Source organism: Manihot esculenta, chromosome 5, assembly GCF_001659605.2.
Source record: "Manihot esculenta cultivar AM560-2 chromosome 5, M.esculenta_v8, whole genome shotgun sequence".
NCBI classification, from domain to species: domain Eukaryota; kingdom Viridiplantae; phylum Streptophyta; class Magnoliopsida; order Malpighiales; family Euphorbiaceae; genus Manihot; species Manihot esculenta.
This window is the reverse complement of record NC_035165.2, coordinates 23,186,719-23,258,807: the sequence shown is the minus strand read 5'-3', so window position 1 is coordinate 23,258,807 and position 72,089 is coordinate 23,186,719. Positions and strand designations below refer to the sequence as shown.

General features: G+C 38.4%; 2 protein-coding genes across 6 annotated transcripts; both read right to left on the bottom strand.

Moving 5' to 3' along the window:
* Positions 1-15,917: 15,917 nt before the first annotated feature.
* Positions 15,918-18,946, bottom strand: LOC110614674 (probable serine/threonine-protein kinase PIX13). 2 transcript variants are annotated; one of them, XM_021756284.2, is made up of 6 exons: positions 18,661-18,946; positions 18,176-18,534; positions 17,235-17,370; positions 17,008-17,144; positions 16,761-16,884; positions 15,918-16,685 (listed from the first exon to the last, which is right to left on the bottom strand). In XM_021756284.2, exons 1-6 carry the CDS (start codon positions 18,728-18,730, stop codon positions 16,255-16,257), a joined length of 1,257 nt encoding a protein of 418 aa, XP_021611976.1. In that variant the 5' UTR covers positions 18,731-18,946; the 3' UTR covers positions 15,918-16,254. The 2 variants fall into 2 exon arrangements, with proteins under 2 accessions (XP_021611976.1, XP_043812439.1); XM_043956504.1 differs by having other exon boundaries at positions 17,008-17,370.
* A 9,074-nt stretch (positions 18,947-28,020) lies between these two features.
* LOC110615922 (probable serine/threonine-protein kinase PBL21) lies at positions 28,021-33,012 on the bottom strand. 4 transcript variants are annotated; one of them, XM_043957039.1, is made up of 7 exons: positions 31,767-33,011; positions 31,610-31,639; positions 31,365-31,525; positions 31,045-31,234; positions 29,643-30,034; positions 28,968-29,183; positions 28,021-28,504 (listed from the first exon to the last, which is right to left on the bottom strand). In XM_043957039.1, exons 1-7 carry the CDS (start codon positions 31,864-31,866, stop codon positions 28,502-28,504), a joined length of 1,092 nt encoding a protein of 363 aa, XP_043812974.1. In that variant the 5' UTR covers positions 31,867-33,011; the 3' UTR covers positions 28,021-28,501. The 4 variants fall into 4 exon arrangements, with proteins under 4 accessions (XP_043812974.1, XP_021613833.1, XP_021613832.1 ...); XM_021758141.2 differs by having other exon boundaries at positions 28,021-28,241; positions 31,767-33,010; XM_021758140.2 differs by having other exon boundaries at positions 28,021-28,487; positions 31,767-33,009.
* Positions 33,013-72,089: the final 39,077 nt, after the last annotated feature.

Genomic DNA, 72,089 nt, shown 5'->3' with positions numbered 1-72,089 from the left:
AAAAAACCATAAAGGAAAGCTTCTTTCTAGGGGCGTCAACCAATTAACTTAAATTTGGTTGTTTATCAAAATTTTTTGAGCTCAAATCAAATTTAGAGCTTTTATCGTTTTAAATTCTAATAAAATATTAATAACCTCAAATTTAAGTTATTTTGATGGTAAACTCAAATTTTTATTAAGGTAAATATCAAATAATTCATAAATAAATAGATTTATTTTTAATTTCAAGTTTTATTTAGCTGGGGTAATTTAATCAGAAAATTTAAAATTTTGTGAAAATTATTTTTATTTGATTGATATTTTTAAAAAATTTTTAAAAATAAAGAGTTTTTAGAAAGTAAATTATTTATTTCTGTCTAGTTAAGTTACTTATTAAAAAGTAATACATTTTTAATTAAATCGTAACTAAATAATTTAGTGTAATTTAAGTTAGATATTTTAAATTTTAAATTAAATAATTTTAGTTAAATTGACTATGAATTTATTAAAACAAATGAAATTTTAATTTTTAATGAGCTAACCAGATTGAATTTAACTCATTTAGTAAAAATTATGCTTATATAAACGGTGAATCAAGTCAAATTAAACCTTTATGGATTTGAGTATTAATAGCTCACAAATAATATGAATATTTTTTATAAAAAATTATTTTACATTAATAATTAACTAAATATAAAATATCTTTTTATAGTAATATTTAAATGTTAGACTTATAAATTGAATTTAAATATTTTTATATAAATTATTAATTAAATGTATTATTATATAATATTCACATAATAGTAACACTGAATTAGTTATTTCTGTTGAATTTTATTTTAAATTTAATGTAAAACTTTAAATTTAAATAAAGTAATTTTCATAAATATTTTTATTAGCTATCATGTAATTAACACATGAATTATACATATAACAATATTGGTCCCTTGCTTTGACATTTTAACCTATACAATATGCATTAAAATATATTAAAAAATTGCAAAAATTAATTTAGAAATTAGAATTATAATTATATTTTATCAACTTTTAATTTTGACCCTTGATCATAGACCATGATTTTTTAATATAAAAGAATCTATAATGTAAAAGATGAATGTAACAAATTTTAAGCAAAATTTGTTAAAAATAATCCTCCTTTCCTCTCTCTCATTTTCATTTGCCTATGTTTAGAATTAAGAAATTATAAAAATTTAATTTAATAGATTTCATTTTTGCCGATCGTCGTATTTGTAATGAAAAGATTTAATTTATTTTTAATTTCAAAGTAAATATTTGATATGATATAATAATATCTTTAAAAATTATTGATAGGACTACTTAATAGAATTTTAATAAACTATCACTATTAGTCACTCAAATTTCATTTAGAGGAGAATAAATTCGGTCAACCAGATAATCGATGCTCAAAATAATAAAAGACTCACTTCGTATGTTTGATCAAACCTCTTGTTATATCTAATTATCGTCAAAGATATACAGGGGCGGAGGGAAGGTACGGCAAGAGGCACGTGCCGTACCGGCGACCGGAAAATGGTTTGAAGGGGGATGAAAGTGTCGCAGCGGCGCAACCGGTGGTGCCGCAACGGCACAGCCGGTGCCCTACCAAAGGGAAGCTCCTGGCTCCGCCACTGAAGATATAATACAAAAGATATCCATTATACTTATAATCACAGGATTTTTCATCCACTAGATAATACCAGTCGAATTTTCAGAAAAATTATAAACTTTATCTTATTATAATATAAAAGCAAAGTATACACAGACTTTAAAATATGCATTTTAACACACTTTTTTAAGAATTCAAACTCTCTATTTATACTTACTCTCTTAAAATTTACTAATTTGAGTGTTAGAGTAACAGTCTCTAAATATCAACCACATCACCTTCTTCTTTTAGGTCATATTCGACTCATTTTCGATAAATATTATTTTTTAAAAGCAATAATATTTCATATATGGTTGTTTAAAAGTTTTGAGAAAAATTATTGTATAAGAATTAATTTAATTTTTTTATTCTAAATAATTTATTCCAAACAAAATCTTAGAAATTAAGGTTATGTGTAAATCACAATGACATTGGCAAACTTTTTCCCCTTGATTTTTTTCAATCTCATATCCACTTTCAGATTCTTCATTAAATATACTAACTATATTGATGTAGTCTTATATCTACTTTTTTTATTATGACTCTACAATTGGGTGTGTATTACATTTTAATGTTTATTCTATGTACTAACATAATTAGGACTGATTCGGTCAATAAATGAAATAAAAGAAAGGAAACTTTTCCAAATTCAGAAAATTAAGCAATTTTATAAAGCTTAGTTTGTTCGTGAAAATAATTTATTAGGGGTGAGCATTCGGTCGGTTCGATTCAAAACCGAACCAAACCGAATAAATCGAAAACTGAAATTTTAGTGTTTATAAAAACCGAACCGAACCGATTTTGGTCAGAAACCGAATCGAACCGAACCGGTCTGATTCGGTTCGATTCGGTTCGGTTTGATCGGTTTCGAATTTTAATAATTTTTTTATTTTTTACACTTTATTTTTAGTATTTTAAAATTTAATTAAAATATTTTAATTTTAATATGATTTAATTTCTCTATATTATTGAAAAAACATATTATTATTACTAATCGGTTCGGTTCGATTTTTTCGGTTTTTTTCTGATCAAAACCGAACCGAACTGAAATCACCGAAATTTTTGAAATTAAAAACCGAACCGAACCGAAATATATAAAAAACCGAACTAAATTTTTAAATCGGTTCGGTTCGGTCGATTTTTTCGGTTTGAACCGAAAACTGATCACCCTAATAATTTATATGTAAAAATATATTTTTTTTAAAAAAATAATTTATTTTTTTATTATTAATTATAATTAATATTAAAAATAAATTAATTTTAATATATTTGATATAGCGATAATCGTCCAAAATAAATTGTAACTGTCACCATAAGATTGGATTACGCTGGAAGAGTCTAATAATCTGACACACTGTCGTAGAGGTCTCATCCATAGAAAAGAAGATCAGGATATCGTAACACTCGGTGCATCACCAAGACTCGCTCTCTCCTGAGCAGGTCGAGACTTCACGGAAAGTTACTGTTAGCGGATATAATACAATAAATCCCTATTATACCTATAATAGCGGTTCAACTCTACAATCAGCTGGTAGAATCAATAGGTCTTCAAATTGTTCATTTGAAAAAATTGAAACCCTTCTTATTATTTTTAGATGATCATGATACTTCCCAAAAATTGAAGATCTCTTATCAGGTACTAGTTAGATTTCCAAGATATTTAATAACTAAATCTACTTTTTTACAGTATAAAAGGTAATGTGAGCAGAGATCAAACTACATATTCTTACACACTCATTCTGAGTTAAAAAAAATCATTACATTCGTCTCTTCTATCAGTTTATTGACTTGAGTATCAGAGTGGCTGCCCATAGGTGCCAACCACCTCAATCTTTATCTTTTGCAGATGGACCAACTGCAGCTCAGCTCTGTTTTCAGCCATATCATTTGGTTCCATTGCTGTGATCTATCCATTGAATTTTTTCTGTTCATTTGGATTAAATTTGATTTTTTATTCATTTTTCCTTCTTTTCTCCCAAATGGCTGAACATTCACGAGCTGGTTCTAAATCTGTTGCCAACAAAGGGGCCATCATCTCTTCCACCCCTGGTAATGGACAGAACATACCATCCATACTCAATGAGGCAGGCTTAACAAAATGAATAATGAGCAGATTCTCAAGTACATTAAAAAAACTACAGGCAACTCTTGAGCAGTATAAGGCTTAAGATGAGGCCTCATTTATGGCTCCCAGAATAAGGGAGAAAACTTCCATCAAGACCAATGACTCGTATGGAAGCGATCCAAACACAATCCAAAGGGAAGGCCAAGCTGAAGGATGAGGATTCGTTGAACGAGGCTCTAAAATACATCAACTGGAAGCTAGTCTGTGCTATGCAGAGGTACTAGAAGGAGCAAGAGGAGGACTATGGCCTGGATGATGCCTCGCCCTTATTGGAGGAGATCCTAACCGAAACTTACTTACTAAATTCAAACTGTCAAGTTTGGACAAGTATGACGGAACAACAGATCTCGGGAGTTACTTGGTGATCTTCAGAACAATGATGCAGCTTTAAAACGTCAATGACTTTGTGCTGTGCTGAGTATTTCCATCAACACTCATAAGTTTAGCTTGGAAAATAGTACCAACATCTAAAGTGAGGTTCTATTTAAAACTTTACTCAATTTGCTATAATGTTTAAGTCTAGATTTATCACTTGCATTCCTCCTTAAAAACTCTTCTCTGACTTACAAAAAATCTACCAAGGAGAGGGTGAGTCTTTAAGGAGTTTTATTTCACGTTTCAATGCTGAAGCGATACAGGTGGAAGAACTAAATCACGAAATAGCATGCGAGGCACTGAAAAAGGAAACTCGCAACATCAAATTCATGGATTCATTGATCAAGAATTTAGTCACTACCTATTAGCAACTGATGGATAAAGCTAAAAAATATATAAGGCTTTATGATGAGGTCTAGGCTCTGAGGGAAGTTAAAAGGACAAGCAAAAGCAAACCCAGAAGCCTGAGAGGCGAGGGTATAAAGGATACCGCAGAAATTATCCAATGTCCTGAGAAAGGGACGATCGAGGTAAGTATAAGAGTTACACTTCATTGAATGACTTACAGACACACATCTTGATGTGAATCAGAAAAAATGATAAAAAGGTCAAATGGCCTTCCAAGCTCAATCTTGAGAAATCCAGCAGACGAGACTGGACCAAGTACTGTCGTTTCCATATAAATCACAGGCGTATAAAGGAGGAATGTTGACAGCTAAAAGATGAAATCGTGAGATTGATAAGGAACGACGCACTTCAAAACTTTGCTAGAAAGGACAAAGAAGAAAATAGTTTAGGACATGAGGTAAGAGCATCAGTTAATCTTGATGAAAATGAACCCGAAAGGGTTATTCACGTAATTGCAGGAGAACCAAGTGGCGATAAAGATTTATAGAAGTAGAATGTCATAGATATTCAGCTCCTGAATCAAATATCGAGTTTTGAAATTCGTCAAGTTAGATGACTTAGTTTTTTACTTATTCTCGAAAGAATGTTTGTAATTTATGGAAATGTTATTAATAAAACTATGATGTATTTTTTAAAATTTTTTGATATTTAAATTAGAAACGATAGATGGATGAAAGCGTGGAGATAATAAAAATGTCACAAGGCGGGTATCCACTAGGCCCATGACTGGGTATTAATCCCGTTAAGTAAGACATTTTATACCAAAGTTATAAAGTGGATATCTGCCAGACCAATGATCACGTCTTAGTCTCGATTAACTAAGGCATTTTATGCCGACGCCACAAAGCGGGTATATGCTAGGTGAGCCACGAGGCAGGTATCCGCCATGTTGATAATCGAGTGTTAGTCCCGTTAACAAAATTATCTAAGGCATTTTATGCCAAAACCACAAGGCGGGTAACCGCTAGAAGAGCCATGAGGCAGGTATTTGCCAGGTGAGCCACAAGGCGGGTATCCACCAATCGACGACTGAGTATTAGACCCGTTAACAAAATTATCTAAGGCATTTTATGCCAAAGTCACAGGGGGTATCCGCCAGGCCGATGCATGAGGCGGGTATCCGCCAGGCCCACGACCGGGTGTTAGTCTCATTAACAAAATTATCTAAGGCATTTTATGCCAAAGTTATAAGGTAGGTATCCACTAGGCCAGTGCACGAGGTGGGTATTTGCCAGGCCGACAATCAGGTGTTAGTCCTATTAACAAAATTATCTAAAGCATTTTATACCAAAATCATAAGGCAGGTATCCGCCAGGCCAATGACTTAGTGTTAGTCCTAATCATTAAAATTATTCAAAGTATTTTGTGCAAGGCCACAAGGCGAGTATTCACCAGGCTCATGACCAGGCATTAGTTCGGATTATTAAAAATATTTAAAGCTCATGACTGGGCGGTTTTCCCGATTAGCCAAAATTATAAGGCATGTTAAGCTTAGGCTGCGAGGCGGATAATCGCCAGGCTGATTTTTGGGCGTTTATTAACAATTTTTCCAAGTTATTTAAGCCAAGACAACAAGGCGGGTATTCACAAGACCCATGATTAGGTGTCAGTCCCATTTAATAAAATTTTATAAGGTATTTTATACCAAAACCACAAGGCATGTATCCACCAAGTCCATGACTGGGTGTTAGACCCATTTAATAAAATATTCTAAGGCATTTTTATGCCAAGGCTATAAGGTGAATATCCGTCAGGCCCATGACTGGGTGCTAGTCCCATTTAATAAAAGTTTCCAAGGCATTTTTATGCCAAGGCTACAAGGCGGGTATTTGTCAAACCCATGACCGGGTGTTAGTCTCATTTAATAAAATCTTTAAGGCATTTTCATGATCGAATATTAAGTCCGGTTGATTATTTTTCCAAGTTATTTAGGCCAAGACCACAAGGCAGGTAACCGCCAGATTGATGATCAGGTATTAGTCCCAATTAACGATTTTTATGAGATGTTCAAGTCCTATATGTCAAATTGACGATTAATTTTCAGATGAGTGTTCTGGCTGTTTCTGCTACTTGGTCCAGTATTGAGCATAAAAAAAGTGCAAAAGCAAATAGATAATATAAATAAATGTTTTATTATAAGGAAATTATAGAGCAACATCTTCAGTCTCCTCTTTCTGAGTCTTTATTATATTTTTATCACCTATATCCATTACACTTTTAGCAGAGACCTAGTCGAAGGGATTGTCTTCAGTATGCTCTTCTTCATACTCGTCCTCCTCCTCCTCTGGAAAGATGTCATCAATGTAAGCAAAGTCCTTAGCCAGAAAGTGCTTAACCAGCTCCTTCTTAACTAAGTCTTGTCCTTCGATGAACATCTCTTCTCCCCAGACTACTATCTCCTAAAGTTAAGCCTCTATTTAACAATTCTATTGGAGGTGGACCGATTCTCTTCAGTTTAAGACTGCAGCTCTTGGACTTGGCATTGAAGAATAGCCACCTGGTCTTCGGCAGTCTTAGTCCAATTCTTAGAGGCAGGCCTTGCAGTGTTAGCATCATCTATGTCTGCTTGGAGCTTATCCATGGAATCCAGTCTCTTTTATTGTGGTCTCCACCTCTTCAACCTGAGCCTTCAGCCTCGAGCACTCCTCAGGTAGGAGACTTTTATTCGTCTCCTGTTCCACGAACTCTTGACTCAAAGCCTTGTTTCACTCCTTGGTTATATAAGCATAGAAGGCACTCTCCATCATTGAATGAATGATGTTGTCATAGAGGTTGTCGGTCTCAACCTCATTCAAGCGGTGGTAGTCCCTGGGCCTAAGAGCATTCTTGGCAATGAGGACTGACAGACGGGACTCCTCGAGTAGAGAGGTTTTTCGAGTAAAAGCTAGCGCTAAGTGCTGGATGCCTCGAGGCCATGTGGCTCTAGCTCCAGCCTCTTCTCGTGAAGGGTTAGCTTGAATAAGGACTGCTGCAGGATCGCCCCTAGAAGAAGCCTTAAGCTGAATGGGGCTTGTTTTCTTAGTGACAGATGGAGGAGGGAGATGAGGAAGCATGATAGTCCTCTGCCCATCGAGCTCATTTTGGAGGTGGACCAGTAACTCCAACAATAGCTTTGCCCTCACGGGTAGCGCATGCCACTTCTGTGAATTTGTTTTTCTTTCCAACCATGCCTACACATAGCAAAAAGTGAGTAAGTACGGTAGTTTTAAAGACAAAGGAAGTTAGAAATAAAAATACCCTGCTCATGGGAGGTACTTTCCCGAGGGTTTGGAAAACTGAGCAGGTGAGGAGCCCGAGCCTAATCCACCTGGAAATGACTGCCAGGATAAAGTGGCATTCCTCACCGCCACATTGATATCTATCCTCTGGGTCGAGGCCCTCTTCTACAGGAAGTCTAAAGCCTCTTCTCCATCCCTCCTCGGCTGGACCCCATTTTTTCTCAGCTCCACATATATGTTCCAGCTTGAACGGAGAGGACTAAAATCCCGGACACCCTGTGGTAGAGAATGAAAAACTTGTTTTTTTAGTGCTTTAAGGATAAGGATATCCGATCGAAGAGTGTCTGACATTTCTTCCCGCTAAAGAACCAGAACTCTTCATTCTTTCGCGTACCCAGTTAGTATAGTTGAGAGAAGAGCATTACGCTCGGCTTTATATTGTTATTAAAGCAGACAAACCAGAATGCCACCAAAATCTTCCAGCTATTGGGATACAGTTGGGCGACTAATAGCTTGTGAAATCAGAGGACTTAGTAAAAAATGGGTCCATGGAATATTGAAGACCCACCTTCAACTGTTCCTCATAGACCATGATGGTATTCTCCGTTGGGATCTGGTCGTCCACATTAATGTTCGGAGATAGAGCATAAACCTGAAAGATTTCCTAAGGGATTTGATAGTGATTGTGAAGGCGATCTACATCCTTCTCGGTCAGCATGAAAGATGTCATTTACCAGGATGCTTTCATTATTGTGGACTGCCTTCAGCGGGACGATTGGAGCAGGAGCAAGAATGAGGCCGTCGGAGGAGGAGCTTGAGGTTGGACTTCCATAAGAAGAAGAAGAGTTCCTGTAACGACCCGGAAACCGGACCGCTACCGGCGCTAGGATCCAGATCGGCTTAAGGCCGCCGGGACCCGTAGCAAGCCTAACATACATCCTGTTACCCGGTCAAATCCCATACATGATCAAAACATAAACATAAAAACTTAAAACATCTGATGTATATACCGAGCTTGACCTGTATGCTACATAACTGGAAACATAAAGGACCCCCTACTAGAGCCCTCATCAAAACTCTAGCTGGGTCAACATAACATACATCAAGCCGGAGTCACATCCAGTGAACCAAAACCTAACCTGTACATGCATCCAAACCAAAAACATAAAACCTCCACTAGAGTCCTCATCGAACTCTAGCGTGGTAAACAACACATGCCACAAGTTTAGTTCACACCCAACTCAACATCTGACATAACATACATCATGCACTAAAAAGGGACTAACCAAGTCTTAGGGCCAAGCATAGTACTAATACATAACACAACTCTACTATACTTGCATTACATCACATTATCTTACAATACATTATATCAATTTACATTACATGTCCACACTAAAACGCTAATCTATTACATAAGCATGATATTACCCTTGACGTCTTCCTGAACCCTGCAAACCTGGGATTAGGGGAGAGGGGTGAGCTAAAAAGCCCAGTGAGCAGAATAAAAAAAACAATAGAAAATCATATGCTTTCATGGAATGCGTCACAGCATAAACATTTCACATAACGGATGGACATGACCACCAAAACTCCCTCTGTCTGTAACATAACATAGTGCCCGGCCCTTCGGGCTCCTCAGGACTTCATTATGCCCGGCCTTCAAAGGGGCTCCTCAGGACTTCATTATGCCCGGCCCTCAAAGGGGCTCCTCAGGACTTCTGTAACATATCATAACTAGGGCTATTGGGGTCGCCTTGGTCCATCCACATCAACAGTAAATTATGCAATGCAGCATATTCGTGATTTCTAATGCAAGCAACCTATTACATATACATAGTATTCATGATGCGTGAAACATGCTTAAAACATTTGAGTTAGTTCTACTCACCTCTGGCAGACGCTGGACTGACTCTGCAACAGCTAACACTGATGGCCTCCTCGGTCCCTCGGGTCCGATCCTACACAGGTGGACTCGAATGAGGTGCCAAACACAATCTAAACAACTCATAAACAGCTACCCAAAAACTCCCCTCAAACAACCTCAAAGCATGCATAGAAAAATGCCCATGAAAGGGCTAGACAGGGCACTTTCGGAGGCACTTTCGGCGGCCGAATGTCCCTTCCAGAGCCGAAAGCCATGCAGGTTCGGCGGTAGGTTCGGCGGCTGAAGCCTCTCCCCAGATCCGAAAGTCAGGCACTTTCGGGGGCCGAACATCATCTTCGACGGCCGAAAGTCTGCTCCAGATCCGAAACACAACTTTCGGGGGCAAGGTTAGGCGGCCAAACCATGCATCCACAGGCAGCTTCGGCGGCCAAAACTATCTTCGGCGGCCGAACCTGAGTTCGTCCAGAACTCAGCCTCGCATGCATACAAGCCTCCCAAACCTTCCAAACACCCAAAACATGCATCCAACCTCTCCAAAACATGCATAAACCCTTAACCATGCATAAAGGAGCTTAAACAAGCTTAAACTCTAACAAAGAGCATCATAAAGCATACGTAAATAGCTTATGACCCACATAAGCCAAAACCATCAAAACTACTCAAAACCTCACTTGCTCTCTCCCAATCATGCATACACTCTCCCACATGCATAAAGGAGCATAAACTAACATAAACTCCTCAATACAAACATCACATAACATACATCAGGCATAAAACCCACATAAACCTAAACATGCATATCTACCCATACTCAAACATTAAAACTTCATAAAACTTCATTAAAACACAAGGAAAGCAAGGATCTACACTTACCTCTTGAAGATCGAGGGGTGGTGCGATCCCTAACTCGGAGGTGTGGAGGATCCAAGCTCCAAAAGCCTCCAAGCTTCCAAAACTCCTATTTAAGCTTCAAAACTTCAAAACAAGGGTAGAACTCATGAAAACTTGAGGGATGGGTAGAGAAAGCATGAAAACGACCAAAGGAGAGTATAAACTCACCTGAGCTCGAGAATGGAGAGAAAACTCGCCCATTTCCGACCTGAGGGCTCTTTATAAGCGGCCTGGTCAACCACCTTCGGCAGCCTAACGTGCCCCCTAAACTCATGCATGTTCGGCGGCCGAACTTGAGGTTCGGCGGCCGAACCTTGGTTCGTTCAAACAAAGTTTTCGGAGGCCAAAAGCTCTCCCGAAACCTTCCCATGTTCGGCGGTCGAACTTCACTTTCGACGGCCGAACCTGACAAATGCCTCCTTGGTCTTTTCTTTTCTAAACTCAATTCTTTTCCATTTAAAACCATGAAATCAGTAAAACAAAAACATTTTTTGAAAACACATCTTACCCCTCTAGAAGCCTCTGCCATCTTTAGAATTCCCGATTCCAACGGAGATTCCGCCGGAAGGTAGGGATTCCGATGTCGGAATCTAGCCGGGTATTACAGTTCCTATTCATTTTTATAAAAGAAAATACGAATAGAAATTACATTGAGTAAAAAAATATGAGAATAAGAATTTGAGTGGTCAAGCCTTTTTAAAAGGGCAAAGGTCAATTGTGAGCAAAAATAAGAATAAGAGGAGAAGAAGGATTTTTATATTATGACTTCGAAACCTTTTGAATACGACTTGAGAAATAAGGAAATCATCATTTATGTTTAGGAACAAGCGAACCGACGCAAACATGAAGAGCCAATCTAGGCATGCCACATTCCCGAGATCGCGAAGACAATTGTAATATTCGAATTTGAAGAATCAAAGACCAGAGGGACCTCCGATGCGACATAATAATCACCCAAAGTAAGCCATGAGTTGTCACTATAAGATAGGGTCATGTGGCAAGAGTCTAATAATTTGACAGGCTGTCATAGAGGTCTCACCCATAGAAAGAAAGACCAAGGCACTGTAACACTCGGTACATCACCAAAACTTGCCCTCTTCTGAGCAGGTCGAGACTTAATGGAAATTTACCGTTAGCAGATATGATCCAACAGATCTCCACTACACCTATGATTGCGGGATTCCTTATCCACTAACCGATACCATTCGAATTTTCAAGAGATTTGATAACTAACTCCACCTTTTTACAATATAAAAGTTAATGTGCATAGAGATCAAAATATGCATTTTTACACACTCATTCTGAGTTCAAAGCAATTCGTTATATTCGCTCATTTTATCAATTTACTGACTTGAGCATTACTGTCCATAAACACCAACCACCTGACTCTTTATCTTCTACAGATTGACTAATCTCGACTCAACACTATTTTCAGTCACATCAATATCTATAAATTAAAAAAAAGAATTTAATAGTGTTAACAATATTAATATTGTCAAATTTTAAAAAATAATTTATTAATTTAAAATAAATAATTATTTTCTTTATTGATATTTTTAGATGTGCTCTAAATATTAAAAAATATAAAATATATTATTAAAATATAGAAGACGTTAATAAGATTTTTATTTAAAAATTAGTTGTGTGAAACGAAATTCTCAAAATTCTAAAAGTAGTTTTTATCTTTTAGAAGAAGAAAAAAATAATTTATTTTTTATAAAAAATATTATTTATTAATTAATTTTTTAAATATTATATATATGAAAAATATGAAAAATATTTTTCTCACAAATATTAACAAGTACAACCGGAGACTGATGGGACTGCGACCCCAACTTGCTTGATTAATATTCGAAAAAAAAACCTAGCTTAATTAATACTGAACTTAATTAATAAGACAACACTAGCTTTATTCTATTATTGTTATTATTATGAATCCACTACTTTTTCTTTTTAATATCACAATTTCATTTTCTCTAAAATTATTTCTTTCATTTATTTAAAATTTTAAGTGAAATTATATAAATAAACACTAAATCACATTGTATTTATTCATATTCCAACAATCTATTATTACGGTTCCTTATTTTAGTAGTCGATAATTATTTTAATAATAATAATTAATCAATAATTATAATAAATAATTTTTTATAATTTATTTCATCAATTTTTAAATAGGTTTGACCGAAGATAAATTTCGGTTTAAAATCATAGATTCAGATCAAACTGAAATGGACAGAATTTTTTATGATTTGAAAAAATTTCAATTTTTTTATGATGTCCATACCATACCGATTCGATTTTAAAGCTATTATGTCTTTTACAATTTTGACTAAATTTGTCACCAATTTATATTTAAAAAGAAATGATATTTTTTATAAATTAAAAAAATAACATAAATTTAATTATTTAATAATTAACTCGATAATTATCAATTTTAAAAAATAAAAATTTTATTAAAAATTAAATCAAATAGTTTCGGCTTTAATTTAGAAAAGGTATCGATAATTGATACCCCTAATATAATATTTCGGTCTGATTTAAAAATCGAAATTAATTAATCGATTCAATTTTGAATTTGATCAATCTAATTAATTTATTTTCTGAATTAGACTATAATCAAATCTATTAATATTATGATTCAATTAAAACACTAAATATTATTTTTAAAATTATCGGCTGTGGGATACATATTTGAGTTGTTTGTTTCTTGAGAAAATATAAGTGGTCCAATGTGGTCCTCAATTTGTTATAAAGTACTATATCTGCAATTCTCTGAGTAATGCAGTTTCTAGAGATCCAAGAACTAGGGTTTTGTGCTTTTAAAAAAAATTAACTTTTTCAATTGTGAGATTGAAGATGTGGGTGAGTTTATGTTCATATGGGGCCTTGAAACTTTCAATGTCTAATAATGTAAGAAGTCTAGGGTATGGAGAGACGGAGTTGCTTTAACTGAGGAATCCTTGTAAACATGCCCTAACACTTCACTCCCATGTCCTAGCTTTGGGATGCTTTCTGCTTAAAGAATCATGTTCAATAATGTTGGACTCAATCACTTTTTACCACTTAAAACAACATATCTTAATCATAATGTCTCATGGAGAAATGATTTATGGCAGCTAATCATGATTAGACATGGCCACTAAATCGGTTTAAAACCATTGGTTCGTTTAGCTTCATGGTTCGAGTCGATTTTGATTCAATTGTAAAAAGTTACTACTAAAATAATTACGATTCGGTTCTAATTAAAAATTCTTTAAAATTACAATAATATTAATATTTTATATATTTAGTTTTTACTATTTTAATAATAAATATTTTAATTCTATAATTTCATTTTATTAACAAAATAATATTAAAATTACTTATTAAACTATAATAATTTAATTATTTAAATTTATTTTTTATAATAATTTAATTCTTTTAATTTTAATAATTTATAATTTAATCATTTTAATTTGAGTTGATTTTTTCGATTAACAGTTGATTAATAAAAAATTTAATATAATAACTATTTTTTTAATAAACGAAAAACTCAATAATTAAATTATTTAATATTAAAAAAATATAAATTAAATTACAATAAATTTTACTAAATTTCAAATACTATATTATAAATTATCTAATTTATAAGTATATCATTTATTTAGTTTCTATAATTAAAAAAGAAAAAATCAAATCCTCACTTAAGAAATAGATGTCCTATTGGTTTATTTTAATCTCATCGATTTTGATTTGAAATGGCAGTTTAAAGCGATCAGTTAAAAACCAATTCGATCTTAGTTTAAAAATGAGAGATTTGTAATCGGTCTCCTAGTAAATGGTTTGGTTCAGTCCATGAACTAGAACCATAACGATTCGGGTCTGATTTATGGTTTGAATTGAAGTATGGCAAGGTTTAATCATGATTAGGGACATTTGACTCTAGTGGAGTGGAGACAACTGGCTCAGACTGCCTTCTCTTTCATCATGCCCTTGCTAGATGGATGAGGGAGGGAGGGAGGGCCACTCTCTTTTTACTATCCTAGGACCAATGGTAAAAAAAATATTCACTCATCAAAACAAATTTTTTTTTTCCCTTCATTTTCTCTTCTTGGATAATTAATCAATCCTTCTTTGAAATTAACCATGCCACCTGTGAGTTTGAACCTAATCAACTCTCCTCATTATGATTACAGTTTTAAATAATAATAATAATAGTAATCGTTTTTTAAATAATTACTGCATACGGTATTTAGAGATTTAATCTCATAATAAATATATTTAAGAGATTTTAAATTTTATTTTTATAATTTTATTTTAAAAAAATAATTATTAAATATTATTTTTTATTATATTTTTCAATTAAGAATTAAAAAAGAAAATCTTTCTAATCATAATTATAGATTCTTCATGATACTTTCATGATTAGAATAGAATGCGTCCTTGTTTAGGGCACCCCCACCTCTAAAGAAGATGGGATGTAGATCATTATTCATAAAGACAAAACCGTTTTAACTCATGAGTAGGCATCATATGAAAAACCAGCACTCTTTTTCTTCTTTATTTTTTTTTTTTTAAGAAAAAATTGTCTAGAATCATTGGTGAGCGGCAATGGGAAGCGTGCACCATGTGAAATCATGTCTCTAAACTGTGATTAGTGTGTTTAATTATTTAGACGTTTTGGAATCAAAATCATGTCTGTGAGCACTCACGTGTAGAAGCTTCACTCTTTTCACACTGATTTTTCTCACCATACACACTATATATATCTATTGATTTAGACTCGAATCTTTCTTTTTTAAAAAAAAAAAAAAAAATTCTATAACCCAATAATGGAATTCTTTAATTTCAAAATTGGGTCTATTAATGACTAAGAGACAAGTGGAAGTTCTTTCTTACAAGCGTTAGCATGAAACTTGTATGTAATGGCCCAGATATCCAGCTGCATGTGTTCATACGAGCCCTTGCTTGCTTATAATTAGATAATGCTAGGGACTTATCTGATTCAGGTTCTGAGTTAGACCGGAATTGGCTTGAGTCAAATCCGGAACTAATTCATTTAATGGTCCAAAGGTATGAACCGAAACCAGACCAGCTATAAGGGCTCGCCAATTCCTTAATTGAAATCATCGGTTTAATTCAACTTTAATTTTTCTTTTTAGAATCACTTATTTTCCAAAATAAACTAAAACCGAACTTAAACTGCTAGAAATAAAAGCCTGCTGGAACGGTAGGTACCACCCAATTTGGTTCCCGTTCATCTCTTGACCAGGTTCTGAGCTGCTAATTCTAGCCGAAATCATCCTGAATCGGACCAGTTACAGGGTCTACTCATAATTGTAAAACACAGCACATTCACCAGCTAACAAAATAAAAGAGAGAAAATAAAAGAGAAAACAAAAGAAAAGTCAAGTTAGCCCATGAGAACCCTCACAAGTTACATGAATTTGGGCTCAAGAGCTGAACCCAGGAGCCAGCCATTTTTGACACAAGTGACAAGCTGAACGATTTAAGCTAAAGATTGGGCCTCTGCTCTGATAGTAAAGAGAGGACGTACATTTTTGTTGTACATTTCAGCTATGTTCAAGATCAAGAGTCCAAAATTACAAGTTGAACATTTGTATATATAGCTACCAATAACACATACAACCTCTGCATTGCACAGATTGAATCAACCAGACTCGAGCGAAGCTGGGCGAGCTAAACCTGAGACCTACGATATTTACTCTAATGGGATAAGCCCGCGAGTGCGAAGAGGAGACCGATTTGGATGGGTTGAGCGTTGTTCTTGTCGCCTATTACTGCACAGTTTTTTGGCCTTCACTTTGCTCTCCTTAGGCTTTTCTTTGATGGCATTTATCTTTTCTAAGCTTTCTAACACTTCTTCCATGGAAGGTCTGGTTTTGGGGTCAGATCCCAAGCATTGTATTATAAGCTCAGCTGCCTGCATTGCCCCTTTTATTGGGTATTGTTCTTCAAGCCTTGGGTCCATTATTTTTTTCAGTTTTCTTTTATCTGAAAGAGATGGTCTTGCCCAATCTATCAAATTGTGCTCTCCTGTGGGCCTGTTGGTGTCTAGTGCTCTTAGACCAGTTAACATTTCCAGCAAGACAACTCCAAACCCATAAACATCACTCTTCACGTACAAATGCCCTGCAAAAATAGAGAAACTTTAAAATACAACCATCCTATATACAACGGTATTACAAAGAATAAATAAAAGTTTACCTGTGGCGACATACTCGGGAGCTGCATAGCCATATGTGCCCATGACCCGAGTTGTGACGTGAGAGTTGCCATTTATGGGGCCTAATTTGGCCAATCCAAAGTCTGAAAGCTTGGCATTGTAATCCTGGAAAAGAAATCAATCTCAACTTTGTTAATAGTAACCGACAAAAACATTTTAGGTCGGTCAATAATGATTGTAAAGTAACAATGGGAATTATGAAATGAAGTGAAATGATAAAGAATTTACCCCATCCAACAAGATATTAGAGGTCTTAAAGTCCCTATAGATGACACTCTTCTCTGAGGTGTGTAAGAAGGCAAGACCTTGAGCTGCTCCAATGGCTACTTTAAGTCTAACTTCCCATGAAAGTGGCTCTGCACCCTCTGCAACAACATCCATATATATAAATTTTAGTGAAAATGAAATATATATATATTTTTTCTCTTGAGTGATTTTCTTGACATGATTCTTACTTCTGAAGAGGTGATTTTCCAAGCTTCCCTTCTGCATATATTCATAGACAAGTAGAAATTGTTTTTCTTCCCAACAATAACCCAGGAGCTTCACAAGATTTGGGTGTGAAAACTTTCCAAGAAATTTGACTTCGGACTGCAATGACAAAGTCAAACTATCAATTTTCAACATATTCAATAGTCAACTTCTCAATGTATTTTTACCTGCACATATCGATGGAAGTAATTAATTCATGCCTAAGCTAAAATTCGTATCAAGTAAAATAGCTTACGTTATTGATTCAACCATTTCTGAATTAATTATTGTTAAATTTGAATTTAAACCTAACTCCTTAAAAAAAATTTAATTTCATTTAAAAAAAAAAGTGTCTAAAACCCTTAAAAAGTATATTATCCTTATTTTTAATCAATCGTGAAATTCAATAATTATTATATTCTTGTTTAATTAGTTTACGAGAATATATAAAAATAAATAGTTTAAATTGTCGGAAGATTAATTATTGGAGATGTTAATGTTATAGTTTAATAAGAAAATAAAAAAATAAAAAAATAAAAAAAGAAGAAGAGAAAGTCAAACAAATTATATCTTTGAGTTGGGTCACATATCACTGCCTATGAATATTACAATGGAAATGTTCAAACCCGAAAGATAATTCACGACTTAGCGGATTAGTAATAGTATGGTTCAAGAAAGGAGATTTTTTGAAAAAAAAAAAAAAATTATTAGCAAAAACACGTATCGAAATTCAAAAAAAATACATTTTTTAATAAAATTATGACAATTTTACTAAAACATGCTAATTCATATAAACTCTAAATATATATAGATTTCATAATCGATATAAAATTTCAAAAAAATAACTTTACATGCGATTCAACTTTTAAACGCAACTCATTTTCAGTTCAGACGACACATATATATATTTTTGGAGTAAATTTACCTGCCATTCCTCTAGGCCTTGAAGACTATCTGGGTTGGACTTCTTGACGGCGACCGCCATGCCGACGCCCACTTTAGACGGCGCATAGGTTTTTTCATCAATCCAACCTTTAAACACTCTTCCAAATCCACCCTCTCCTAGAACTGTATCAGGTCTGAAATTTCTTGTAGCACTCTTTAACTCTGTTAGAGTAAAGATTTTAAGATTCGGGCTGATAACCTTCCCACTGTGTTGATAAGTCGTCGTTTCTTTCTTGCTGCTTCCATTTTCCACACCAGCGCCGACGTTTTCTGGGCTGTTGTTATTACTGCTGGCGCTGCTCGGCTCTCCAGGGGGTTTATTACTGTTCCCGGAGGTTTCTGCAACACCATGCAAGAAAGCAAGAAGTTAACCATAATATATTGGCAAGATCCTGTTAGAACAAGAAGAAGCTTTCTTTCAATACAAGATTATATATATATATATATATATATATGTGTGGATACCTGGAGTAGGAGGATTGGTGGTGGATGGGCTGTGGTGATTGATCACACGAGTTCCTAAACAATTTCCCATGTCGATCCACAAGTTTCGTTCTTTACAATTGAAGTGAGATTATTAGAAAATAAAAATGGACATGATTTTCTTTTCTGGGAAGTTTGTGAAGCTAATAAGTTTCTGAGAAAGATGTAAGAAAGAGCCAAGAAACAGCCTAGGAAATGGAAACTTAGTTAGTGTTGTTGGACTTTGTTTGTGTCTGTACCTATCAACTTCTCTTGTTTATGTCGCTGCCCTGCCTTGTCCTTCCACCATTATCCTCCTTTTTATACGGTTTCCTTTGCCCTTTTGATACGGTTTCTGGCCCACCACAAATTTTTTTTATTCATTTAATTGAATTCTAACATATAATTTATGATTTAATAATAATAATAATAATAATAACATATAACTTTCTATCAAATATATTTATTAGTTGACAAAAAAAAAAACACATTTATTAAATTATAGATAATTCGTAAACTAATTTTTATTTAGCTTGTACTGTTACATTTTTAATCGTGGGTTGTCTTTTTTATAAGAGAAGCTTATTTTTTAAAAAATTACGAGAATAGTTTTTTGTTTGTTTTATTGTTTAAGAAAATAATATTTTTCCTAGAAAATGCAAAACAGCTTTTACATGAAAAAAAAAGTAAAAGTTTATTCATATTTAAAATTTTACCTTACTTTAGAAATTTTCATAATTATTAATCTTATTTACCTGCATTTTGCATGTAATGTAATTTTCATTACAGATGAAAAAAAAATTTTCAATGATAATTATTTAATTAATTAACTTAAATTGAAATTTCAACACTAAAGCTTTCAGAAAATTAAAAAGTCAACAGCAAACTTTCCTCCGACCAATTTCATTATGTAGAAAGAAGAAATTTGATAGCAGTGTGGGACCCAGAGAGGTGGATCCACATGCAAACTCAACCGTTCAGATTAAATAATTTTGATTGATGAAAAATGCATGCATGTTTATCATTTTGTAATCTTTCTTAGCTCTCAAGTTTCACAATTGTGTCCTTTTACAGTGGAAACGAGGACAAGCTTTGGTCTCTTGAATTTGACAATTTAGGGCAATATTTTTTCACTTTTAATGAAACAAGTCATTTGATAATATCGAAATGACAAGCCAATTGTCATTCCATGCAACAAGACCTACATGAAAAATCAAGGTGAGAGTGTAGAATTTCTGTACATCAATGGCCACACTAAAGAGTTGCACAATTTTGAAATTTTAACACTGCTTGTATTATTGTTGTTGTATATATATATATACAAGAGTTTCGTGTAGTTTGTTACAAGAGATTAGCCTACAGATAGATTACAAGCTGTATAACAAAATAAATTGAAAATATAACTTATCATTATCATTGAAGATATAACTTATCCTTATCACGCCCCTGCAATTCGAGCAGCTGTTGGTGTTGGTCGAATTGACAAATGATGCATAAGCTGGTAATGCCGGACCTTTGCTAATGGTTTCTTCAAAATATCAGCAAGCTGATCCTTCGAGCATATAAAACGAACTTGGATCTCCTTCTTTTGAATCTTGTCACGAACAAAATAGAAATCGACCTCTAGATGTTTTGAATGCGCACGAAAGGCCGGATTTGCAGACAAATATGTGGCACCAATATTGTCACACCAAATGATCGGACTGTGTGTCGAAGCATAGCCAATATCACGCAACAAAGACTGAATCCAAATAAGTTCTGTAGTTGCCAAACCAAGAGCTCTATACTCAGTTTCAGTTGAGGATTTCACTACTGTTTGTTGTTTCTTGGAATTCCAAGAAATCAAATTGCGACCCATAAAAATAGCAAAATCCGACGTTGATTTTCTATCATCCAAGTCACAAGCCCAATCAGCATCTGTATACACACTTAATGTTGTGTTGCTAGACTTGGAAATAAAGAGACCATAATGCACAGTAGCTTTTAAATATCTCAAAATGCGTTTGACATAAACCCAATGTTCAACAGTCGGAGAGTGCATAAATTGAGAAACTTTATGCACCGAAAAACAAACTTTTGGCCGTGTCAAGCTTAAATACTGTAAACCACCAACTATACTACGAAATAATATGGAATTTGAAAAAGTATCACCTTGATGAGAAGATACACGATCTTTCGTAGTTGCGGGAGTAGAAAGACCCTTACAATCGACCATTTGAGCTTTGGCTAAAAGATCTTGGATATACTTTTGTTGTGTAAGAAAAAGACCATCTACTGTCCACTTAGCCTCCATACCCAAGAAATAGTCAAGCTGCCCAAGATCTTTAAGCATGAATTTCAACTGAAGAGCCTTGATAATATGCTGCACAACATTAATATTGTCACCAGTAATGATGATATCATCAACATAGACTAAGAGGAACACAATATTTTTGTCTTTCGTATAAACAAACAAGGATGAACCTGCAGGTGATAAACGAAAGCCTTGTTGTAAAAGAACATTAAACAGACGTTTATACCACTGGCGAGGTGCTTGACATAAGCCATATAAGGATCGCCTTAAACGACACACATAATCAGGATGTGCAGTATCCACAAATCCCGGTGGCTGCTCCATAAACACAAGATCGTCCAAGTCTCCGTGTAAAAACGCATTAGAGACGTCTAATTATTTAATGTGCCAACCAAAAGAAACAACAAGTGACAAAATAATTCTAATGGTTGTCGGTTTAACCACCGGAGAAAAGGTCTCTGAAAAATCAATACCTGGTCTCTAATGAAAGCCCTTGGCTACAAGTCGAGCTTTATATCTATCAAGACTACCATCTGATTTCTATTTAACTCGAAAAACCCACTTGCATCCGATGATATTTTGAGCCTGTTGTCGAGGAACAAGCTCCCAAGTCCCAGTCTGAATTAAAGCATTAAGTTCAGTGATCATGGCTTCACGCCACTGGGGTTGTTTAATGGCCTGTGTATAACAGCTAGGAACAGATGTAGAAATAGCCACTGTATGAGCACTTGGTGCCCAAGGCAATTTGGGTTTTAAGTTGCCTGTTTGTTGCCGAGTTATCATAGAGTGTGTCTTTGTCAAACGGGATCAACAGAAGAAAGAGGAAGCTACTGGTCTGTATTTTCATTCGAAGAAGAAGGATTAACACCAGGTGCACTGAATGAAACGGTGTGTAGTGGTGTAACCAACTCGGGTTGACTCATTGGCTGAGGGGTTGATGGCACCAAGTCAATTGAAACCAGGTGGTCTAATCGGGGCTCCACGTCATTTAATGAAATGGTGCGTGGAATAGAGGAGCTCGGCTGCATTTCATTTATGGAAACGGTGCGCAGCGTAGAGTCAGTAGGTTGAGATTCAAAAGTTGCCAAAGGCAGAGGCTGACTTATGTTTGAATGTGCATAATGTGGTACTGCAGGAACAGCTGGTGAAGCATGAAGAAGACCATCTTTTTGTGTTAGAAAATTTGGAACTGGAGGTAAAGGTATTGACGTTGGCTGCTGGTCAGTGACTAGAGAGCAATTATCAAATGGCTGCTTGAAGGGAAACATCTATTCATAAAACAAAACATGGCGTGAGATAAAACGTCGACCAGAAGAGAGTTCAAGACAGATATAACCCTTATGCAATTTACTATACCCAAGGAAGATACATTGAGTAGACATAGGTGCCAATTTATGTGGAGCATAAGGCTTTAACCATGGATAACACAAAGACCCGAAGACTCGTAACTCATCATAATTTGATTTGGAGTGAAACAATAGTTCAAATGGGGACTGATTATTATGATGAGTTGAAGGCAATTGATTGATTGTATAGACAACATTATCAAACGCTTAAGGAATAGATGCACTATGTAACAATGCTCTCCCAGTTTCCACAATATGTCTATGCTTGCGCTCAGCGCACCCATTTTGTTCAGACGTGTGTGGACAAGAAACATGATGAACTATGCCATTCTCTTTTAAATATGCCGACAAAGATTGATATTCTCCCCCCCAATCGGACTGAAACTGTTTAATAGATACCCAAAATAAGACTCAACCAATTTACGAAATTGAATAAACACCTGGAAGACATCTGATTTGTTTTTGAGGTAATATATCCAGCAATATTTACTAAAATGATCAAAGAACAAGATATAATATCAATAGCCATCATTTGAAACCACAGGGGAAGGACCCCACACATCAGAACACAATAATTCTAAAGGTTGTTTGGCAATAAACAATGAATCAGAAAAAGGCAATTTGTGTGATTTTCCTACACTACAACCATGACAAAAATCACAACCCTTATTTGCAACAAAAGAAATATTATTATTGTTGAGAACATTCTTAACAACTCTAAGATTAGCATGACTGAGACGTTCATGCCAAAGAGAAATGCTTGCTGAAAATGCTTTCGGTGAAAAAGAACGAACTTGAGACTGCATCGGAAACAAATACAACCCATTCTTACTCTGGCCTTTGTACAACACCTGCCTCGTGGGGATATCCTTCACAAAATATTTGTTAGAAAAAAATTCAATGGAAGCATTATTATCAGTGGTAAACGCAGAAACATATAATAAATTCTGTTGAACATTAGGAGAATATAATATATTGTCAAGAATAAAAGAACAACCATTAACATGAGAAACAGAAGACCCACAAGATGAGATTGAGAGAGTTTTACCATCTGCAATAATGAGAGAGGTATTGTCTAGCATAGGAACAACATGAGAGATATTCTCCTGATTCGCAGCAAATGATAATTTGCCCCAGAGTCAACTGTCCAGGCCGGCATGGGAGGAGAATTTGTGTGAACAGCATGAACTTGAGGAGGAGGTTTAGGTGATGGACACTGTCGACTCATATGACCACTGCCATTGCAATTGTAGCACAAAATAGTTGTATTCTGCCCAGAGAAAGAACTAGAACCACGTCCATGGGTATAATTAGTAAAATGTCCAGTACCATTTTTTCGGCCACCATAACTTGAATTCTGGCCACCACGTCCTCGTCCACCCCGTCCACGCAATCACCCACCGCCACGATTAGCATTACTATAATTAGCAGTCGGCGGAACAGTAGACAAAATAGCCAAGGTATCCATTTTCAATTGATTTTCTTCACTCAATAACAACGCATACAGCTCATCAAAAGACATCGCAGAATTTGGGGCTTCCATAGCCCGAGCAAAGGGTCAATACTCAGTGCCTAGGCCCTCCAATACATCAGAAACAAGTGAATCCTCATCTACAGAACTGCCGAGAGACTCCAACTGATCAGCAAAGGATCTGGCTCGTTTCATATAAGCATCGATTGAATTAGATCCTCGAGACAAGTGCTTAAGTTGCTTGCGAAGTTGCTGAATTTGTGTTCTTGCGCCTTTGGAATAGACAGTTACAATCTTATCCCAGGCCTCCTTGGCAGTCTTACACCGGAGGATTTGGTGCATAATAAACTCAGACACAGAACTGTTGATCCAACTTTGCACAATTTGGTCCTGACTAAACCAGTCAGAATAAGTAGGATTCGGTTCACCATTTGCAAGAGTTTGAGAAGGAGCTTGAGACGATCCATCAACATGAGATGCAAATTTATAACCATGTAACAGCGGCATAATTTGTGCCTCCCAGATCAGAAAGTTGGACGAGTTTAATTTGAGGGATAGGAAAGGTGTGACATTCGAAACAGAAACGGATTGAGAAGCAGAGACAACAGCAGTTACTGGAGAAAGAGATGAGAATGTAGTAGACGAAAGGGATTGTTCTGTAGAACCCATTCTGAGATTCAAGAAATAGTAGAGATGAGAAAAAGAAAATCGCAATGGCAGAGAGTCCTTTAGGACTCTGATACCATAAAGAGTCACACAGTTTTGAAATTTTAACACTGCTTGTATTACTGTTGTTGTATATATATATACACAAGAGTTTCGTGTAGTTTGTTACAAGAGATTAGCCTACAGATAGATTACAAGCTATATAACAAAATAAATTAAAAATATAATTTATCCTTATCATTGAAGATATAACTTATCCTTATCAGACACCATAGATATCCATTATACTAATTTAATTTTAGTACGAATTAAATTTACAGTGAAATTATATTTGATTCAATAAAATAATATTAAAAAAATAATAATAAATATTAAGAGATGTAAATATACTTATAAATTTAATATAATAATAAATATATCTAAATAAATTTAAAAAATTTTAAATTTTATTTTTTTAATTCATATTTAAAAATAAAAAAAATATTTTCGTAACGAAAATTTAATTGAATTAAGTGGTTAAAAATTAATTTTGAAACGATGTCAAGTAAATTGAACTCGTCTTTCTGATAATCACTGTCAAGCTAATCCATTATCTTTCAGTCTTGAATCTTAAATTTGGATCGAAAATCAACCAAGTCTAATGGCTAGGTCCACGTACAGGTATAGCTGGACAGCTGGCTCCTGACTGCGTTGCGTTTACGTTTACTTTGTCAATTTGTAATAAACAATAGGAATTATGATTATGTATTATCTCGGAGAGATTAATTATAAAAAAAATAGAAAGAATGCAAAGGATGTCCATTCAGACGCGGTCTTGAAGACCATGTCTCTCTCTCTCTCTCTCTCTCTCTCTCTCTCTCTCTCTCTCTCTCTCTCTCTCTCTCTCTCTCTCTCTCTCTCTCTCTCGTTAATGAAACTGTGTCAAAGATTATTTTGTAAGAAATTAAGGCTGTCCTAAAAGAATCTTGCAACATATTAATCTTTCATCCCAAATTGAAAATGAAGAGAGAATTATGATTAGTTATATTTTTGGCATATGGAAATATAAAATAATTATATATTTTATATGGGTAACAAGCTAGCTATACATTTAGATTTACTCAATGAATTAATTCTCAATTTCATTTTTTTTATTAAGTCTTGAGAATAGGATAATTAAATTTAAAATATTTTAAATTTTACCTAAATATATTTACCGACAGATAAATTTATGAGTGGATTACTGAAATAATTTAATTTTAGCTTAAAAATTTTTAATTTTGAGTTTAATTAAATCCAAATTAAGAGAATATCAAGAAATTAAGTTTTTTTTTTAATTTTTATTTATAAAGATCAATCATTTTCAAAAATGTTTTAAATATAAAACAAATATATCCTTCAATGAGTATTGAACTAAGAGAAAATTGGGCAAAAAGAAAACATAGTTGATAATAAAAGAAACTAAATTCATATCTATTTTGTATGAATTGATGCAATTGTTAGATACGTGAAATCATTTAATAATAATAATATTATTATTATTATTATTTTCCCATTTTTCTAAAGAATTAACTATTGTGAATAACTATTTTAAGGAAATGGTTTATTAATAAAGAGAAAAGAAATAAATAATAAGGGTGGATGGATGAGATCATGACAGGTAACTTGTTAACTTTCTGTGACGTAGGAATTTTCAAACAAATGCTGCCGGCCAAAAAGTGTCCATTAAATATTACAAACATTATTTATTTCAGGGGAAAAAAGCTCAAGAATTAAATCTAGAAATGTTCATTCTCAAGTGTATATGCATACATAGCCAGACACCTAGGCCTTGTCTCATTGTTGCTTATGGATTACCCATTGTTGGCTTGATATAGTTTAATTTAAGGATCCATTCGTGTTACAATATATATATATATAGATTTTTTGGTTGTAATTAACAAAATAAAAGTGTAAATAAAATTTGAGTAAAAGTGTCTTATGATACTAATAAAAATTTTAAAATTTAAAAATAAATTTTAAATATATATTTTTTTTATTGGTGTCAACATATTTTACTGTATTATTTTGTATTCAAGAAAGTTTGGAGGTTAGGAGTAAAAAATTTACAGTCTAATGATAATTTTTTTAACTTTTTACTGTAAATTTTGACGTTTCAAGACAAAATTCGAAAAATCTTTGTAATGTTCTGTGCATAGAGATTATGGTCAGCAAAAAACTCGTTATTATGAAATCACGTGCAAAATTAAGCAGCTCACCTTATGAAAGTTCATGCAACATATCTTGTATTGAGAAACTGCTCAACGTGCTAGTATTTTGCATGAAAATACAAATGCTACTTTATATCACGGTAGAAACTTGTTTTATTCTTCTAATTCTGCTCGTGATCTTGAAGTCATTCCTCTCCAAATTTGTGCGTCATCTTCAAGTTTGGCTCGTGATCTTGAAGTCATTCCTCTCCAAATTCGTGCGTCATCTTCAAATTTGGGCAATTTCAATTGGTTTTGTCAAGTTGATGGAGTTTGTTTCAAGTTCAAGATTTTATTAGGTACGATTTTGTTGTGGAAAATTCTGAAGGTTTATTTTAATATGGTGTTTCTAGTTTCTCGGAAGATAATGATACGCCGGTAATTATTAAATCTTTAGCTCTCCGTCACTATTTGCTTTTTGCAACGAAATTTTTGCTTTTCAATGACTGCATTCTTATAAACTGTTTGTAAGGGTTCAAACTCTTCGATTTCCACATTTACACTTTTCTAAACTTAATTTGTTTTTAAATTATTATAAATTTTTATTAGATTTTAGAACTGATATTTCTGTTAGATAGATTTGTCGTCATACCACTCTAACCATTCATATTTTGACTAAAGAATTTATTAAGTATGATTGTTTCTCTATTTAGAATGATCTCTATTTTACTTGATAAAATTTTATTAATACAATCAGAAAATTTACTTTAAAAAAAATATATATTTTTTTATTATTTAATGTTTTTGAGTGATACAAATTTTTTTTAAAAAAAAGTTACCTTTTTTTATAAATAAGTAATGAAAATTAATCGTGACCCAATGACCACTCCTACAGAGTGCTTTGTTGGACTAATAAAATGCAGAAGAAGCTTTGAAATCCAGAAGAGAAATTTCAAAAGAAGCCGGTTGAACAATAACATCTTTTCAGTATAGCCCCTGGCCCTCTCAAAATGTGGTTACGTCATTTTGCATCAATCCTCAAAGGAATGGTAGGGTTCCATATAAATAATATACATCTCTCCGAGGAGACCCCACCTTGTGTGTGCCAGGCTATTGTTTCCAAGGATAACAAATATGTTTGTTAACGTTGTTCATGATGATGCATCATCATCCATTGGCATTGGATTTCCCGCAGAGAGCAGAATATGCTTTCTGGGTCCTGCTGATGAGCTGCTTTCTCAGCAACAAGGACTTCAACCACTCATAGATATTGTCCACAAATGATTTTATGCAACCAAATCCACACAACAAAACTTGTACAACAGATCAGAAATACAAGACCCATGTACTTGTACTTGCTATGAATAACTTGTAGTTGTCTGTTTTGTGTCATAATGGAAATGGAGAAGGAAAAGAAGATAACTATAGGAACCAGAGATATGTAGTATTATATTTTATAAATGAAAAAGCTTCTTTTTTTCCAAGCCCAACTGTACATACATACATACATACATACATACATACATACATACATACATACATGTAGATATATATTCACCCACTTGGAAGATTGCTTGCACATATTACATGGTACGTAATTGTAATTTCTCAAGTTTCCCATCTTAAGTTTGGCAGGATACCTGAAAGCACATAATGAGAAGACATCCTTGAGACTTATCATTGAACACCAAGAAATCATGTCTGAAATGACACCATTAACAATCTCCAACAAGAAAAATAACAATCTTCATCCAGAAATATCAGACATTGTTGCTGCTAGTCTTGAATCTCAGAACAGTAAACTTCAAGTAATTTAGAAAATTCTATTTGATTATGTGATAATTGCAGAATATGGGAAGATGACCTTCTCAGCGAAACTTGCTTCCCTGAATACAAAGATTCACTGACAGCATACTTATAATATACAATGGAAATTAAAAACAAAACATGTTCTATTCCTAAGAGAATCAAGAGAGGGGATGTATATGCAAAATATAGAAATGCTTCCTTCAAAATAATTTCAAGAACTTTCAACTCCCCATCATTCTTCCTGAGAAATAAAACAGCGAGTGCTAGAAATAAAACTCAAGTCCCTGAAGGCCTCTACAAACACGAAATATATATTTGGTGACAAGAAAACTTCTGATTTAAATGTATATGGATTTTCAAGGGAAAAAAAGAAAATCTTGACTTGGGAATTCCTTGGTACCAGACAGCTAAAATTTCAATACAATTTGTGATGAACTTACAGTAATCGGAGGGTTTCAAAAGCATCTTATATTTAACATGTTGTACTCCTAGACGGGTTCTCGAGGACATGAATCCTTATCTATTGGCAAAGAAGATTGTGGAACGTCACTTCGTACCTGATTGCTATTGGATTCAGTGCCCTGACACTGTGAGGCCAAGTATTCAAGGGCAACAACAATATCACCAATCAGAGGGCGAAAATGTGCTTCTTCATGAAGACACATTGCAGTGATAGCAATTGCATAGTTCAAGCAACGGCGAGGGTAGCGCCCTTCTAACAGAGGATCAACCAATTGGTAGAACTTTTTCTGATCCTTCAAGAATGGACGAGACTACAACAAAAAGATAAGGAGAAAAATCATCAAGACTCCTAAAATTGCACAAACTCTCACAAATTCATTGCACAATTATTCAGGTTATCTAATCTTGCTTTTTTTTTTTTTTTTTTTTTTTTTGAGGGGGGTCATCATATAACTCCATCAAATAATACAATATTTAATAAACTGGAAGAAACAAACTAAAGATATAAAATTAAATTCCCTATCAGTCTACTGGTCTAATGAACTGGGTGCCAAAATGAAAATATCCCAGAAACCAAGCAGAAGTTTGCAGAAAGTGGAGGATTGCATTTAAGATGTTACAACCTGAAGATGCCTGATCATGTGCAACAATATGGTTGAAACTAGAAAGGAAAGAAAATGAATGTGGGATGATGACCAAGACAAAAAAAGCTAGATTTTTCTGAACCATGTTAAGGAACCAAAACCGGATAAAATAAATGTTTAACTTACCCAGGCAACTAGATTCTGCTCTCCTGGCATCTTAGATCGATCTATTGCTTTCCGCCCAGTAATTAATTCCAATAGAACAACACCAAAGCTATAAATATCAGATTTGAGAGTCAATTTGCCACTCATGGCATACTCTGGGGCACAGTATCCATATGTTCCCATAACTCTGGTTGAAACATGCGTCTTTTCACCAACAGGTCCCAATTTTGCAAGACCAAAATCTGATAATTTTGGACTGAAATCAGCATCTAGCAAGATATTTGCAGATTTCAGGTCACGGTAAATAACAGGAGGATTTGCTCTGCAATGTAGGTACTCAAGGCCCCGAGCAGCACCAACAGCAATCTTCATCCGAGTGCTCCAATTCAATGGCTCCTTGTCAGATCCAAGATCTGAGAAAATTGGGATACCAAAAATATTCCATTAATATTTGCTTAAAACCACACATTGATCTGAAGAAGAACAATTATCTCTTTCGGAAAACAAAACATTATCTGGTGCAACTTTGTAAGGAAGCTAAAAACACATCAATGCCTTTCAATCTAGTTTATTAAAAACTCTTATCTTTCACACAGACAAGAACACACAAAACAGGGAAATTAAGTATAACTAGAAATAAAAGAGAATTAACCAAAAAAATAGGAATTATGTGCAAAAGGAATTCTTGGACTTGAACTTTCTGCAAAATAATACAGTAGGCTAATTGATGATGGGATCCAATTCAGGTGAAAAACTCGAACAATAGAAAGTAGTAGCCCTCACACATATCATGAACAATGGGTTAAACCCCTTATTCTTTTATAGTAGCTAGTTGTTACTGTAGTTATCTAAACTCCATTTGCATGATTAAGTCACAGAAAACATTTTCTAAGAAACTTTTCTCACATATTTTAGCATTGGGGAGCACTCAAGAAATTTGATCAGTGAAAGATAATTTCCTGGTCAAAGGAAAATTAAAACCACTTTTTGGAAGAAAAATTATTTTTCAGACTGAAAATCTTATTAATACCATTTACTTTTTAATATTGCAATCAAATAATGGAAACAAATTATGTTCTAGGAAAATAAATTCCTTAGTATATATTTTCTACATATAAGTTATCTTCAGCGAAACAATCATAACCTTAGTTGCATTATTTTTCAAGCAAGGAAAAGCAAGAACAATTTTGAAATGTAATATATATAAACATATTAATTTTTCCTCTGCATTACAACCGCTTCAAACAGATTATTAAGTAGAAGAAGAACAACAATATATCACAAAACTGATAATCTAGTATCCAACATGAGAATTTTCAGAATGAAACAAATGCATAAAAGCATGCTTACACAACAAACCAATAGAATAGTACCATAAAGTAAATATGTGTGATCATCAGTTTAATTTGCAGAAGAAATTTACCAAATAGATGGTTTTCCAAGCTACCCATTGGCATGTACTCGTAAACCAATAATCTTTGATCACCAGAGGTGCAGTAGCCGATCAAAGTCACAAGATTGGGATGATGTAACAGGCTCAACATGAGAACCTCCACAATAAATTCCTGAAACCCTTGAACACCATCATGATTAAGTTGTTTCACTGCAACAATCTGATCACCCACCAAAAATGAAAAGAGAAGAAGATGGACAATTACTAAAACCTTGCATCAAAGTAGAATATTTAATTTGATCAACTACATCATTAGCATTAAGAATTGTATAATTTGGCTCCCAACTTGCCTCGCTTGATTCTAACCGGCCCTTGTAAACCCTCCCAAAACCTCCCTCCCCAATTAAATTCAGCTCTCTAAAATTGCTGGTCGCCGCAGCAAGCTCGCGAAATGTAAAACTCCTCGCTCCACTGGTGTCTGTAGTCTTCCGACGATTCACCTTTCCACTCCCTGCAACCAGTAAATGATTTTCGTTTTTGACAAAGAAGAAGGAATTGAATTATACTAAAATTGTTTCAAAAAATTTCGAATTACCATGTGAACTCGACCTTCCCCTCCCGCTAACTAGAATTCCAGGCATTGTTCCAGAGAAAATTCAACACGCAATTAGGAAATCAAACAGCGAAAAAGTATCGACAAACGAGAAATTCAGTGGCAAGAGAGCAAATAGAAATGGGAAATTGAGGCAGACCTGATGAATCAGAAGAATGGCGAGAGGTAGATCGTAGGCCATTTTCAATATCGATCTTAGTATCATTTTTGTGTGGACTTATGCAAGAAAAGCACCTCATCTCTTGACAATAGAATAAATTTCACAATCAACAAACCACTGAACAACACTATCATTTAAGAATTATCGAAACCCTAACTCTCGACCAGTGACACACACACACAACACACCCAAAAAAAAAAAATCCTCCTTTCGTTTCCTGCCCTCCCTTCCCCAGGAGAGGAGAGAAGCCCAGGAACCGAAATTGCAATGCCGTACCTCCTCAAGACCCAAATGCACAAAAGACTACAATCCCAATTTAAAAAATTCAAACTAAAACAATATTAGTATGTACTAAAAATTTCCATAAATAGAAGCAAAAATCTGCCAAATCAACAGCCTGAAATGGAATGCAAGCTCTAAGGAAGGAAGGAAGGGCCAAAGAGAAAAAATGACAGGTGAGAAATATCCAGTAAGAGTAAAGTCGCAGCTCAATTTAGCCACTGAGGAAACCGAACAAATTAAGCGGCAGATTTGGCGTCAAAAAGAACTAATGTAAAAAAAATAAAGAAAATGGGAAATTTGCAAAGGTCATTATGAGCATTGGGTTCCCTTCAGCTTTGGATGATGTGGGCCTATTTTGTTCTTTTCTCTTCTTTATGTAATTTTTTTTTAATTTTTAATTTATGGGATTGTTTTTTGCATTAATGTTTGTGCATGATTGATGTTCAAGTCGCTCTCCATCCTTCTCACTCTCGCACAGAAAAAGGAAGAGAAGAAGACCCACTCATTTCTTTCATCTCTCTCTCAACATTTAAACTTTCCTGGTTCGGTGGATGGCGTCCCGTTCACGTTTACTATTGGCTTTCTGTCTGCCATTTTTCATCTTTGACTCTGTTTGAGCGGTGGGTAATCAGTAATCTTGCTTTGCTTTTGTTCAAAAATTCTAACTTTAGAACCCGCGTAACGTGACAAAGGTAACAGCTTTTTCCTCTGATTCGATTTGGGTGGCCAGCTACCTTCGATCCCGCGTCAAGGGCTTGTCTGCATTTAACTTCTTACCTATCTTTTGGTGTGTGTGAACATAAGAGACAAAATTTAGACTGCAAGTTTTCTAGATTTGATTGAATTGAGGAATATTCCAGAGCAGATGGAAAAGGCAAAACAGAGGAATTTCTTTTGTTTTGTTTTGTTTGCTTGAAAGATTGGAGCTTGAAGCGGAACTCAGAGATGGCTTCCACTGTCACTGTGCTCTGGTTCTTGAAGAATCAAACTCTAAATTTTGTTTATATCTCATGGCTGATTAAATTAAGTTTTCAAAAGAAGGATCTTTACTGGTAAATTTGGTGTGAATACTAAGACAGTATCTAATCTTTCATTAATTTGTTAAATTTTGTTTCTAATAAAAAAATTCTTCATCAAGCGCTTCTGTCGCTTCTTATGTTTCCTACAAACAAGGGATCCAATCCTCGATTTGGTTTGCCACAAGTTAGGGTAAAAAAATGTATAATAATAATAATTATAAACAAAATCATCCTTTTCCACAAGTTTAAAGGGTTTTTTATTATTATAACTATTTCTAATCGGATAAAATAAATTTTATTTTTTAAATTTTTAATATAACTAACTAATTAAATTCTCTATTTTCAGAACTAAATACTTAAAATTCTTATATTTTTATTTATTCAAATTAGAGACTTTTTTATTCTAAAATTTATTAAAAATAAAAAAAGAATATTTTAAATTTCAAAAACATCTTTTACAAAAACATCACTCTTTCCCTCCTCTCTTTACTCCCCTCAATATTAACACTCTTTCTCTCCACATCTTTGTCAACTTCAAAATCAACATATAGCTTTTAAACTCATTTGATGCAAAATTTTTTAAGTTAAATTTTGAATTTACTAAGATGGGGTTTTATTGATACAAAGGAGTTGAGAAGAATCCTTTGTACATTATGTTCGGCAGAAGTTTCAGAAGTATACTACAGAAGGATGATTAGAGCGTATGATAATAATAGAGATAGAGTGATAGATTTTAATGAATTTATAGGACTCATGACAATCAATTTTACCTAAATATTTCTTTGTATTTCTTTATGTAATAAATATATGAAGGAGTAATCAGCTCACTGACATATTATTGAGAGTAAACTTATTAAAGAAAATAAATGAAAACAAGGAAAAGCGGTGCATTTTAACTAAAACGCAACTATGCTCTATTAATAAAAACAGAGTATCTTTGTCAGAGAAACCATGGAATGATGCATGATGACTGAGCCTTGGTCATGATTCCTATGGAATGCATGATAAATTATAACTTCAAATATCTTGAAACTGATTGCTTCCTTTTTATCCATAGGTTAAAGGGAAATATCTTAATAAATGACTCGTTGTTGTCTTGATGTTGATATTTCCCACCCTCAGAGGCTTCGAAAGAAGCCAATGGGAGAACTTTCACAAGTAGGACTTGCAATTGACTTCTCTCCCTTCTAAAGGTATTTTCAAGTCACTCATCGTCATCGTCGTCGTTGTCATAGAACTTCTTGTATCAATTGCCAGAGGACATCTGAACATTTTAATGGGAACTACGCGGGAGATCGTTATCAAAAATTAAGTTTCAAGAAGACTTCAATGGGAGGAGGAATCTTAGATCCATATTTGCAGTGATACCAGAGAGTGCGCCAGAGGTAGATCCAAAAACCCACCGGTTGATACATAATAAGGGTATTTTTAGAATTTAAAATATTTCTCTCTTATTTTTAATAGATTTTAGGATGAAAGGATCTCCAGTTTGGATAGAATAAAAATACAAGAGTTTAAGTATTCTAATCTAAAAATAAAGGGACTAATCCATTAATTATACTAAAATTTAGAAACTAAAGTGTAATTTATTCTTTTTAATTTATATACTTAAAAATGTACTATTCTAAATATCTAGATTAGAGGTATGAACTATTCGGTTGTATATAAATAACATAATCACATTTATAAAATTTGGTTGTTTAAGTAAGAAAAAGAAAAACTAAGACAATTTTCATTTTTGCAAGGTAGGTCTCCTCTTCTTAGTGGCTGCAGGGTCATGCCCATGCTGGTGGTAATAATAACCTTTTGTTGTGATTTTATTTAGTTTCGTTTCACTTCTAGTATCGGTTGATGTGTTTTGTTTTTTTTTTTTTGGAATCTTATATTCCAGTGATGGTGTTATGTTTTGGTCTATATGGTTACTTTTCAGCTCTTCTTTAGTCGATTAAAGTAGAAATAATGGAAAATTATGGAGAATTCAGTGCCAGAGTGTAGGACGTCTCCTTAAAATTGCTCCATGCTATAATAGATCGAAAGTACTATGACTTTATTTACTTCGTCTTTGATTTCAATTGCTAGTATTGGGGTTATTGACATGGATATAAAGGATGCCCTAGCTTTGTTTTTCTAAAGTTTTTTTTTGTTTTTCTCTCTTATCGCTTCCTTAGTATCATTTTGAAATTTTATGTATTAGCTGTAATTGAGTGTCTAGGTTTGATCACTGGTAATCCTGGGTGAGTATTATCTTTTAATGAGAGAGAGAGGAGGGGGAACTACCTTTTCACCAATTTCCATTCATTACCGACGATTGCGGATACGTCCCTGATGCTTAAATAGGCATGATTAATGGCAAGAGCACGTAGAAAATAAGCAACATGGGTTTTGAAGTCTGAGATCTAAGAATGGGTCTAGGATTACGTGGATTTTGATAAGCTTAGTCTCTATTTCCTTTTCCTTCTCTTTTATTTTCATCCTCTCTTATCTCTTTTTGGGCATGCTACCACTGTCCTACACCTGTACCCATCTGTCACATTCACGCAGGCAGCCTGTATATGTGTACTGTGTCCTTATTCTCGTTAGGTGGCTATTTAATTCACTCCGACGCCATATGAAAATGATTCCTATTATTGCGAGCTTTGTCTTTATACGGATGTCTATGGTTGGTTGGGCCTAATTGCCCTGAGCCCATTTGAGTCTTATCCAGTGTGTAGGGTCAGGCCTGGACCGATCTGGGGTTGTCTTTTCATTGCATTTTGGGCCCGCACTAGATCAGCCCAATCCCTTTTCATTTGGGCTACAATAGGCCTTATTGTTTAGAGTCCGGTAGTCATTAAGTGCTCCTTCACTCCCTTATTAATTATTTCATGATTAGTAAGGGAGTAAATTTTGAAATCTCAATTACTTTTTGTGCGGCTCAATGAGAGAGTTTTGTCAGATATTACTTCTTTTGTCTTTCTCGCTTCAAATCTCACTTTCACTCATTGCTCTCCCTCTCGCATCACTTCTGTTATTTCGCATCCCTTCTCTCTGTTATCTCAATTCTTTGGTCAGAGGTACGTTATTGCTCTTCTCATGACTTCTACTAAAATACCAGCGGTAGATGGATTGCTCTCTTTTGCCACTCCTTCTTCCCTGCTTCAGCATCTTCCTCACGACCTAATAGATACAAAAATCTTTAGGATTAAGGCGCCACTAGATAACGAGTGAATAGTCCTTCCTTACCCACCACCTAGGGGCTTGATAGATGCTCAGCAGGGACGCAATTTAGTATTTTTCCTTAAGCAACACAAGTTTGGGTTATCTTTCCCCTTTACCCTCTTTTTCATTGAGGTATTCCAACATTTTAGGGTAGCTTCTCAAATGTTATCCCCTAATTCTAGTATATTCATCTGTTGCTTTGAATCTGTCTGTCTGTGTCAGGGTTTTACCCCTTCCATCGATTTATTCTCTATCTTTTTTCATTTGGTTAGGTCTTCCCATAGGTTCTATTATTTCAGTCATTGAGCTGGGTTGTCCATTTTTACTGGCTACAAGGATTCAATTAAGGGTTGGGTGGAATATTTTGCTATTGTTAAGCTAAAAGAGAGCTTAAGGGTTGAGTGGAACGTTGATCTATCTTAAAGGGATATACCTCAGGGCTGCAACGAATTCCTTAGATTAAACCTTATTAACCAGATCTGTCTTCTTCGACTAACCTCTATGAGGAAGAAATATAATATCGAGAAGTGCATGTTCATGTCCTCCCTATAGGACTATCACCAAGCTGGTACTTTAAAATTTTCTCTTGTATTTTTTTTTCTTTGCTATACTGAGTTCTGATAGGTTCTTCATTTCTTTTTCAGCTTCCGACATGCCAGTGAATAAGATCAAGTTTCTCAAGAACTTCACCTTGTCTTGAGAGAACCTTAAGGATACTCTGGCAGCCTTTCGAGCTAAGATATCTGTTGATGATGTCGCCCAAGTCATCTTCCATGCTGCGACCCCAATGTCATCAATTCGACCTTCTGATTGCACCCCTGCACCTTCGTTAGCTTTGTTGTCGGTGTCAGGAGGTTCTCGTTCTGCAGCCTTCAAGACATCAATTCCCTCCAAGGCACTGGCCTCTTCTAAGACTCCTGATGCCCTAAAAGTGGTCACTAAGGACCCTATCATTGTTAGCGAGTCGAAGGAGGACAGTTCTGAGGAAGGCACTAGGTCTCCAATTCGGAGTGCCTCTCCTCCCCAGGCTGTTGGCAACATCACTACAGAGGATAGGGCTGCCAAATGAGCCAAGACCTCTGCATTTGTTGAGGTACGCCCTCCCCCTTCTATCGATAAGGGAAAGAGGGTGGTGGAGAATCTATCCTCTGCGCCTAACAATGACCTGTTGAACACTGTTGAGGTTGGTGCTGATTTCACATTGGCCTCCATAACTGGAATGCTTTGCAGCAAGGTATTCGGTGGAGTGCCAGATGTCTCTAATCCCTGGTTCTTTGCAGTTGTCTACAATTTGGCTTATGCCACTAAGCAGCAATTCGCGCTCTCTAGAGACTCTCGGAGACAATTTGAGGGAACTGGTTCTTATGGTGAGTTAGTTGCCTTTCTCTCCCGTACTCTAATTTTAAAGTTTTCTAACATCATTCTTCTCTGTGGCTATCCTTGGGTACGTTCATAGAGATTGATGCTCGAGACCAATCTCTCCAGAGCTTTATGGATCATCACATCAAAGAAGCATGACGAGATGAAAATTTGGCTGCCACGACGGTGTGCCGCGAGCACATCATCAATCTCAAGGGACAAATCGCAAACCTCACCAAGCAACTGGAAGAGTTAAGGGAGGAGGTCGTCCGATCATCCCAGCGGGCCTCTGCAGTAAAGTCTCAACGAGATGAAGCTCTTGCGTAGTTATCGTCCTTAGAAGAAGCTCATCATCAACGAGATGAGTACTTGGCTCATGCTACCATTCTTCAGCAGGAGCTCAATAAACAAGCCGAAGACATGAAATGCCTGACCCTGACGGTGGAGAAGTCTCAGCTTCAGCAATAGTAACTTCGTCATGAGATCTCCACTCTAGAGGAGAAGTGTGCTTCTTGCTAAGGGATGCCAAGGCTGCCAAAGACAGAGTTCAAAAGGCCTGCAAAGAATAGGTGCAGGAGTACAAGAACTCAGAGGAGCTGAAAAAGAAGATTTATGAGGAGGCATTTTGGATGTTTATCACAGGCTATAACTAAGACCTCAAAGCTACCCATGATGCCCTCTTTGCTCTATTGGCTGGCTTGAGAGCTGTAGAATTTGATTCTGACAGTGAGGAGATCCGTTATAGAAAGGATGACAACCCTCTTCCTAATAATCCCCCCTTTGCCCCCTTCCTGGTCTCCCAATAATGATTTAGTTAGTTCTGCTCCCCCTTTCCCTGCTGTTTCTATAACAAACTCTAATGGGGCTACTAAATTATGAATGATACTTCAACTTTTTTGTTATTTTTCTGTTCTCAATTTCTTGATGGTGGTTTGAATATTATTCGCACTTTGTGACTTTTGTGTGCTTTATGAATGTCACTTGTTGATGTACCTGCGTGCCTTATGAATGTAATTTATGCAATTGATTTCTATACTGAAAATTACCTTAACCTTATGTCCTTAAATTGTTTTTCTTTTTTCCACACTTGAACCTTTTGCAAGGCTGGGTTCTAATATTCTTTTGCATTTGTTTTGTTCTTTCACTGGGTTGTCTTAGTGCCAAGGGTCAGTTTTTAAGGCCAGCACCTGTTACTATTGCCTCTTTCTTTTATTTGATTCCACAACTCGGCTTACATTGTGATGTAAGCATAACCAACAACACCAAAAATGATGAGGTAGCATTGCCTCAAGGACCAATTACAAGGTTAAGATCCAAGAGGTTGAAGGAAGCACTTTAAGGATTCATGAAGGAATATGTTGAAACTTTGCAAGTTCATTTTGAAGTTGAAGAACAATCTGGCCATTCCAAGTCAATTAGGCCGAATGTGTCCTTATTAACAATTCAAATTTTGTATTTATAGTGGTTAATTAAATAGTAGTGGGTAGTTATTTAGCAGTTGGTAGTTAACCAGTAGTGGGTAGTTATCCAGTAGTGGGTAGTTATCCATTAGTGGATAGTGGCATAGATCATGGATCCATACATAGTAATGGGAAGTGGCAAAGATCATGGGTCTTTATTTAGGTTATATAAAGCATCTCTTTTTCCATATTGTGGACAGATTATCAATTATTCAATACAATTGCTTTATGCGATTCTTCTTTGAGAGCTTAAGAGAGATCTTGGTTCTTAACATTGCATCACGAATAAGGTTTGATACTAACTTGTATGTTTCTTATTCTTGCTGCTTTTAAAATCAATCAGTTATAAGTGTTCTTAATTGCATGTTAATTAAGAGTGCTTTAGATTAGGGAATTATTTTCTGAACTAAGTTTTTTTTACTAGGGTATGTGTCGTTTCAGTCTCTAATAGGCTGGGATTCCGCATCAATTGGTATCAGAGCCAGGCTTAGTAATAATTTCTTAAATATCCTTTGTGTCTTTTCTTCAATTTCTCATGATCTTTCCGTTTGGGATACCTATTAGAGTCGAATACATTGTTTAGTTGATGTTCAAATCGAATTTTACCCTAAATTCTTGTTTAGGTGGAATTACTATCTTCAGTGGTTTGGTTTGTGCTTTCTATCCTAATTCGTATGCTCCTATTCTAACACTCTTAGAATAGTATTTCCAGTGTTTTACTTTAGTCCATATAAAAAAAATACCAAAAAGAAAAAAAAAAAAGAATTTCTGCAATTTGGGTCAATTGTTCAAACTTTATTTTAATATTGATACCTACTGGTATAAATCATATTTTATATACCTTGAATATATTTCTGGGTTTGGGATTCGAAATACATATTTGGGGTAGGTTTAGGGCAAATTTGGGTAGTTTTTTTATAAAAACAGTTGTACTTAATACTTACTGTTTTAAGTGTCTATTTTGTTTGCTTGCTCTGAATTGTTTTTGTTGAGTCAATATTAAGATCAATTAACCTAGGATTGTATGCTTAGGGATAACTTCATGTTAAGCACATCCGTCTTGTTAATTTTTTATTCTTAGTTTGTCAATTGGGTGTCTTTCTGTCTGTTGGTTCCTTACATTTAGTTTGACAAATTGCACATTGTTGAACATCTAATTACACTTAGTACACGAAATTTCACTTTTGTGTGCTAAATCAATCCGTTTGTTCATTTTTGTTAGTTTTCATCTAGTGTTATTTCCTATCTTTTCTTGTTAGGTCTTTCCTTGCTTTTCTTATTATTTGAATCATACAAGCTTGGCTTATTGAGTCTTTATTCTGAAGTGCACTTTTGAGATGCCAAGTGAGTGCCTGAAAGTTAAACACGTGAGTTGAGAGAATTGTGAATTTTTCTATAATATCTGCGTATAATACTGGTGATACTTCTGACCCTACGTTTGATCTTAAAAGATATGTATAAAGCTTTCATGGATAGCTTTCAGAAGCTAAATTTGAGAATGGATAACCTTGAGGACAACCTTAGATCTTCAAAGGGCATGTCCAATCAGGGGGATGATGATACACACGATCCATCCTATGAAGAGGAAAAGGTGGCAAAATCAGCTCCTTTCCGAGCCAAAAGGTTCAATGATCGTGTACCCTACGTAGATAACAATATGAACTCCATAAAGATGAAGATTCCAAGCTTCAATGGTAAGGCTGATGTTGATGCCTATTTAGAGTGGGAGCGTAAATTGGAGATGATTTTTAACTGTCAAAGCTATTCCAACGATAAGAAGGTAAAACTTGCTGCCCTTGAGTTTTCAGACTATGCACTAATATGGTGGGATGAGCTTGTGAAATCTAGGAGAAGGAATGGAGAGTTACCCATTGCTAGTTGGGAAGAGATAAAGCGAATCATGAGGAAGAAATATGTGCCTACTTATCACCATAGAGATCTCCATCATCAGTTGCAAAGATTAACCCAAGGATCAAAATCTATTGATGAGTATCATAAGGAGATGAAGTTGCTCCTGATCAAAGCAAACATAGTGGAGGAGGAAGACCAGACTATGGCTCGTTTCTTTGGTGGTCTAAACAAGGAGATTGCTGATGTGGTTGATTTGCAACCATATATTGATTTGGAAGACTTGGTGAACATTGCCATTAAGGTGGAAAGACAAAGAGGCCGAAATGGATGGGGGAGTAACAGGGCTGCACAAAACTCCAACAGCAAATGGGGTTTCAAATGGAACACCAAGACCGATCCTAAAAGGTTTGATAAGTCTTCAACTAAAAAAGGCATGTTACCTTCCAAAGAAACATCCAAATCTCATGGTAAAAATGAATCAGCCCCTAAATCTAATAGGGCTAGAGATATTCAGTGCTTTAAATGTAAAGGGCATGGGCATTATGCCAATGAGTGTGTTAATAAACGTGTCATGATAGTGAGGGGAGATGAGATAGTCTCCGAAACTGATTCTGATTCTGATGAAATACCACCTTTAGAAGATTGTTCTGATGTAAAGATAGAAGAGTATCCTGTTCAGAGAGAGCCCTTGGTGATATTGCGTACTTAAAATTTTTCTATTAAAGAAGAGGGACTTGAACAGCGCGAAAACATCTTTCACACTCGTTGTTTGATAGGTGGTAAAGTCTGTTGCATGATAATAGATTCGGGTAGTCAAGTTAATTGTGCTAGTACTATTTTAGTTGATAAATTAGGACTAGAAACTATTAAACACCATAATTCTTACAGGCTTCAGTGGTTGAATGATAGTGGCAAGGCAAAGGTAACCAAGCAATGTAAAGTGTTATTTTCTATTGGCAAGTATGTAGATGAGGTTACTTGCTATATTGTACCCATGCAGGCTGGACATATTTTGTTGGGTAGACCATGGCAATTTGATAGGCGTGTCATTCATGATGGGTATAGTAATAGGTTTTCTTTTATGTTCCTTGGCGTAAAATATATACTTGTACCATTATCTCCTAAAGATGTATATGCAGATCAAGTGAAATTACAACAATCTGCTAAATTGGGTAAGGGAGGTGACAAAAGTAAAAAGAATGAGGGAAAAATGCGCATGTGTGTTGATTGTCATGCGATCAACAAAATCACTGTAAAGTATAGCCATCCTATTCCTAGATTAGATGATATGCTTGAAGAATTATGTGGTGCTGTTTTCTTTACCAAAATTGATTTGAAAAGCGGTTATCATCAAATTAGGATGAAGTTAGTTGATGAGTGGAAAATTGCCTTTAAGACTAAATATGGTTTATATGAATGGTTAGTGATGCCTTTTGGCTTAACTAATGCCTTTTGGCTTAACTAATGCACCTAGCACATTTATGAGATTGATGAACTATATTTTGCGTGATTACCTAGGTAAGTTTGTGGTTGTGTATTTTGATGATATATTGATTTATAGCCGAAACCTGGATGATCATATTAGGCATGTTGAACTTGTTCTACAGAAGTTGCGTGAACATGAATTGTATGCTAATCTTAAGAAATGCACATTTTGTACTGATAGTGTCATATTCCTAGGATTTATTATTAGTTCACGTGGAGTTGAGGTAGATACTGAAAAGGTTAAGGCTATCCAAGAATGGCCTACACCTAAGAATGCTAATGAGGTGAGATCCTTTCATGGATTAGCAAGCTTCTATAGGAAGTTTGTTAGAGATTTCAGCACTATTGCTGCAACTCTAAATGAGATTATTAAAAAGGCTGTTGGGTTTAAATGGGGTAAAGAACATGAACTTGCATTTAACACATTAAAAGAAAAACTTACTGCTGCTCCTGTTTTAAGGTTATCTGATTTTTCTAAAACCTTTGAAATCGAATGTGATGCTTCTGGGATTGATATTGGTGCTGTTCTTATGCAGGAAGGCCAACCCATAGCATATTTCAGTGAGAAACTAGGTGGCGCACATTTGAACTATTCCACCTATGACAAAGAGTTCTATGCACTTATTAGGGCTCTTGAAGTTTGGGAACACTACTTGCTGCCTAATGAGTTCGTGATTCATACTGACCATCAGTCTCTCAAACACTTGAAGGGACAAGGTAAGTTGAACAAGCAGCACAGTAAGTGGGTTGAGTATCTCGAAATCTTTCCTTATGTGATTAAATACAAGCAAAGTAAAGAGAATGTGGTAGCTAATGCATTATCTAGACGTTATGCATTGACTTCCATGCTTAGTTCTAATTTGTTAGAGTTTGAGCATTTGAAAGACATGTGTGAGAATGATACTGATTTTTTTGATGTATTTAAGGCATGTGAACATGGGGCGTTTAACAAGTTTTATTTGCATGATGGGTTTCTTTTTAAGGGGGAAACAAATATACATACCCAATTATTCAGTATGTGAGTTGCTTATTAAGGAATCGCATTCAGGAGGGTTAATGGGATATTTTGGTGTGCAAAAGACTTTAAACATGTTGAATGAACACTTTTATTGGCATATCATGCAAAAATATGTAAAGAAAATTTGTGTTCAATGCTTTGCATGTAAACAGGCTAAATCTAAGTCCTTGCCACATGGGTTGTATACTCCTTTGCCTGTATCTACTGAACCTTGGACTGATATCTTTATGGATTTTGTGATAGGTTTACCTAGAAAAAAACGAGGTAGAGATTCAATGTTTGTTGTTGTAGATCGCTTTAGTAAGATGGAACATTTTATTCCATGCCATAAAACTGATGATGCAACAAACATAGCTGATTTGTTTTTCAAGGAAGTAATCCGTTTGCATGATATACCAAGGACTATTGTTTCTGATAGAGGTTCTAAGTTCCTTAGTCATTTCTGGCGTGTTTTGTGGGGGAAATTGGGTACTAAGTTTTTATTTTCTACTACTTGTCATCCACAGACAGATGGCCAAACTGAAATTGTTAATAGGACTTTAGGAACTATGCTTCGTGCGATTGTGGGAAGGAACTTAAAAACTTGGGAAGAATGTTTGCCATATGTTGAATTTGCTTATAATCGCGCTGTCCATTCTTCTACTGTTTATTCACCTTTTGAGATTGTGTATGGTTTTAATCCATTAACTGTATTAGATTTGATGCCTTTACCTTTGAACGAGTTGTCTAATTTAGATGGAAAAACGAAGGCTGAAATGGTTAAATCAATACACATGAAAGTGCGTGAGCATATTGAGAAGCGTAACAAAATGTATGAGAAACAGGCCAATAAAGGTCGCTAGAAAGTTGTATTTAGACCAGATGATTGGGTTTGGATCCATATGCGAAAGGAGAGGTTTCCTAATCTAAGGAAATCAAAACTGGATGCACGAGAGGATGGACCATATCAAGTGCTGAAATGGATCAATGACAACGTGACTCGCGGTTGTCGAAGCCGATTAAAAATAACATTTTCAGTTATCAACAATTTTATAACTGCAGATAGTGGTGAAAGGATCGAATCCATAGGGAATTGAGAACTTATCTATCTTCCTTATCAAGACCAAGAGAACACACTGAAAGTAAACTGAAAGCAAAGTAACTGAAAGCAAAATAAAAATAAAGTGCAATAAAAGTAAAAAGGAGGGTTTTGAGATTGATTAAATTGACCTAATGCTGAAAGCAATAAAAGAAAGCGAATAATAAAATAAAGAGATTTCAATAATGAGAAAGATCTAGTTGAAGAATTGGATCCACTTCAGTTGTTGGGATTGATCATTAACACTTAGTTTTCCTTGATAGATTCAATAGATTAGTTATAGAGATGGAAGACGCTTCTCACCACCATGTCTCTCCTTAAACCTAAATTAATTAGGGAATGTCCTCTAACAAATTATTAATCAACAAGTTGCCAGGGAACATCCTTAGGCCTTAGGCATCAAAACAACTGTCAATTACATTAAGAAATAGAGAGATATAATCCTAGCTACCCAAATGCATGGTGATATTGCTAGATTATGCAACTACCTTAGTTTTTACACCAAGTGTTCTTATGTTTGAACAATCCAAGCAATTACAGACTCAAAATTATTCAAACTAATAATATATTACCTTACAATCAAGAATCAAGTGGCCACATTGATCATAATAACAAAGCAATAATGGAATCAAGCATGAAATTGCACAAATATTGAATGACCAAAAGATAAACAACTTATGTTCAGATCTCACAATCCATAAAACAACCACAGTATTACCTAATCTTCAACTAGAATAAAAGGTTTCAGCCACTCATCGCTGAAACAAAACAAGAAAATAAAGAAAGAAAGAAGAAGAGATGGTGCCACTTGCAATCCCGTATGTGTGTACAAGGGAGAGTAGAAAAAGCATGGGAAGGCTCCTTATGTGTCTTTTTATAGTTGAAAGTGTTGCCCTAGGTCCTTACTTGCTGCCCAAGAGCTGCCCATGCTGCCCATATCCTTGCATTAATGAGGTGGAGCCTCATTTTGAATTTTGAATGTGCAAGACTTGAGGTGGCATGTGTGTCTTCTTTTGCTTCTTTGACAAGCTGAATTTGAATTTTAAATTTGAATGTGCATCTTCTAAAGATTTGACTTCTTAAATAAGGAAAAGGGATTCTTGAAGATTTGAATTTCAAACTGCTTTGCACTTTCCTTATTTGCAACTTTCCTTATTTGCAACTTTCCTTATTTGCAACTTTCCTTATTTAGCACTTTCCTTAATGAGCTGAATCTTGATTTTAATTTTGAATTCTCTTAAGGATTTGAAATTTGAATTTCAAATTGCTTTCCTTATTTGGCTCCTTTCAAGGTGCACTTGGCATGTTTGCTCTCCTTTGCTCTATTTTAGGCAGTTTTATGGGCATTTTCACCAAATTGTCTATTTACACCATTTTCTGCAGAATAAGATTAAAATCACAAAATTAGGCAGAAAAAGTGTAAACTAACATCAATATCATCATGATAAAATGGTCTAAATTATGCTCTATCACAACGCATATATAATTGATCTGCTAGGTGAGTTTGGTGTAAGTGCTACCTTTAATGTTTCTGATTTGTCTCCTTTTGATTTTGGTACAGATTCGAGGACGAATCCTTTTCAAGGGGGAGGGGATGATGTAAGCACAACCAACAACACCAAAAATGATGAGCTAGCATTGCCTCAAGGACCAATTACAAGGTTGAGATCCAAGAGGTTGAAGGAAGCACTTCAAGGATTCATGAATTAATATGTTGAAGCTTTGCAAGTTCATTTTGAAGTTGAAGAACAATCTGACCATTCCAAGTCAATTAGGCCGAATATGTCCTTATTGACAATTCAAATTTTATATTTATAGTGGTTAGTTAATTAGTAGTGGGTAGTTATTTAGCAGTTGGTAGTTAACCAGTAATGGATAGTTAACCAGTAGTGGGTAGTTATCCAGTAGTGGATAGTTAATCTGTAATACCCGGCTAGACCCCGGCATCAGAATTCCTACTTTCCAGCGGAATCTCCGTTGGAATCTCCGTTCGAATTTGGAATTTTCGGATGTCGGAACCCTCTAGAAGGGTAAAATATGTTTTTATAAAATGTTTTGACATGTTTTTATGGTTTTAATGAAAAAAGAAATTGAGTTTTGAAAATAAAAGAGCTTGAGGAAAAACCCAGGTTCGGCCGCCGAACATGGGGCGGCTGCGGAGGCACTTTTGGCCCCTGAAGGTGGTCTGGCCAGCCACCTATAAAGGGCTCCCTGTCCGAAAATGGGCGAGTTTTCTCTCTCCATTTCCGGGCAAGGTGAGTCTCCGCCACCCCTTGTCAATCTTGTGCTTTTCCTTCAAGTCTCTCGTGATTTTGATGAGTTTTTACCTTTGTTTTGAAGATTTTATCCTTAGATCAAAGTTTTGAAGCTTGGAGACCCCCGGAGCTCATTTCCTCATAACCTCCAAGTTTGGGATCGCACCACCTCTCGATCTTCAAGAGGTAAGTGTAGATCCACATCTTTTATGATGTTTTAAGTAAGTTTTAAGAATGGGTTAAGGGTTTTGATGCATGTATAGAGTAGATGTAAAATGTTAGGGTTTATGTTAGTTAAATGATAAATGTATGTTTATGTGATGCTATGTTGATGTTTGTTGGGGTATAGGCTAGTTTTATGCCCCTATATGCTTGAATGAGTGTTTATGCATGTTTTAGAATAGTTGAATGCATGTTGTGAGGTTTTTGGTGGCTGGATGTGAGAGGCAGAATCAGGTTCTACCCTTTGGGAGAGCCCAGGTTCGGCCACCGAAGCCAGTTTCAGCCGTCGAACCTGCCTGTGGAGGCAGTTTTGGCCGCCTACACTCGCCCCCGAAAGTTTGGACTTTCGGCTCTGGAGGGGAGTTTCGACCGCCGAACCTGCCCCCGAAGGTTCTGACTTTCAGCTCTGGAAGGACCTTCGGCCGCCGAACCTGTACAACGATCCGAAAACCGGACCGCTACCGGCGCTAGGATCCAGATCGGCTTAAGGCCGCCGGGACCCGTAGCAAGCCTAACATACATCCTATTACCTGGTAAAATCCCATACATGATCAAACATAAACATAAAAACTTTAAAACCTTCAATATACCAAGCTTGATTCGTATGCTTCATAACTGTAAACATATAAACCCCCATGCTAGAGCCCTCATCAAATGCTCTAGCTAGGTCAACATTACATACATCAAGCCTGGTTCACATCTCAACAATAAAAACATAACATACGTCATGCACAAAAAGGGATTAACCAGACCTTAGGGCCAAACACAATACTAAACCATAAAACCTTACTCTACTTTACATTACATTACCTTACGTTATCTTACAATGCATTATATCAATTTACATTACATGTCCACGCTAATATGCTAATCTATTACAAAGCCATAACCTTTACCCTTAACATCTTGCTGCACTACCTCTAACCTGCAAGCCTAGGGGTTAGGGGAAAGGGGTGAGCTAAAAAGCCCAGTGAGCAGAACAGGGAAAACAATAATAATAAATATATGCTTTCATGGAATGCGTCACAGCACAAACATTTCACATCACAGATGGACACGACCTCCAAAACTCCCTCTGTCTGTGCCCGGCCCTCGAAGGAGCTCCTCAGGACTTCTGTAACAATTTTATAACTCTATCTCCCTAGCAGGCGATAGACCTGGCAGCTCGTCTGGGAAAACGTCTAAGAACTCACTGACCACGGGTACTGAGGCGGGCTCTCTAACATGACTATCCAGCTCTCTCACATGAGCCAGAAAACCCTGACAACCCCTCCTGAGCAACCTACGAGCCTGAAGGGCTGATATCAAACCTCTAGGTGTACTCCCCCTGTCTCCTCTGAAGACAACCTCTGGTCCGTTCCTACACAGGTGGACTCAAATGAGGGACCAAACTAACTCAAAAACAACTCTATAAAACTCCCCAAAGCCCCCCTAAAACATCCTAAAACAATCAAGGAAAACAAGCAAAAGAAGGCTGGACAGGGCACTTTCGGCGGCAGGTTCGACGGCCGAAAGTCCCTCCAGATCCGAAAGTCAGGCACTTTCGGCGGCACCTTCGGCTACCGAAAGTTCTTTCCAGAGACAAAAGTCCCTAACCTTCCTCCTTGAGTTCAGCAGCTTCAGGCAGTAAGAAGTGGGACAGAGGCCACAGGAAGTCCAAGAAGAACAAGTTCTGGAGCAAAATCAAGTCAGGTCTGGGATTAGGAAGTGGCTCGAGCTCAGGTGCAGACAATGCAGTGTGCATGAAGTGTGGGAAGCCACACAAGGGAGTATGTCGGTTTGGGACGACAACCTGCTTTAGATGTGGGCAGGAGGGACACATGGCACGGGAGTGTCCTAGAGTAGCTTTTGCGGCACAGTCTCAGCAGACAGCTTCTGGTAGTGTGGCTTAGCTAGTAGCTCCAGCCGCGACTCAGGCCAGTGACAGAGGTAGAAGAAGAGGGGCAGCCTCTTCTTCAGCGGGTTTCAGGGGTGAAGGTCCATCAGCTCCAGCACGGATCTTCACCATGACTCAGCAGGAGGCGAACACATCTAATACCGTGGTGTCAGGTAATCTCATCATTGGTTGTTCAGATGTTTATGCCTTATTGGACCCTGGTGCATCTCATATTCTTTCATTACTCCGAGGGCCGTCGAGAGGTTGGGTTTGATGGTCTCTGGGTTAGAGTGTCCCCTATGGGTTAGTGGACCCAAGTGTGATCCGTCAGTGGCAGAGTCAGTCTGCCAGTGGCTGTCGAGAGGTTGGGTTTGATGGTCTCTGGGTTAGAGTGTCCCCTATGGGTCAGTGGACCCAAGTGTAACCCGTCAGTGGCAGAGTCAGTCTGCCAGTGTAGTCCAGTTTTTGTTGAGGGAAGATGCCTTCAGCCGACCTTGTGGTTCTAGATTTGACAGATTTTGATGTCATTCCAGGGATGGATTGGCTATCTACCCATGGTGCTACCTTGGACTGCAGAAACAAGGTAGTCAGGTTCAGAGGACAGGATGGGTCAGAGATTGTCTTCAGAGGAGACAGGAGGGGTGCGCCTAGAGGTTTGATATCAGCCCTACAGGCTCGTAGGCTGCTCAGGAGGGGTTGTCAGGGTTTTCTAGCTCATGTGAGAGAGCTGGATAGTCATGTCAGAGAGCCCGCCTCAGTGCCCGTGGTCAGAGAGTTTTTAGATGTCTTCCCAGACGAGCTGCCAGGTTTACCACCTGCTAGAGAGATAGAGTTCGAAATTGAATTGATGTCTGGAACCAGACCGATCTCTATCCCTCCCTACAGGATGGCACCAGCAGAATTGAAGGAGCTTAAAGAGCAGTTGCAAGAGCTGGTAGATAAGGGCTTCATCCGACCGAGTACCTCACCTTGGGGTGCTCCAGTGCTGTTTGTGAAAAAGAAAGATGGATCCCTTAGACTTTGTATCGACTACAGGCAGTTGAACAAGGTCACTACCAAGAATAAGTACCCGTTGCCAAAGATCGACGATCTATTCGACCAGCTAGCAGGAGCAGGTTGTTTCTCCAAGATAGATCTGAGATCTGGGTACCATCAGCTGAGGATAAGAGAAGAGGATGTGCCGAAGACAGCATTCAGGACTAGATATGGGCACTATGAGTTCCTTGTGATGCCGTTCGGGTTAACCAATGCCCCTGCAGCATTCATGGATCTCATGAACAAAGTGTTTAGCCAATACCTGGATCACTTTGTTATTGTATTCATAGATGATATCTTAGTGTATTCCAGGAATACAGAGGAGCATGCCCATCATCTGAGGTTAGTTCTGCAGACCTTAAGGGAACATGGCTTGTATGCCAAGTTCTCCAAGTGTGAGTTCTGGCTGAGGAGCATTTCATTCTTGGGGCATGTGGTGTCAGAAAATGGAATAGAGGTGGACCCCAAGAAGGTGAAAGCCGTAGCTAACTGGCCTAGACCCACTACAGTGACAGAGATCAAGAGCTTCTTGGGTTTGGCAGGTTACTACAGGAGGTTCGTTCAGGACTTCTCTAAGATTGCAGCTCCCATGACCAAATTGACTAAGAAGAACCAGAAGTTTGTATGGACTGACCAGTGTGAAGAGAGCTTTGAGGAGCTAAAGAAGAGGTTGACGTCGGCACCGGTGTTAGCTCTGCCAACTAGTAATGAAGACTTCACATTGTATTGTGACGCGTCCCGTGTGGGACTGGGTTGTGTGCTGATGCAGAATGAAAGGGTGATTACTTATGCTTCTAGGCAGCTGAAGAAGCACGAGTTGAATTACCCTACACATGACCTGGAGATGGCAGCAGTAATCTTTACACTCAAGATGTGGAGGCATTACCTTTATGGGGTTAAATGTGAGATCTTCACAGATCATAAGAGCCTGCAGTACATCTTGAGTCAGAGAGAGTTAAATCTGAGGCAAAGGAGATGGGTAGAGCTGCTTAGTGATTATGATTGCAAAATTCAGTACCATCCGGGTAAGGCGAACGTTGTGGCAGACGCCTTAAGCCGGAAATCACTTGGCAGTCTATCTCATATTTCAGCAGAGAGAAGACCAGTGGTGAGGCAGTTCTTCGAGCTCATTAATGAAGGTCTACAGTTGGAGTTGTCTGGTACAGGTTCTTTGATAGCCCAGATGAGAGTAACGCCTGTGTTTCTGGAGCAGGTGGCTCAGAAACAGCACGAGGACCCAGAGTTAGTGAAGATTGCCAGGACTGTTCAGTCAGGCAAGAACGAAGAGTTCAGATTCGACAGTAAGGGGGTCCTCTGCTATGGGAATAGATTATGTATACCAGATGACGTGGGTCTGAAGGGAGACATTATGAGGGAAGCTCATAATGCCAGATACAGTGTTCACCCTGGAGCCACCAAGATGTATCAAGATCTGAAAAGAGTTTATTGGTGGCCAGCTATGAAGAGAGAGGTGGCACAGTTCGTGTCAGCCTGAGAAGTGTGTCAGAGGGTGAAGCTGGAACATCAGAAGCCGGCTAGAATGCTCAACCTACTACCTATTCCAGAGTGAAAATGGGAGAATATAGCTATGGACTTCGTAGTGGGGTTACCGGCAACGTCCAACAGATTGGACTCCATATGGGTGATTGTGGATAGACTGACCAAATCTGCCCACTTCATCCCTGTTAGGAGTGGCTATTCTGTGGACAAGTTGGTGCAGTTGTATGTTGATGAGGTTGTCAGGTTGTATGGGGTGCCTGTTTCAATAGTGTCTGATAGAGGACCTAAGTTCACCTCCAGATGTTGGCGGAGTCTGCAGAATGCTATGGGTACCAGGTTGGATTTTAGCACTGCTTTCCATCCACAGATGGACGGACAATCAGAGAGGACCATCCAGACAATAGAGGATATGCTCAGAATGTGTGTGCTAGATTTTGGCGGTTCTTGGAGGCAGCATCTACCTTTGGTGGAGTTTGCCTACAATAACAGCCATCATACTAGCATAGGGATGGTGTAACGACCCGAACGATGGCACTGGCCTCCAATTTCTGGGCCATATCCACTATGGCATGGAAGCTCTCCCTATCTGCTGATTGGATCAAGGAGGAATATCTGGAGTGGAGTTTTATGATATACCTCCTTAACCTTTTCTGGTCTGTGTCAAGATTTTGCCCTGCAAATGGCAACAGCTCCAAGAATCTGTCTGTGAACTCCTCTACACTCATCTCATCGGTCTGCCTCAACTGCTCAAACTCTATCATCTTCAGCTCCCTTGAACTATCTGGGAAAGCCCATCCTGCAAACTCGTTTGCAAACTCCTCTCATGACATGCTGTCTACTCTCGGGTTCACATAATTCTTGAACCACTCTCGTGCCTTCTTACACTTAAGCGTGAACCCAGCCATCTGAATGGCTCTACTGTCATCAGCCCCAATCTCATCTGTGATCACCTTAACCCTTTCAAGATACACAAATGGGTCATCCCCTTTTTCATACTGAGGAGCACCCAGTTTCATGTAGTCGGTCATCTTGACCTTGCTTCCACTGGCTGAGCTAGGTCTAGAAGGTTGAGTAACTGGGGTTGTTGGTTCTGTAGGTGGTGGAGGTGGGGGTGCAGCATTCCCCGAGGTGGGGTTTGCCGGGTGAGGACAAAAGGGTGAGGGTGGATAAGCTGGGTACTGGGGGTGAGGTGGATAGAAAGGTGGATAAGGCATGTAGGTAGGGTAGGGGTTAAAGCTGGAGTAATCTGATGTGCCTCCCATCGGATACCCTGAACCTTGTGGGAAGGGTGGATAATGGGGTGGAAAACCATACCCCGAGGCCTGAGCGCCTCCCTGCGACTCCCCTGTCCCTTCTTCCGACATGCTGACATCCAGATTCCCATCTCTCCTCTGATCTTCTTCCATAACCTCCCTCACATCTGAAGAACTTCCTCCTCTATCTGTCCCCCTTCTGCTAGCATCAAAAGACCTTCTAGGGTCCCTTGACACTCTTTCTCTGCTTGATCTACATGACATTGCCCTAGGCAACGCCGGAGGACGGGCGCTCGTGCCCTCATCCTCAGGTGGTACTCCATTCAATCGTGCAGATCGACGAGTTCCCCTCATCCTGTTTTCTGAAAGGCAGCACATAACAAGCAAATATTAGCATCATATGGTTCATGTGGGCATACATGAACCCTCATCACATACATCACATATAATTAATGCACATGCATATAATCATGGCATTTCATATCATCATGCAAGACAGGACTCCACATCCTATCCTAGTGGACATGATCTTCCTATTGTGCTTGACCTTCTATAACATCTATGAGCCCGACACTCTAGGTCCGACCATATGAACCTAGGGCTCTGATACCATTCTGTAACGACCCGAAAATCGGACCGCTACCGGCGCTAGGATCCAGGTCGGTTTAAGGCCGCCGAGACCCGTAGCAAGCCTAACATACATTCTGTGAACCTGTTTAATCCCATACATGATCAACAATATACATAAAAATTAAAACTTTTCTTTCATCATTTCTCATACACCAACTCAACCTGTACATGCACTGAACATAAACATAACCATAAACATTGATCCCTCTATGGGACCTCAACAATGCCCCCAAAGGGTGGCATAACATGTGTTGAGTTGGTTAAACATAATCATCAATAAACATTAAGATCATGTATCAAAAAGGGATTACAACATACTATGGTCAAGCACACTCCTAACATCCTTAAACATCATTACATTACATATCTATACTGTACTGTTACATTACATCGTTCTACAAATTCGTCATGTCCACATTCTATCTATTACAAACATATGACTTTACTCTTCTTGACTTCTCTGTCTAGCCCGTACCTGCAATCCTGGGGGATTAGGGAAAAGGGGTGAGCTACTAGAGCCCAGTGAGCATAATAATGAAAAACAACATTTAAAATCACATGCCATCATGTAATGCAACACATCACAACAAATCACATCTCGGATGGTATTGTCACCAATAGTCCTCTACATTCCAAAGTGCCGGGACGTAGAATGGGTACAACCTGGACTTCCATACCGTATCATACCATACATCATCATATCATATGAGGACTAAAGGATCATCCAATAACTAATCCACATCAACATCATAAATGCAATGCAACATATTCGTGAATTCTAATGCAAACAACCTAATTCATCCCATGGCATTCATGATGCATGAACATGCTCAAAACTTTATAATTTATTTGCTTAAAATCGTAAAGGTTTATTCTACTCACCTCAGCTAGCTCTGACAAAGACTGATGCAGCTAACTCACTGCTGGGGTCCTCGGTTCCTCGGGTCCGAACCTACACAGGTGGACTCAAATGAGGGACCAAACAACGAGAACATAACTCTAAAAAAATCCCCCAAAAACCCCCTAAAACACCTCAAAACAATCATGCAAAAACATGCAAAGGAAGGCTGAACAGGGCACTTTCGGCGGCAGGTTCGGCGGCCGAAAGTCCCTCCAGAGCCGAAAGTCAGGCAGGTTCGGCGGCACCTTCGGCGGTCGAAACTCCCAGACAAAGGCGAAACTCATGCATGTTCGGCGGCACTTTCGGCGGCCGAAACTCCCAGACAGAGACGAAAGTCTCCTTTCGGGGGCAAGCTTCGGCAGCCGAAGGCTGCTTCCACAAGCATGTTCAGCGGCCGAAAGTTCCTTCGGCTGCCGAACCTGGTTTCTCCCCTAGTGGCAGAAACTCAGCTCTTCTATGCACATTTGCCTCCAAAACTTTCCAAACATGCATAAACCTATTCTACAACACACATACACAAGCATACAAGCTCATAGGGGCTTCAAACCATCCTAAGCCCCATCTACAACACCTCAAACATGCATTGGCAAGCCACATTGCTCAAAAATACAACATAAGCTCATAAACCTACCCATAAGCTAAACATGCATTCTACCCCATAGATCTTCATAAAACTTACTTAAAAGATGGAATGAGTTCAAGATCGGCCCTTACCTCTTGAAGATCGAGAGAGGGACAACCAAAACTTGGAGATGGGAGATTTTCAACTTCCTTGGGTCTCCAAGCTCAAAACTTGCTCAAAACTTGAAAATCTTCAAAATAAGGTGAAAACTAGTGAAAAACTTGAAAGATCTGAAGGAAGAACTCAAAGATTGGTGAGGAACGGCGGAGAGCTCACCTTGGCCGACAATGGCGAGAAAAACTCGCCCGTTTTCGGCTAAGGGACCCTTTTATAGTGGCTGGCCAGGCCACGTTCGGGGGCCGAATGTGCCTCCGCATGCATGCCATGTTCGGCGGCCGAACCTGGACTTTCCTCAACCTATGCCTTCGGGTACCTAAGGCACACCCGAAATGCCTGCATGTTCGGCGGCCGAACTTGAGGTTCGGCGGCCGAACCTGGGTTTTCCTCCAAGGTTATTTTCATACAAAACTCATTTTCCTTTTTACTTAAAATCATCAAATGCATTAAAACATTTTATAAAAACATGGTTTTACCCTTCTAGAGGTCTCCGACATCCGAGATTCCACCGGACGGTAGGAATTCCGATACCGGAGTCTAGCCGGGTATTACATTCTCCCCCCCTTAAGAACATTCGTCCCCGAATGTTTCTCAACTAGCACATAGCACGGCATACACATATCATACATACAAAGCACATAAAACTCACAAGAAACTAACCTCAGAAAAGGTAAGGGTATTGCTGGAGCATGGACTCCCGTGTCTCCCAAGTGCATTCTTCCATATTGTGGTGGTTCCACAGGACTTTCACCATCAGGATTTCCTTGTTTCTCAGCTTCCTAATCTGGGTGTCTAGGATCCATACTGGCTGCTCAATATAGGTGAGATCTTCTTGGATCTCCACATCAGGCTCACTAAGAACCTTGCTCGGATCTGACACAAACTTCCTCAACATTGAAACATGGAAAACCGGATGGATTCTTTCCATTGAAGCAGGTAAATCCAGCTTGTACGACACATTCCCAATCTTCTGCAAGATTTCAAAGGGTCCGATGTATCGTGGGGCTAGTTTACCTTTCTTCCCAAAACGAACCACTCCTTTCATAGGAGACACCTTGAGCAATACCAGATCTCCCTCTTGAAACTCTACTTGCCGTCTGCGGATATCTGCGTAACTCTTCTGTCTGCTTGCAGCTGTCTTGATCCTTTCTCTGATTATGGGTACCACCCTGCTGGTAATCTCTACTAGCTCAGGTCCTGCCAAGGCCTTTTCTCCAACCTCCTCCCAGCAAACAGGTGACCTGCACTTCCTTCCATATAAAGCTTCATATGGAGCCATCCCGATGCTAGCATGATGGCTGTTATTGTAGGCAAACTCCACCAAAGGTAGATGCTGCCTCCAAGAACCGCCAAAATCCAGCACACACATTCTAAGCATATCCTCGATAGTCTGGATGGTCCTTTCTGACTGTCCATCAGTCTAGGGGTGGAAGGAAGTACTGAAATCCAACCTGGTACCCATGGCATTCTGCAAACTCCGCCAAAACCTGGAGGTGAACTGGGACCCTCTATCGGACACTATTGAAACAGGAACCCCATGCAGCCTAATGATCTCATCAACATACACCTGCGCCAACTTGTCCACAGAATAGCCACTCCTGACAGGGATGAAGTGAGCAGATTTGGTGAGTCTGTCCACAATCACCCATATGGAGTCCAATCTGTTGGACGTCGCCGGTAACCCCACTACGAAGTCCATAGCTATATTCTCCCATTTCCACTCTGGAATAGGTAGTGGGTTAAGCATTCCAGCCGGCTTCTGATCTTCCAGCTTCACCCTCTGACACACTTCGCAGGCTGACACAAACTGTGCCACTTCTTTCTTCATCGCTGGCCACCAATAAACTTTCTTCAGATCTTGATACATCTTGGTGGCTCCGAGGTGAACGCTGTATCTTGCATTATGAGCCTCTCTCATAATGTCTCCTTTTAGCCCTATGTCATCTGATACACAAAGTCTGCTCCCATAGCGGAGGATCCCCTTACTGTCAAATCTGAACTCACTGTCCTTGCCTGACTGAACAGTCCTGGCAATCTTTACTAACTCTGGGTCCTCATGCTCTTTCTGAGCCACTTGCTCCAGAAATACAGGTGTCACTCTCATCTGGGCCACTAAAGCACCTGTACCAGACAACTCTAACTGTAGACCTTCATCAATGAGCTTGTAAAACTCCTTCACCACTGGTCTCCTTTCTGCCGTAATGTGGGATAGACTGCCTAGTGACTTCCGACTTAGGGCGTCTGCCACAACATTCGCCTTACCCGGATGATACTGAATCGTGCAATTATAGTCACTCAGCAGCTCTACCCATCTCCTCTGTCTCAAATTCAAATCTCTTTGACTCAGGATGTACTGCAGGCTCTTATGATCTGTAAAGATCTCACATTTTACCCCATAGAGGTAGTGCCTCCACATCTTGAGTGCAAAGATTACTGCTGCCATCTCAAGTTCATGTGTGGGGTAATTCAACTCATGCTTCTTTAGCTGCCTAGAAGCATAAGCAATCACCCTCTCATTCTGCATTAGTACACAACCCAGTCCCACACGGGACGCATCACAAAAGACTGTAAAGTCCTCATCACTAGATGGCAGAGATAACACTGGTGCTGAAGTCAACCTTTCTTAAGCTCTTCAAAACTCTCTTCGCACTGGTCTGTCCACACAAACTTCTGATTCTTCCTGGTTAGTCTGGTCAGAGGAGCTACAATTTTTGAGAATTCCTGAACGAACCTCCTGTAGTAACCTGCCAAACCCAAGAAACTCCTGATCTCCGTCACTGAAGTGGGTCTAGGCCAGTTAGCCACAGCTTCTACCTTCTTGGGGTCCACCTCTATTCCATTCTCTGACACTACATGCCCCAAGAACGAAATGTTCCTCAGCCAGAACTCACACTTAGAGAACTTGGCATACAAGCCATGTTCCCTCAAGGTCTGTAGAACCAACCTCAGATGATGGGCATGCTCCTCTGCAATCCTGGAATACACTTGGATATCATCTATGAAGACAATAACGAAGTGATCCAGGTACTGGTTAAACACTCTGTTCATGAGATCCATGAATGCTGCAGGGGCGTTGGTTAACCCGAACGGCATAACAAGGAACTCAAAATGCCCATATCTGGTCCTGAAAGCTGTCTTTGGCACATCTTCTTCTCTAATCCTCAGCTGTTGGTACCCCGATCTCAGATCTATTTTGGAGAAACAACCCGCTCCTGCCAGTTGGTCGAATAGATCGTCGATCCTTGGCAATAGGTACCTATTCTTGGTAGTGACTTTATTCAACTGCCTGTAGTCGATACAAAGTCTAAGGGATCCATCCTTCTTTCTGACAAATAAGACTGGTGCACCCCATGGTGAGGTACTCGGTCGGATGAAGCCCTTTTCTACTAGCTCTTGCAACTGTTCTTTCAACTCAGCTGGAGCCATCCTGTAGGGAGGGATAGAGATCGGTCGGGTTCTAGGCATCTGATAAGCGGTTGTCGAAGCCGTCAAAAATAAACCTATTATCAATCAACAAATAAATTTGCAGATAGTAGCAATAGGGTCGAACCACAGGGAATTGACACCAAGTATCTTCCTAATAATGACTAAGGCAAGTAATAACAAATAAGTAAAAGAGGGGGGTTTGTTTTGATGAGTTAAAAGCTAAAAGCAAAAGAGAACAATAATTTAAATAAGTGAGAATATCAATGGGAAAGAGATTCTAGCTGAAGTGTGAGCTTAATTCAGTTTGTTCAGAATTGATCATTGATTATTAAAGACTCCTATTTGATTTCAATAAATCAGTTTTGGTTGTGGAAGACGCTTCTCACAATCCAAATTCCTCCTTAGTTCTAGTTTGATTAGGAAACGTTCGCTAATCAAACACTAATCAACAAGTTGCCAAGGAACGTCCTTGGGGCATTGTAGCATCGAACAACTGTTGATTGCATTAAGACTTAGAGAAACCCAATTCTATCCTTGCCAACCGCGTGGTCAAGTTTAGATCATACAACCTGATTAAATGTGTATTTGAACAATCTAAGCAATTACGGACCTAAATCATTCAAACAATATTACTAAGCAATTTAAAAGCAATGGGCCCTTATTGATTCTAAAAGCAAAGTAATATTTAAAGAAAAGGTCAGATTGCATAAATATTGAAACAAACAAGAGTTCAACAATGGAGTATTAAACCTCCCAATTCATCACAAATCTGAATATTCTCAACTTCAACTAGAAAATAATGAATTTAGCCACTCATGGTGACTAAAATACACAAAATAAAGAAGAAAAGAAAGAAAGAAAGTTTCTGCTGTGTTGCTGGAGAATTTCCGATGATGGCAGATGCTGAAAGATGATGATTCTATGCTGGTTTGGATGTTGCCCTTATATAGCTGGAGAATCCCAATTCCAATTTGATTAGGGTTTTGGAATCTCAATTTGATTTGGTCTTCTTTGTAGTCTTTGATTCCTCTTTGGATTTTGTATTTGATTGAGAATGGAACTCTCTAAGTGAAGGGCGTGGCTCTTGGGACTGATCTTGTGGTGTTTGAAGTGGACTTGGACTTCTTTTCTTTGAATTTCTAATTTATGCTCTTTTCCCGCCTCTTCTGTATTTTCTGCTATTAAAGTGACTTGGGCAAATCCTGCGAGTGACTTGGGCAAGTCACTTGCCCAATCTGCCCTAATCACTCTCTGGGATTCAGTCCAGTTTTTGCCTTTGACTCTGCGAATGACTTGGCCAGTTCCTGCGAGTGACTTGGGCAAGTCACTTTGACCCAATCACTTTTCCAGCTTTTTCTTCACTTTTTCTCCAACTTTTTAATTTCTTCATTTTCTGTAAAAACATAACAAAAACACAAAATAAGCTAGAAAAATGTGTAAATAAACAGTAAGAGATATGATAAAAATGTGGCTAAATTATGCTTGATCAAATACCCCCACACCTAGCTTTTTGCTTGTCCTCAAGCAACAAACAACTTTAGTCAATCAAGCCCCTTTTTCTTTTGATCCTAAGTACCACTTAATCAGCCCCCCCTAGACTCCTAATTTGAAACACTACAGTGTAGGATGCATGTACTAAGGTTGCCCCCTTCTTTCCTTGTTTCCTATCACACACCATGGCCAAGGGAAAGTTTTTTTTTTTTTTATTTGATCATGCTTATTAATTTATATTAGGCTTAATGCAATCCCTTAAGAGTGACTTGCCCTATCTTAAGTATTTTTAATTACCAGCACTTTTTATCCTTGCCTGAAAAAATCACCAACCTTTTACGCGATGGTGCATATGGGTGATACACCCCCGGTTACTCAGTTGGTCACTTGTCCAAGTGGCTACTAGCTCTGTTCATAATCTTAGACCATCGAAACTTTATTTGCTTGAAAAAGTCACTGACCTTTTTACGCGATTGTGTACATGGGTGATACACCCCCGGTTACTCAGTCAGTCACTTCTCCAAGTGGCTTTTAGGCACAGTTCATAGTCTTAGATCATAGGAACAGGTTGTGCTTTTTGTGCTTTTTGATTTGCTGAGTTTTTCTTTTTCTTTTTCCTTTTTTATAACAATTTGGGCAAATCAACTTAAGAGAATTACACTAACTTTTTATTGCATGTATTTTATTTTCCTTTCCTATTGGCCACAGCAGGTTCAAGGACTCAATTCAAGAAAAAGAACTTCCTAAGTAAAGGCTACACACTGTGCATGGTTCAATTTAGGTTTAAAGGGTTGGATAATTTAATGGGGTCATGAGGTAAGGAACTCTTTTGACTTAGTCATCTATGCTGAGTAAAGAAATAGGCTAGAAAAACAAAGTTCTGTGTGTGTGTGCATATGTGTGGTAGAGAAGAAAAAATTTCTGGTGTGTGAAAGAGGTAAGACCTAAGCAAAAATAAACAAAAAGGATGTAGAAGAAAACTAAACATGTAAGCATGGTGAAGAAAAGAAATGTTCCCCAAACACCCCCACACCTATCCCAAACATTGCCCCCAATGTTAAAACATGAATATGAAGAGAATTAATAAGGAGAAGGAAAGGGACTGCCTGGGATGTGGGTGATTTGGGCAAATCGCCCCAGTGATTTGGGCAAGTCACCCAGCCAAATCACTGTATTTGCTGTTCTGTGGGCAGGAAGTGATTCACCAGTATTTGAAGCAAGTGCTCCACATTGTTCATTCTGGTCTCAATTCTGTCAAGACGAGCCTGTATTGACTGGTTAGGGGCTACGTCTTCATGGACTTGATTCTGGTCCTGCTGTGGTGCTTCTGGAGGTGCTCTTTGTGCTGGTTCATTGACTCTCACTTCTGTTGTTGCTTCTTGAGGTGCAGGATGCTGAGAAGTGGATGGTTGACTGGCTTTCCTTTTCCTGAACACACGCTCATGGCGTGGTGTGAGTGGTCCTGCATGGGAAAGAGAAAAAATGCCCCCCACTTGGCGTAGCAACCCCATATCATCTAATGATCGAAGGTCCAGTGGAGTTTGCTTACCAGTGGGGGTGAGGTCAGTATGGGCAGGGTGTAACAGCTTCTGATTCACTGCTATGGCAGTGATCAGATGCCCAAAGATCAGTGGCCTATTGTATTGTATGATGCTTGAGATTTGTGTTGCTACCCAATATCCTAAGTGAATTTTCTGTTGTGTGTGCATACACCACAGAATGTAAAGTTCTGTTTTGGTTAGGACGTTAGGTGCATCCTTTCTCCCAGAAAAGGTATAGGCCAAGAATCTGTGCAGGTATTTGAGGCTGGGATTCCTCAGGTACAGGTCTTTGGACCTGGTAGGCAAGTAAGAATCTGGAGGGTTATCACATAACTCCAGATAGGCATTGCTGGGATTGAAGTCAGTAGGAAAATCCCAGGTGGATCCATGGCATTCAGAGCCCATGGCAACGCCAAACTCATGTATGGACAAGCGAAATCGCTGTCCCAAAAGTCTGAATCCAATTACATCATGTGTGTACAGATTGTGCATTGCATGCTTATCAAAGTAAAATGTAGTGTAGAACTCTTGCGTGAGTTCAGTGAAAGAAGGGAGGTGAAGGTAGAAGAACCTGTCCCAACCAATGGCAGTGATTAGAGAGCGTACCTGGGCATGGAGTCTCAGGGTGGCAAGAGTGTCATGATGAAGGCATTTACCTGGATGGTGTGGTAGGGACGAGATTCTGGCAAGCCTGGCCCTTTCTGAGGTGTTGAATGTGAGTGCCTGGCTGATGTGATCAGGGCATGACGGCTTGGGCAAGTCCTTTCCCTTCTTGTCTCGAATCTCTAAGTCGAACTCTTGCAAAAGCAATATCCATCGCACCAGCCTAGGTTGGTCTCTTTTTTCTTGATTAAATACCTTAGTGCAGCATGATCTGAGTAGACAATCACCTTTGTCCCAAGTAGATAGGACCGAAACTTCTCTAATGCAAAGACCACAGCCAGCAATTCTTTTTCGGTGGTAGAATAATTGCATTGTGCAGCATCTAAGGTGCGTGAGCATAGTGAATGACATGAGGAGAGTTTCCTACACGCTGTCCCAACACTGCTCCTACAGCAAAGTTGCTGGCCGTCGCACATGATCTCAAATGGGAGAGTCCAATCAGGTGGTTGGATGACTGGGGCAGAAATCAGTAGTGACTTGACCAAATCCAAAAGCTGTTTTGCAGCTGTCATCAAACTCGAATGGCACATCTTGCTGTAACAACCTGCACAAGGGCTGAGTTATCTTGGAGAAATCCTTGATAAACCTCCTGTAAAAACCAGCATGTCCAAGGAATGATCTAATCTCCCTAATGCTGGTTGGGTAGGGCAGATTTTTGATGGTGTCAACTTTAGCTTTATCCACCTCAATCCCTTTTGCTGAAACAATATGGCCTAAGATTAAGCCATGGCTGACCATAAAGTGGCATTTTTTCATAGTTGAGGGACAAGATTTGTCTCCAAACATCTTTGAAGTATTTTCTCCAAGTTGGCTAGGCATTCATGGAATGAGTTGCCATGCACCGTGAAATCATCCATAAAGACTTCAATAATCTTCTCCACATAGTCAGAAAAGATGCTCATCATGCACCTTTGGAAAGTGGCTGGTGCATTGCAAAGGCCAAAGGGCATCCTCCTAAATGCGAAGGTGCCAAATGGGCATGTGAAGGTGGTCTTCTCTTGATCTTCAGGTGCAACAGGGATTTGATAGAAGCCTGAATATCCATCAAGGAGGCAGTAATGGCTCTTTCCAGCAAGTCTCTCAAGCATTTGGTCCATGAAGGGCAAGGGAAAGTGGTCCTTCCTTGTGGCTGTGTTGAGTTTCCTATAATCCATGCAAACTCTCCACCCATTTTGTACTCGAGTGGGCACTAGCTCTCCTTCAGAATTAGGGACAATGGTAATCCCAGTCTTCTTTGGCACCACATGGATGGGACTCACCCATTTACTGTCAGAAATTGGGTAGATGACTCCAATGTCTAAGAGCTTCACTATTTCTTTCTTCACAACCTCCATCATGGGTGGATTCAGCCTCCTCTGTGCCTCACGAACAGGTTTGCACTCATCCTCCATAAGTATTCGATGCATGCATGTTGAGGGTGATATGCCCTTGATGTCCTCCAAGGTCCACCCAATTGCCTTCTTGTGCTTTTTCAACAAATCAAGGAGCTTTTCCTCTTCTTCTTGGCTGAGCTGGCTGGAAATGATTATTGGGAGTTTATTTCCAGCCCCCAAGTAGGCATATTTGAGATGATCTGGCAGGGGCTTCAGATCTGGTGCACTTTCTGTCTTTATCTCAGCCTGCTGTCCGTTTGTTGATTGGGGCAGATTTCCTGTTGATTTGGGCAAATCATCTGGTGAACTGGGCAAATCACTTTCTGTCAGGTCTGTCTGCTCACTGATTTGGGCAGATTGCCTGGGTGATTTGGGCAAGTCACCTGCAGAATCTGCCCACATCACTATCTGGTCTGTCTCTGAGCAGTTTCTGTCCATCTCTTCATATCTGCACAAATCAGCATGGAGTGTTTCCTCTAGATCAAAATCAAAGATTTCTTGGCTCAAGTCATCAATGACATCAAGGCCATAAACAGGAGAAACATCATTGGGGAATTTCATGGCGTCATAAACATTGAATTTGATAATCTCCCCTTCAAACTCCATGGTTAATGTGCCATCATGCACATCAATTTTGGTTCTTGCTGTGCTCAAGAATGGCCTTCCAAGTAGGATGTCAGAGGTGGTGTTGCTCTTGTCTTCCTCCATGTCAATGACGTAAAAATCAGCTGGGAAGACTAGTTGGTCCACTTGCACCAACACATCTTCAAGTACTCCCTTGGGATAGACAACCGATCGGTCAGCCAATTGAATTACAATGCTGGTACCTTTGAGTGTACCTGCATTCAATAGATTAAATATAGAGAGAGGCATGACATTGATTGAAGCTCCAAGGTCACACATGGCCTTCTTGATCCCCACGTTGCCTATCTTACATGAAACAGCGAACATCCCTCTATCCTTGCATTTGACTGGAATTTTTCTTTGAATAACAGCTAAGACACACTCCCCCACGCTCACCTTTTCACGTTCAGCAAGTTTCCTTCGGTTGGTGCATAGCTCTTTGAGGAACTTAGCATACCTTGGAATTTGCTTTACAGCATCAAGAAGGGGAATGTTGATTTCCACCTTGCGAAATGTCTCAAGTATTTCTTTCTCCTCTTTTTCTTTCTGAGACCTTGCAAATCTTTTGGGGAAGGGAGGAGGTACCTTAAATTTTTCTGCTGGTGGCTGTTTCTGCTTCTTACTGGATTCTGCCTCATCTGTTGACTTGGGCAGATCGACTTCTGCCTGCTCTGGTGATTGGGGCAGATTACCGCCGGTGACTTGGGCAGATCGATCGCAGAAATTGCCCTGATCACTTTCTGGCAGATTTTCCTTCATAGCCTGTTTTTGCAAGTTTTCAGACCTACTGTCTTGCAACTCCCTTCCACTCCTCAATGTGATGGCACTAGCGTTTTGCCTTGGGTTTATCTCAGTTTGAGAGGGTAGCTTCCCTTGAGACTCATATTTGCTCATTGAGGAGGCCATTTGACTCACCTGCTTCTCAAGACTTTGCACAGTATTTGCTAAGTTTTGCACAATCTCTTCAAGAGGTACTTTGGAGTTCTGAGGTGCAGCTTGAGCTTGATTCCTTTGCTGATAGCTTGGATATTGATTTCCCTTTGCATAGCTAAAATTTGGATGGTCCCTCCAACCTGGATTATAAGTATTTGCATAGGGATCATACCTCCTTTGCCCATTGAAGCCTCCAACAGCATTGACTTGCTGGTCCTCCTCTTGAAGGGAAGGACATAGATCAGTTGGGTGGTTGTTGGCACATATTCCACATGTCTTGGGCTGCTGAATCTGCTGGACTTGTTGGGCTTGACTCACAACAAGGCTACGGACAGCATTGGTGAGTTCAGAAAGTTGGGATGATAAAGTGGAATTACTCACCTCATTTACATTCCTTGTTGGCAGCTCTTGATCTCCAAATTGCTGAGAAGCTGCGGCCATGGTGGAAATTAAGTCCCTCATCTCTCGAGGTGATTTTCTCTCAGTTGATCCTCCACAGGCTGCATCAATAAACTTTCTTTCTGAGGGTAGTAGACCTCCATAGAAGTACTCAATGAGAGATTGGTCAGAAATATCATGTTGAGGGCAGCTTGTGCATAACTTTTTGAACCTCTCCCAATACTCATACAAGCCTTCAGAGTGCTTTTGCCTTATGCCACTTATCTCTCGACGGATGCCAATGGCTTTTGAGGTAGGGAAGAATTTTTTCAAGAATGCTCTCACCATATCAGTCCATGATGTGATGGTTCCGGGTGGTAAGTAGAATAGCCATTCTTTGGCATAGTCGTCAAGGGAAAAAGGGAAGGCTCTAAGTTTGATATCCTCTTCTGGAATACCTTGGGGTCTCAAGGTTGAGCACACAACGTGGAATGCCTTCAAATGCTTGTGAGGATCTTCATTTTCAAGGCCTCTGAATTTGGGAAGGAGATGGATCAGACCTGTTTTTAGCTCAAAAGGTGCTGTCAATGGGGGATATGCAATGCATAAGGGTGCTAGATCTCCTGCTGGTTCAGCTAACTCTCCAAGAGTTCTTTCCCGTGGCTGGGGTGCTTGGATGGGTATGTTTCTTGCTTGATTTTCAGCTTCTACATGTGCAGCAGGTGGTGCCGCCATTGCTGGATTTTCTGCCATAACCAGAATTTCAGTTTCTGGTGCAAAATCAGCAGGTGCGGTGGTGGAAGTTTCTGCTGGTGCAGAAATTTCTTCAACAGGGGCAGTAGGTGGTCTGTGAGGTGGAGTTGTTGATGAAGATGGTTTTGAGGCTTGGTTCCTCAAATTTGCTTGCTTCCTTAGGCTCTTGGCAGTCTTTTCAATCTCAGGGTCGTAAAGAAGAGTGTCTTTACGGCCAGACCTGGTCATAAAGGGAAAATACGTTAGTTTTAATCAATTCCCCGGCAACGGCGCCAATTTTTGATAAGCGGTTGTCGAAGCCGTCAAAAATAAACCTATTATCAATCAACAAATAAATTTGCAGATAGTAGCAATAGGGTCGAACCACAGGGAATTGACACCAAGTATCTTCCTAATAATGACTAAGGCAAGTAATAACAAATAAGTAAAAGAGGGGGGTTTGTTTTGATGAGTTAAAAGCTAAAAGCAAAAGAGAACAATAATTTAAATAAGTGAGAATATCAATGGGAAAGAGATTCTAGCTGAAGTGTGAGCTTAATTCAGTTTGTTCAGAATTGATCATTGATTATTAAAGACTCCTATTTGATTTCAATAAATCAGTTTTGGTTGTGGAAGACGCTTCTCACAATCCAAATTCCTCCTTAGTTCTAGTTTGATTAGGAAACGTTCGCTAATCAAACACTAATCAACAAGTTGCCAAGGAACGTCCTTGGGGCATTGTAGCATCGAACAACTGTTGATTGCATTAAGACTTAGAGAAACCCAATTCTATCCTTGCCAACCGCGTGGTCAAGTTTAGATCATACAACCTGATTAAATGTGTATTTGAACAATCTAAGCAATTACGGACCTAAATCATTCAAACAATATTACTAAGCAATTTAAAAGCAATGGGCCCTTATTGATTCTAAAAGCAAAGTAATATTTAAAGAAAAGGTCAGATTGCATAAATATTGAAACAAACAAGAGTTCAACAATGGAGTATTAAACCTCCCAATTCATCACAAATCTGAATATTCTCAACTTCAACTAGAAAATAATGAATTTAGCCACTCATGGTGACTAAAATACACAAAATAAAGAAGAAAAGAAAGAAAGAAAGTTTCTGCTGTGTTGCTGGAGAATTTCCGATGATGGCAGATGCTGAAAGATGATGATTCTATGCTGGTTTGGATGTTGCCCTTATATAGCTGGAGAATCCCAATTCCAATTTGATTAGGGTTTTGGAATCTCAATTTGATTTGGTCTTCTTTGTAGTCTTTGATTCCTCTTTGGATTTTGTATTTGATTGAGAATGGAACTCTCTAAGTGAAGGGCGTGGCTCTTGGGACTGATCTTGTGGTGTTTGAAGTGGACTTGGACTTCTTTTCTTTGAATTTCTAATTTATGCTCTTTTCCCGCCTCTTCTGTATTTTCTGCTATTAAAGTGACTTGGGCAAATCCTGCGAGTGACTTGGGCAAGTCACTTGCCCAATCTGCCCTAATCACTCTCTGGGATTCAGTCCAGTTTTTGCCTTTGACTCTGCGAATGACTTGGCCAGTTCCTGCGAGTGACTTGGGCAAGTCACTTTGACCCAATCACTTTTCCAGCTTTTTCTTCACTTTTTCTCCAACTTTTTAATTTCTTCATTTTCTGTAAAAACATAACAAAAACACAAAATAAGCTAGAAAAATGTGTAAATAAACAGTAAGAGATATGATAAAAATGTGGCTAAATTATGCTTGATCAAATACCCCCACACCTAGCTTTTTGCTTGTCCTCAAGCAACAAACAACTTTAGTCAATCAAGCCCCTTTTTCTTTTGATCCTAAGTACCACTTAATCAGCCCCCCCTAGACTCCTAATTTGAAACACTACAGTGTAGGATGCATGTACTAAGGTTGCCCCCTTCTTTCCTTGTTTCCTATCACACACCATGGCCAAGGGAAAGTTTTTTTTTTTTTATTTGATCATGCTTATTAATTTATATTAGGCTTAATGCAATCCCTTAAGAGTGACTTGCCCTATCTTAAGTATTTTTAATTACCAGCACTTTTTATCCTTGCCTGAAAAAATCACCAACCTTTTTACGCGATGGTGCATATGGGTGATACACCCCCGGTTACTCAGTTGGTCACTTGTCCAAGTGGCTACTAGCTCTGTTCATAATCTTAGACCATCGAAACTTTATTTGCTTGAAAAAGTCACTGACCTTTTTACGCGATTGTGTACATGGGTGATACACCCCCGGTTACTCAGTCAGTCACTTCTCCAAGTGGCTTTTAGGCACAGTTCATAGTCTTAGATCATAGGAACAGGTTGTGCTTTTTGTGCTTTTTGATTTGCTGAGTTTTTCTTTTTCTTTTTCCTTTTTTATAACAATTTGGGCAAATCAACTTAAGAGAATTACACTAACTTTTTATTGCATGTATTTTATTTTCCTTTCCTATTGGCCACAGCAGGTTCAAGGACTCAATTCAAGAAAAAGAACTTCCTAAGTAAAGGCTACACACTGTGCATGGTTCAATTTAGGTTTAAAGGGTTGGATAATTTAATGGGGTCATGAGGTAAGGAACTCTTTTGACTTAGTCATCTATGCTGAGTAAAGAAATAGGCTAGAAAAACAAAGTTCTGTGTGTGTGTGCATATGTGTGGTAGAGAAGAAAAAATTTCTGGTGTGTGAAAGAGGTAAGACCTAAGCAAAAATAAACAAAAAGGATGTAGAAGAAAACTAAACATGTAAGCATGGTGAAGAAAAGAAATGTTCCCCAAACACCCCCACACCTATCCCAAACATTGCCCCCAATGTTAAAACATGAATATGAAGAGAATTAATAAGGAGAAGGAAAGGGACTGCCTGGGATGTGGGTGATTTGGGCAAATCGCCCCAGTGATTTGGGCAAGTCACCCAGCCAAATCACTGTATTTGCTGTTCTGTGGGCAGGAAGTGATTCACCAGTATTTGAAGCAAGTGCTCCACATTGTTCATTCTGGTCTCAATTCTGTCAAGACGAGCCTGTATTGACTGGTTAGGGGCTACGTCTTCATGGACTTGATTCTGGTCCTGCTGTGGTGCTTCTGGAGGTGCTCTTTGTGCTGGTTCATTGACTCTCACTTCTGTTGTTGCTTCTTGAGGTGCAGGATGCTGAGAAGTGGATGGTTGACTGGCTTTCCTTTTCCTGAACACACGCTCATGGCGTGGTGTGAGTGGTCCTGCATGGGAAAGAGAAAAAATGCCCCCCACTTGGCGTAGCAACCCCATATCATCTAATGATCGAAGGTCCAGTGGAGTTTGCTTACCAGTGGGGGTGAGGTCAGTATGGGCAGGGTGTAACAGCTTCTGATTCACTGCTATGGCAGTGATCAGATGCCCAAAGATCAGTGGCCTATTGTATTGTATGATGCTTGAGATTTGTGTTGCTACCCAATATCCTAAGTGAATTTTCTGTTGTGTGTGCATACACCACAGAATGTAAAGTTCTGTTTTGGTTAGGACGTTAGGTGCATCCTTTCTCCCAGAAAAGGTATAGGCCAAGAATCTGTGCAGGTATTTGAGGCTGGGATTCCTCAGGTACAGGTCTTTGGACCTGGTAGGCAAGTAAGAATCTGGAGGGTTATCACATAACTCCAGATAGGCATTGCTGGGATTGAAGTCAGTAGGAAAATCCCAGGTGGATCCATGGCATTCAGAGCCCATGGCAACGCCAAACTCATGTATGGACAAGCGAAATCGCTGTCCCAAAAGTCTGAATCCAATTACATCATGTGTGTACAGATTGTGCATTGCATGCTTATCAAAGTAAAATGTAGTGTAGAACTCTTGCGTGAGTTCAGTGAAAGAAGGGAGGTGAAGGTAGAAGAACCTGTCCCAACCAATGGCAGTGATTAGAGAGCGTACCTGGGCATGGAGTCTCAGGGTGGCAAGAGTGTCATGATGAAGGCATTTACCTGGATGGTGTGGTAGGGACGAGATTCTGGCAAGCCTGGCCCTTTCTGAGGCTTTGTTGAATGTGAGTGCCTGGCTGATGTGATCAGGGCATGACGGCTTGGGCAAGTCACTGGGTAATTCGTCCCCTTCACTGATTGCGGGAGGTGTACCAATGTGGATGTCTGAATGTTGCTCGGTGTCAGGCGGGGGTGGTGACGGTGTCCTGGGTCTTTTCTGACCACTGGTGGTGGAGGGCGTGGTCTCTTGAGGCCTTTCGCCTTCTTGAATGTCCGTCGCGACTGATGGGGAAGGAGGTGGTGGTGGAGACTTCAATGGCGACCTAGTCCGGCGGTGGTAGGTCTGCGCCACTGGGCTTTCTGAGTTTCTTGCTTCGACTGTCACTCCGATGTTGACGTCGTCGTTGTTTGGCACTGATGGAGGGCTGTCCATTGCTTCCTCGTCGCTGTCAGTGGGGAGGCGGACGGGCCTAGGCATTCCGAGTCGCCTCCACATTCCGGGGCCGCCGGTGGCCATCATCTTGCTACGGGCCATGGTGCTTCTTGATGTCGCCGGTGGGTAGGATCTTGAAAGAGAAGGAGAAGAGGAAACAAAGATTGCGTAAGGAAAAAGAAATAATAAAAAAAATGAAAGAGAAATAACTTAAAGTGATTTGGGCGGTTGAACTGCCCTGATCATTAATTGCTGGTCTTCTGGATTCTTTGACAGGATGATTTGGGCTAGTGATTTGGGCAAATCACTTGGCCAAATCACTTTTCCTCATTGCAGTGCTATGTCGGTACTCCTTGTGATGATGTGCTGAATGGGTGTCTTGGCCTGGTGATCTGGTCAAATCACTTGGCCAAATCACTCATTGGGTTCGACCGACTTGTTTGAGCTTATTCTCCCTGTCGATGTGCCTGTCGATTTGGGCATATCACCTGCCCCAATCACTTTTAACTATGCTACAGTCAGATGATCTGCCCCAGTGATTTGGGCAAATTGCCACAGTGATTTGGGCAAATCACTTCATCTGGGCTGCCTCCCAGTAGCGCCCTGTTTTCTGTCTTGGGCTGGACAGCAGTATCTTACTCAGTAGTTTGGGAAAGGGGATCCAAGGGAACCTCTTCCACAAGATGGGCAGTGAATTCTTCATAAAATCTCTTCAAACGGTGCCCATTAACCTTAAAAACTTTGCTTGTTTGTGGGCTCCGTATGTCAATAGCTCCATGTGGATAGATGTGCTCAACCAAGAATGGCCCAATCCACCTAGACCGAAGCTTCCCAGGGAATAATTTGAACCTGGAATCAAAGAGCAAGACTTTATCTCCCACCTGGAAGTGTTTTCTGGAGATATTCTTGTCGTGGAAGGCTTTAGTCTTTGCTTTGTAATCCCCTGAAGCTTCATATGCATCATGTCTTATCTCCTCAAGCTCTTGAATTTGTAATTTTCTGTGGACTCCAGCTTCTTTTTCATCAAGATTACAGCTCTTTACAGCCCAATAGGCTTTGTGTTCAAGCTCCACAGGTAAATGGCAAGCTTTCCCATAAATCAGCCTATATGGAGACATCCCAATTGGGGTTTTATAGGCTGTTCTATATGCCCATAGAGCATCATTTAGGCGCACACTCCAGTCCTTGCGACTTGGGCAGACTATTTTCTCCAGAATTGATTTGATCTCCCTATTTGACACTTCGGCCAGCCCATTTGTTTGAGGATGATAGGCAGTAGAGGTTCTATGGATGACATGGTGCTTCTTAAGGAGATTTTCTACTACCTTGTTGCAAAAATGGGTGCCTCGATCACTGATAATGGCCTTGGGCATACCAAATCTTGAGAAGATATGGGATTTCACAAAGTCAACTACTGTTTTTGCATCATCAGCCCTTGTTGCCTTGGCTTCAATCCATTTGGACACATAGTCCACAGCAAGAAGAATGTAGGTGTTGCCAAAGGAAGGTGGGAATGGTCCCATGAAGTCAATGCCCCATATGTCAAAGATTTCACACACCATGATGGGTGCTTGTGGCATTTCACTTCGGTTGCCAAGATT

Excerpts from the sequence above, each read along its gene's own strand:
- LOC110615922 (XM_021758139.2), bottom strand. The coding sequence starts at position 31,866 with ATGAGGTGCTTTTCTTGCATAAGTCCACACAAAAATGATACTAAGATC. Across the intron at positions 31,640-31,766 it reads CCATTCTTCTGATTCATCAG|TTAGCGGGAGGGGAAGGTCG; the intron begins GTCTGCCTCAAT and ends CTGGAATTCTAG. Across the intron at positions 31,526-31,609 it reads GGGAAGGTCGAGTTCACATG|GGAGTGGAAAGGTGAATCGT; the intron begins GTAATTCGAAAT and ends TACTGGTTGCAG.
- LOC110614674 (XM_043956504.1), bottom strand. The coding sequence starts at position 18,730 with ATGGGAAATTGTTTAGGAACTCGTGTGATCAATCACCACAGCCCATCC. Across the intron at positions 17,371-18,175 it reads AAGGCCTAGAGGAATGGCAG|TCCGAAGTCAAATTTCTTGG; the intron begins GTAAATTTACTC and ends TTGTCATTGCAG. Across the intron at positions 16,885-17,007 it reads CTAATATCTTGTTGGATGGG|GATTACAATGCCAAGCTTTC; the intron begins GTAAATTCTTTA and ends TTTCTTTTCCAG.